The sequence below is a fragment of the Homo sapiens genome, chromosome 7 (genome assembly GCF_000001405.40).
Source record: "Homo sapiens chromosome 7, GRCh38.p14 Primary Assembly".
NCBI classification, from domain to species: Eukaryota; Metazoa; Chordata; class Mammalia; order Primates; family Hominidae; genus Homo; species Homo sapiens.
Genome location: NC_000007.14, coordinates 31,327,715 through 31,399,803, shown reverse-complemented (window position 1 = coordinate 31,399,803; position 72,089 = coordinate 31,327,715). Strand labels below are relative to the sequence as shown.

The following is a 72,089-nucleotide window of genomic DNA, read 5'->3' as shown; positions in this document are numbered from 1 at the left end:
AGATTAGGGAAGACCTTTCTAAAATGACCCAGAAGCTAAAAACTCTAAAGTGTAAGAAAAATGTTTGACTACAATGAAGAAAACATTTTTCTTTAGCAGCAAACACCACAGGCAGAATAGAAAGTTAAGCAACTAATTGGAAAATGCTTACAAAATAAATGTCAAAGGTTTAGTATTTTTATTCCCTAGAAAACTCTTAAGAATCAGCAGGGAAAAAGCAAATAACTCAATAGAAAAAAAAGGACAAGTCTGGGTGCGCTGGTTCGTGCATGTAATCCCAGAGCTTCAGGAGGCAGAGGCAGGCAGATTGCTTGAGTCCAGGAGACCAGCCTGGGAAACATAGCAAGACCCCATCTCTACAAAAAATACAAAAATTAGCAAGCCAGGGTAAAGCATGCCTGTAGTCCCAGCTACTCTGGAGGCTGAGGTAGGAAGATCGCTTGAGCCCAGGAGGTTGAGGCTGCAGTGAGCCGTGACTGTGCCACTGCATTCTAGCCAGGGCAACAGAGCAAGACCCTGTCTCAATAAAAAAAAGAAAAGAAAAAAGAGGGCAAATATCATAAACAGGCAATGCCTAAAGAAACAGATAAAAACATAAGTATATAAAAATATGTTCAGTGAAAAAATAAATATGCATTTAAATAATAATGAGTTACTATTTCTTTATAGTGGCAAATATTAGATTGTCCCTACGTTTTATTTGTGAGTGTGACAGAGAGAGTCACTTGCATTTTCTCTTTAGTGATGGGCCTTGGAGTCACCCTTGAAGCTAGGTGTGGTCATGTGACTAAGTTCTGTCCAATGAGCTGGAACGAGGAGTGCTGTGTGGGGCTACTGGGAAGTACACTTAAAGAAAATGCCTCAGTGAGGAGCAGCAGCACTCTGGGTACTTCATGTCTCCTCCTTTGTCCTGTGACTTGAAGACAAAAGCTAGAGATTCAGGAGCCCATCTTGAACAATGAGATACCTGAGAATGGAAACCAGATGTTGGAAGAGCAGAGCAGAGAGACAGTGGGAATCTGGTTGTCTGGTTGGTTTGGAGTCTGCAACAGCCTAGACTGCTTTCTTTCCTGTCGCTGTACCCAAGGTCCAACTCAATCCCTAAGAGCTATACCAAAGGTGGTGAAGAGTAAACTGGTGGAGGAGACTTTGGTGACATGTCAGAGAATTGTAAATGTGCTTGGATTTTGGCCCAAAGAATTTTACTTTTGGAAAGCTATTTAAAACAAATAATTAGGCAAATGTACCAATATATAGATATAATAAGACATTCATTGGAGCATTATTTTCATAACGAAAATTTTGTTAAGAAAAAAGGAATGTGGATGTTTTTACTCTTGTATCATAATATTTAGTGCAAACCCTGATATTTAAAAGTTTCTTATTTATTTATTTTTTATTATTATTTTTGTAGAGACAGAGTCTTGCTCTGTCATCTAGGCTAGAGTGCAGTGGCATTATCATAACTCACTGCAGCCTCTAATTTGTGGGCTCAAGCAATCCTCCCATCTCAGCCTCCAGAGTAGCCAGGACTATAGCTGCCTGCCATCATGCCCAGCTATTTTTTTTTTTTTAATTTTTGTAGAAATGGGATCTCACTATGTTTCCCAGGGTGGTCTTGAACTCCTGGCCTCAAGTAATCCTCCTGCCTCAGCTTCCCAAAGTGCTGGGATTATAGGCACAGGCCAACATGCTGGGCCTGAAACTTTCTTAAAGTTTGCTGAATAAGTGAATGATTAAAAGATTGCTTAAATAAACCATGACATATTCACCTAATAGAATGATATGTACTGGTTATAAACTTTAAATACTGACACTTAAAGATGTCCACAATGTTTTCCATTAAAAAAGATTGTAGTCTAGAATGTGTGCATCTTTATATAGTACACATTTCTATAGCACTTTAATTTCATAAAAACAAGCACATATTTCTATTACCAGAAAAAAGATATTCCCATTTTATAAAAAAGTAAATATATTTCAAATTTTGTGCCATCAGTGAATTTTCCTTAACATTCAAAAATTCTAATCACATAAAAGTCTATAAATAAAATCTCAACATCAAAAAGAAAATTTATGAAATATTCATTTTGGCTACTATGCAACAAAATATAAAACAAAAGAATTACTTGGAATTCTATTTTTTTTAGTCTCATAAATAATGTGGGTCCGAGAAACAATTAAAACAAGAAAGGCTGGGCATGGTTGCTCACGCCTATAATCCCAGCACTTTGGGAGGCCAAGGCAGGCAGATCACTTGAGGTCAGGAGTTGGAGACCAGCCTGGCCAACATGGTGAAATCCCATCTCTACTAAAAATAAAAATTAGCCAGGCATGGTGGCGGGCACCTGTAGTTCCAGCTGCTCAGGAGACTGAGGCAGGAGAATTGCTTGAACCCAGGAGGCAGAGGTTGCAGTGAGCCAAGTTCGCACCACTGCATTCCAGTTTGGGCAGCAGAGCAAGACTCCATCTAAAAAACAATTTTTTTTAATTAAAACAAGATATTTTAGAAATGGATGATATTGGGACCAAGTCTTAGGAGAATTAAGAAGATGGCGTAGCCAAAGAACTGTGCTCAGTGTCCTGAATGCTTTTATTGAACTATGAAAACAAGAACAAACAAATTAAGTATGGAAAGTAGGAGGTTGAGGATAGCAAAGACAAAAGTAGACGATTAAACAAAACAATGGTAGAGTTGAATACATTAATCCAACAATTGTTTCTTTGCAAAGACCAATAAAATAAGCAATTCTAACGTGTAAAAATGATAAAGAAAAAACAAATATTTTAAACATTTTAGACTTAGAATATAACATAGAGGCAAGAGAATATAACAACAGTTAAGTAAACTGAGGCACAATAAAATTTTAAAGAGTTTATTTGAGCAAATGTTCATGAATCCATAGCTCCAAACAAGAAGTGGTTTGGGAGCTCCATTAAAGGAACACAAGGGGGAAGGTTTTATAGAATAAGCACAGAAGTAAAGCACAGAAAATATTTGGTTACAGTTATGCAATTGCCTTCTTTGGTTTATCCCATTGGAAAGTCCCTAGCTATATTAGTTTGTTGTTTGTTTCTGATTAGTTGAGCTCCAGTTCTGTTTGTTTGTTGTTGTTGTTTTAATATTGTATAGGCATTTGCAAGAAACAGCTCCAGTTAAGTTTCACTTATGTTTGTAAAAGCAAGGTTGAGGTCATTTATGAGACTCAACTGGCTTTGTCTGCTCAGGGCTTCTTCAGGCCTGGTCTTCACTTTAACACAACTATAAGTGAATATAGCTATAATTCTTTAAGACCAAATTCAAAAATATAAATAAAGTGAATAAATTTTTTAGGAAAATATAGATTACCAAATCTAACTGAAGAAGAGGAAGAAAATGTGAATATACCAATAATCATGGACAAAATTGAAAATATATTCCAAGAATTACTCAGCCCAGATGGTTTTACAGGCGAGACTATAGACTGTCAGAAATAGATGAATTTTATACAATTTAAAATTCTAGGGCATAGCAAGAGATGGAATTCCTCAAGTGCTGTTAGTAAGTTAGCAAAACTTTGATACTAACACATGGTTTTACCATAAAGTTTCATAAAACCGAAGGTAAACATCACTTGCTAATATATTAATAGATATAAAAAGACCAAATAAAACATTAAAAAATATGAGTATATATATCATGGCCAAGAAATAGTTCAGCCAGAAACTTGAGTGATTCAACATTATGAAATTGATTTAGTCCATGATAATAATAGCCAAATGAAAAAAGCATATAATCATCTTGGAAAATGGCCTAAGCATGCATCCTTGTTTTAAAAAGAAAAAAATGATGAAAGAAATTTCTAAGTAAATAAGATCAAAAGAACACTTTTCACACATGGCAAAACTCTAGAGTGTTAATGGCCAATGATTTTCACTGTGCTCATTCCTATCAGTTAGTGGTAGCTGGGCGGGTAGAGCTGGTTGGAGACTGATGCATCAACAGCATCTAAGTTCTGCAGAAAGAGTTCTGAGAGTGAGTCCTGGTTTCTGTCATTAGTGGAAGGCTGTGGAGAGGCAGCATATACTTCAAGAATGCCATGAAATCAAGAACACGACAAGAATGTTCATTTTCGGCTGGGCGCAGTGCATCACGCCTGTAATCCCAGCACTTTGGGAGGCCGAGGTGGGCGGATCAAGAGGTCAGGAGATCGAGACCATCCTGGCTAACACAGTGAGACCCCATCTCTCCTAAAAACACAAAAAATTAGCCGGCGTGGTGGCACACGCCTGTAGTCCCACCTACTTGGGAGGCTGAGGCAGGAGAATCACTTGAACCTAGGAGGCGGAGGTTGTAGTGAGCCAAGATTGCACCACTGCACTCCAGCCTGGGCAACAGAGCAAGGCTCCATCTCAAAAAGAAAAAAAAAAAGAATGTTCATTTTCATGTTATTGTTCAACATTTTCTGAAAGTTCTAGCAAATATGGTATAACAACTGTTGGAAAGGAGGAAAAATATGTTACCGTTATTTCTACTGATGCTGCCTAGCTTGAGTGAAATCTGGGTCATGGTAAGTAAAGAACTCCACTGCGGCAATTCATAGAGCAGGGCAATGTGGTTAAAACAACAGCGTGAACCTGCAGCAATGAGTCCCACCCTACTCATCCTTTCCCTTTTGTGCTTGCCCATGCCCTTTGGGAATGAAGCACCACCAGCACCAGTGTGACCCCAAAACATCACTGTTGGAGTATATTTCCAAGGAACTATGGGAACTTATAAGGCATGAGGAATATCCAAAAAATTAGAAAGCAATGTATTGGTATAGGAAGAATAAGAAACTTGCTAACATCACTTTACTTTTGTGCCAATCACCTGTAATATATGGAGTCTTTTAAAAAGGAAAATAAAGAAAAAAAAACCAACCTTACATCCTTTTCTGCTATATAGTCACATCATTTACTGGCAAAACTTAATGTATGTACTTTCCAGTGAATGGAGCCCAGAAATTGCTCACACCAAAGACAATTAAATTCGTATTATTATAATCATATTATCCTTGAGAAAATAAAAGTAGGATAACAGTTTTGATCTCTGCTTTTGCTAAATAAAGACTTTTCACATAATCTGTGCTAAAATGTGTTGAACACTGAGTTATTATCTGAATAGAGCTCTATTTGGCAACTGGTTTAATCAGCTGTTTCACAATTTGTCATACATTTATGCCAGTTAATTTGGTTGTCTGACAATGGGAAATTTGCTTTTAAAGATTGTGATTACTGCATGGCATCACCCTTCTGACTTCTAAATTAAATACCACAAATTTTAATGATAATGCCCAGTCTGCCTATAAATGAACACACAAATAAGTAGTTAAATAAATATTCCTAGCTTTCCAGAGGGAAGGAAAGAAAAACAAGTATAGGCCGGGCATGGAGTTTTGCACCTGTAATACTAACACTTTGTGGGCTGAGGCAGAAGAATTGCTTGAGCCAAGGAGTTCAAGACCAGCCTGGGCAACAAAGTAAAACTCTGTCTCTACAAAAAATACAAAAATAATTAGCTGGCCATAGTGGTGCATGCCTGTAGTCCCAGCTACTGGGGAGACCGAGGTGGGAGGATCGGTTGAGCCCAGAATTTCGAGGATGCAGTGAGCTATAATCATGTCACTGCACTCCAGCCTGCATGACAGGGTGAGAGCCTGACTCTAGAAAAAGAGAAAAGAAAAAGAAAAACAAATCTCTTTCCCTCATCAGCAGCTTTCAGTTCATCATAATCACAAGGTAGTATTTTCACAGTTGCTTTTGGATGTGACCCTTGACAATTATTTGCATGACCTATTTTCAAATGCATTTCTAAATGCCCTGCATGCATAAATTGATTTTTAATATTCTGTTTCTGTAAGAATTTCAAAAACTACATTGAGAAGACAGAAAACCTTGGTGCAAAGGAAAGCTAAAGAATCATAGTATTCCTAGTTCACATTAAGTGGTTCAAGTTGATGCTCTTAATGTAAGGAGTGTAGAATATAACATTGTCAAAGGATACAAAGATTCATTTAGACAGGCGGAACTCATTTTTGAGATCTATTGCACAGCAGCGTGACTATAATTAATAACAATATATTGTATATTTCAAAATTGCTGAGAATAAATTTTAAATTTCTCACCACAAGAAATGATGGGTAAATGTCAACCTAAATAACAAGCAGAGAGGGAGACTCTCAAAAAGAAAATGCTATTTATTCAGGGATAGGTATTTACAATAGGAATATGCATGCCATAGTCAACTATGTGTATATTCAGGGAGGTAAAAGAACACAAAGGTTTTTAAAAGAGAAAAGGGGAGGAAAACATAGTTGTTTTAAGATAATTATCCTTGGCTACAAGGATCAATGACAAGGGTTGTGGCCGGTCCGAGGTTGGAAAGGCAGTTGCTGGGCAGACGTCCTTGAATAAGTGTATTTTTGTGTAAGGTTTCAATGGCCTTTGCACAAAGTTGTGGTTTTTGCTGAGCCTTTTGTGATAGTTCTTGTTATGAGGCATTTGTGTATGAGAACCCACTATTCTTGGTTTTCCTCAGCTCTATTTGTCAGGGTTTTTAACATAAGACATTTTATTTTGATTCCGACAACTTTCACAGTGAGGTGATGCATATGTTAATTAACTCAATTATTCCATGTTGTATACATATATGAAAACATCACATTTTACCCCAGAAATATATATATATAAATTATGATTTGCAAACTAAAATAATAAAACATTTTAATAAAAAAATAAAATAAACGGCAAGATTGGTTAAGAAGGCAGACTTGAGAAGCAGAATTCAGCTCAGCCACTTAATAGCTAAGTGAACAAACACTGTAAAGTTATTTAGCCTCTTTATATCTCAGTTTTCTCATCTAATGATTAAAACAGCACACTGCTCTTGAGGTTGTTAGAAAGAAGGCAGTATGTAAAGCGCTTAGAACAGTGCCTAGCCCACAAATGTGAGGTGCTAATTTTATGTGGATTATCTTATTTCATTCTTACAGCAGAACTAAGATGCAGCCATGAAGTTCTTTGTTTCACAGTTGAGGAAAAGTTAAAGGTTAAATGATCACCAGAAGCCACACAGCCTCAAGGGGGCTAGATTCAAACCCAGGCAGCTCTTTTCAGAGCCTGGGACTTATGAGTTACAGGCACAGACTGTAGAAAAGAGGTCTTGATATTAAGACCATTGAGGGGGAAGCTTGAGAGTATTTCCCAAACTCATCCACCTGGGAATGAAAATCACAAACTCTTTCCTTTATAATTAACTCACAATCTTCCCTGGCCATAGGCAATTCAACCAGAATTTATTAAGCAAAGTCTTTGTGCCAGACCTTGTGCTAGATGTTGAGGTTAATAAAAAGAGAGAAATAGAGAATCTGCCCTGAGGGAGCTCAGTCTATGGAAGAGACAGACATACAAAAAAAAAAAAAAATTAAGACTATAACGTCATGTAATAAACTAGATTATAGAACTATGTATGCCTAGCCATTGTTACATTGATGAGGAGTCAGGGAAGATTTTATAGAGGAAACAGCATTTGGATTGAGTTTGAACACGAGGAGGCTCTGAGGCATGAAAATCCCCATGTGCTTGCGCCCTTGTAGGGGCGTAGATGGCAGTGAGTGGATTGATTGAAAAACTTAGGCTAAACAAGATCAGGGTCAGGATATGAGGAGTTATAAATGCCATAACCGAGAGTCAGAACTTTATTTCAGACACAATGAAGAGGTATTCAAAGCTGTTGTTGTTTAAGACGGGGAAGTAAAATGGAAAAGTCCTGTAATTTAAAATAAGAACAAAAGAAACGGAAGCCTATATCAGCAGTGAGGACCAAAAAGAAGAGCCTGGAGGCAAGGCCAAGGGTTAGGAAACAACCTCTCTTAGCAGTGGAGGTGAGGAAAATCTCTCTTCTCGCCATCCTAGAATCTTTTTTTTTTTTTTTTGAGATGGAGTCTCGCTCTGTCGCCCAGGCTGGAGTGCAGTGGTGCAATCTCAGCTCACGGCAAGCTCCGTCTCCCGGGTTCACACCATTCTCCTGACTCAGGCTCCCTAGTAGCTGGGACTACAGGTGCCCGCCACCACACCTGGCTAATTTTTTTTTTTTTTTTTTTGTATTTTTAGTAGAGACAGGATTTCACCATGTTAGCCAGGATGGTCTCGATCTCCTGACCTCGTGATCTGCCCGCCTCGGCCTTCCAAAGTGCTGGGATTACAGGTGTGAGCCACCACGCCCGGCCTAACCATCCTAGAATCTTTTGTGAGAACCCCGCTGAAGAGAAGGACCTCCAATGACCAACTGCCTCCATGAGGCCTGGGGTACACCACTTGCCTTCCTCCTTGAGGCCTTTGGGGTGGACTCAGCCAGAAGAAGCCAGAAGAGGCAAGTTCATTCCATTTGAAGTACCCCTTTTATTTACAGCCATTGTGTGAGAGAACAGGCTTAGAGCAAAGAGGCTTGTGTCCTGTATAACCTCAAATATGAAAAGCCCATTACCAGATTTCATCCCAACCTTATATTCCTGAGTTTAAACTCTCCACATTTCTTTAACTTTTCCTCAAAATTTTGTTGTGTTAATTTTATCATTTTTCTCTGAACAGACAACAAGTATTAAAAATTCTTCTATATTTGGAAGCTTAAAAGCTTCCCTGAGTCCCTGCAGGGTCTCTGCAGGGTCAGTAGAAGAAAGAACCTCAGAGCTTGAAGACAAGGCTTTAAAATTAACCCAATACAACAAAGACAAAAAAGAAACATTTTAAAAACATGAGCAAAGCCTCCAAGAAGTTTGGGACTATGTGAAACAACCAAACCTAAGAATAATTGGTGCTCCTGAGGAAGAAGAGATATCTATGAGTTTGGAAAAATTATTTGAGGAAATAATCGAGGAAAACTTCCCTGGCCTTGCTAGAGATCTAGATATCCAAACACAAGAAGCTCAAAAAAACACCTGGAAAAGTTATTGCAAAAAGATCATCACCAAGGCACATAGTCATCAGGTTATCTAAAGTCAAGACAAAGGAAAGAATCTTAACAGCTGTGAGGCAAAAGAATCAGGTAACCTATAAAGGAAAACCTATAAGATTAACAGCACATTTTGCAGCAGGAACTCTACAAACTAAAGGGATTGGGGCTGTATCTTTAGCCTCCTTAAACAAAACAATTATCAGCCAAGAATTTTGTATCTACCAAAACTAAGCCTCATAAATGAAGGAAAGATAGTCTTTTTCAGACAAACAAATGCTGAGAGAATTCTCCACTACCAAGTCAGCACTACAAGAACTGCTAAAAGGAGTTTTAAATCTTGAAACAAAACCTCAAAATACACCAAAATAGAACCTCCTTGCAGTATAAATATCACAAAGCCTATAAAACATAACACAATGAGAAAAAAAACCCAAGATATTCAGGCAACAACTATCACGATGAATAGATTAGTACCTCACATCTCAATACTAATGTTGAACGTAAATGGCCTAAATGCTCCACTTAAAAGATACAAAATGGAAGAATGGATAAAAATTCACCCACCAACTATCTGCTGTCTTCAGGAGACTCACCTACCACCTAAAGATTCACATAAACTTAAGGTAAAGAGGTGGAAAAAGATATTCTATGCAAATGGACACCAAAAGCAAGCAGGAGTAGATATTCTTAGACAAAACAGACTTTAAAAAAACAACAGTTTAAAAAGACAAAGAAGGATACTGTATAATGATAAAAGGACTAGTCCAACAGGAAAATATTCCAATTCTGAATATATATGCACCTAACACTGGAGCTCCCTAATTTATAAAACAATTACTACTAGACCTGAGAAATGAGATAGACAGCAACACAATGATAGTGGAGGACTTCAATACTCCACTGACACCACTAGACGGGTCATCAAGACAGAAAGTCAACAAAGAAACAATGGACTTAAACTATACCCTACAACAAATACTTAACAAATATTTACAGAACATTCTACTCAACAACTGCAGAATATACATTCTATTCATCAGCACATGGAACATTCTTCAAGATAGACCATATGATAGGCCACAAAACAAGCCTCAATAAATTCAAGAATATTGAAATTATATTAAGTACTGCCTCAGATAACAGTGGAATAAAATTGGAAATCAACTCCAAAAGGAAGCCTGAAATCCATGCAAATACATTGAAGTTAAATAATCTGTTCCTGAATGATCATTGGTTCAACAATGAAGTCAAGATGGAATTTTAAAATTCTTTGAACTGAATGATAATAGTGACACAACCTATGAAAACCTCTGGAATACAGCAAAAACAGTGCTAAGAGGTAAATTCATAACATCAAATGCCTACATCAAAAAGTCTGAAAGAGCACAAATGGGCAATCTAAGGTCACACTTCAAGGAACTAGAGAAACAAAAACAAATCAAGCCCAAACCCAGCAGAAGAGAAGAAATAACAAAGATCAGAGCAGAACTAAATGAAATTGAAACAAAAAAAATACAAAAGATAAATGAAACAAAAAGTTTGTTATTTGAAAAGATAAACAAAACTGATAGACTATTAGTAAGAGTAACCAAGTAAAGAAGAGAGAAGATCCAAATAAGCTCAATGAGAAACAAAACGGGAGATATTACATCTGATACCATAGAAATACTGACGATCATCCAAGACTACTATCAACACCTTTATGCACACAAGCTAGAAAACCTAGAGGAGATGGAGAAATTCCTGGTAATAAACCACCCTCCTAGATTAAATCAAGAAGAAATAGAAACTCTGAGCAAATCAATAACAAGCAGTGAGATTAAAATGGTAATAAAAAATTGCCAACAAAAATGTTTAGGATCAGATAGATTCACAGCTGCATTCTATCAGACATTCGAAGAAAAATTCCTACCAATGTTATTGAAACTATTCCAAAAGATAGAGAAAGAGGGAATGCTCCCTAAATCATTCTGTGAAGCCAGTATCACCCTAATACCAAAACCAGAAAAAGACCTAACAAAAAAAGAAAACTACAGACCAATATCCCTGATGAACATAGATGCAACAATCCTCAGCAAAATATGAGCCAACTGAATCCAATAGCATATCAAAAAGATAATCCACCATGATCAAGTGGGTTTCATACCAGGGATGCAGGGATGGTTTAACAAGCACAAGTCAATAAATGTGATACACCACATAAACAGAATTAAAAACCAAAATCACATGATCATCTCTGTAGACACAGAGAAAGCATTTGACAAAATCCAGCATCTCTTTTTTATTAAAACACTCAGCAAAATTGGCATAGAAGTGACATAACTTAAGGTAATAAAAGCTATCTATGACAAAACCACAGCCAACATTATATTGAATGGGGAAAAGTTGAAAGCATCCCCCCAAGAACTGCAACAAGACAAGGATGCCCACTTCTATTTAACATACGACTGGAAGTCCTAGCCAGAGCAATCAGACAAGGGAAAGAGATAAAAGGCATCCAGATCAGTAAAGAGGAAGTCAAACAGTCGCTGTTTGCTGATAATATGATCACATACCTAGAAAATCCTAAGGACTCATCCAAAAGACTCCTAGATCTGATAAATGAATTCAATAAAGTTTCAGAGTACAAAATCAATGTGCACAAATCATTAGCATTGCTATACACCAACAGCAACCAAGCTGAGAATCAAATAAATAACTCAATCCCTTTATCTCAATCCCTTTTACAAAAGCTGCAAAAAATAAAATAAAATTCTTAAGAATATACCTAACCAAGAAGGTGAAAGACCTCTACAAGGTCACCTACAAAACATTGTTGAAGGACAACATAAACAAATGGAAACACATCTCATATTAACCGATGAGTAGAATCAATATTGTGAAAATGACCATACAGCCAAAAGCAATCTACAAATTCAATGCAATTCCCATCAAAATACTATCTAATTGGCTGAACGCAGTGGCTCACACCTGTAATCCCAACACTTTGGGAGGCTGAGGCAGCCAGATCACAACGTCAGGAGTTTGAGACCAGCCTCGCCAACATGGTGAAACCCCATCTCTACTAAAAATACAAAAATTAGCTGGGAGTGGTGGCAGGCACCTGTAATCCCAGCTACTTGGGAGGCTGAGGCAGGACAATTGTTTGAACCTGGGAGGCAGAGATTGCAGTGAGCCGAGATTGTGCCACTGCACTCCAGCCTGGGTGACAGAGCAAGATTCCGTCTCAGAAAAAAAAAAAATCCAATTAAGCCCTATTCATTTATCTTATTTTGTTGCACTATATATATATACAGTATTCCATGGTATATATGTATATGTGTATATATATATATATTTATACATGTATATATGTATGTGTGTAAATATATACACACATATACACACGTGTGTGTATGCACACATACACACGTGTGTGTATGCACACATATACACACATATACACACATACACACACGTGTGTATGTATATGTGTATATATACATATATGCGTGTATATGTGTATATATACGTGTATACATGTATATGTGTATATATACGTGTATACGTGTATATGTGTATATATACGTGTATACGTGTATATATATACGTGTATACGTGTATATGTATACGTGTATACGTGTATATGTATATGTGTATATATGTGTATATGTGTATATGTATATATACATAAACACATATACACATATACACGTATACATATATACGCATATACATATATACGCATATACATATACATATATACATACATATACATATACATATATACATATATACACATATACACATATATACGTATATACACATATATACATATGTGTGTATATGTATATACACGTGTATATGTATATACCCACGTGTATATGTATACACACGTGTATATGTATATACACGTGTATATGTATATACCCACGTGTATATGTATATACCCACGTGTATATGTATATACACGTGTATATATACACACATATATGCACATATATGTGTGTGTATACACACACATATGCACATATATGTGTGTATATACGCACATATATGTGTGTATATACACACATATGCACATATATGTGTGTGTATACACACATATGCACATATATGTGTGTGTATATACACACATATGCACATATATGTGTGTGTATATACACATATATATACACGTGTGTGTGTATATACACATATATATACACACATACACACACACACACCATGGAATACTACTCAGCCATAAAAAGGAAAAAAATAATGGCATTCACAGCAACCTGGATGGAGTTGTTAGGGATTATCATTCTAAGTGAAGTAACGTGGGAATGAGAAAAACAAACATTGTATGTTTTCACTTATAAGTAGCAGCTAAGCAATGAGGATGCAAATGCATAAGAATGAGGCAATGGGCTTTGAGGACTCATGTGGAAGGGTGGGAGCAGGGGTGAGGGATGAAAGACTACACACTGAGTACAGTGTACACTGCTCATGTGATGGGTGCACCAAAATCTCAGAAATCACCACTAAAGAACTTATCCATGTAACCAAAAACCACCTGTTCCCCAAAAACCTATTGAAAAATAAAAATAAAGAAAAGTAAAACAGAAAAAGTTAGGCAAAACCCAACAAATAAGTCTAAATACATGAGAGTTTATTAATCATATTCTTAAAAGGATGTAAATGAGAGACAGACAAATAGAGAGAGGGAAAAAAAATAGATGGCAAGCCCTCTCAAGAGGAACTAGACCTTGAAATTTAGACTGTAGAGGCTTGTTACGCGTCACTCAGGATGTAAAAGGTAACCTGGGTTCACACCACCAGACCAGCCTGGGTAAGAGTTCCTTTTTCTCTGGCTCCACCTTTACCCATTTCTCAAGTGGAAACTTGAGCACCATCTTGAAGACCTCCATACTGGGTCTGGGGATGGGTCCTTCTTGGTAGTCCATGCATCTATCATGCCATCTCCTTGTCCTCCAGCCACTGAGTGACACCTGCTGTGAGCAGGACCCAGAGCTCCTGAAGCATACTGTCCCCCAGATCTCTTATGGCACATCACCATGTCCAAGACTCTCACCATCACAAGGCCCGTGTATGGAAAGCGTCCTTTATCTCCCTATGCCACACCTACATACATGAGCTGCCACACAGCACTGGCTCCTGCTCACAGCATCTAAAGTTCTTGGTAAAACCAGTTTTCTGTTTTTTGTTTGTTTGTTTTTTGTTTTGACAGAGTCTCGTTCTGTCAGCCAGGCTGGAGTGCAGTGGCGTGATCTCGGCTCACTGCAACCTCCACCTCCAGGGTTCAAGCGATTCTCCTGCCTCAGCCTCCCAAGTAGCTGGGGCTACAGGCACATGCCACCACACCTGGCTAATTTTTTGTATTTTTAGTAGAGACGAGATTTCACCGTGTTAGTCAGGATGGTCTCATTCTCCTGACCTCGTCATCTGCCCGCCTCGGCCTCCCAAAGTGCTGGGATTACAGGCATGAGCCACTGCACCGGCCCAGTTTTCTGTTTTTGACTTGTTCTTTATTATACTGCTCATCTTGAAACTTAGGCAGAAGTTATGAGGCTTGGGCTGTAGGACAGTCTGCGTGGTGGACACCTTGCTGTAGAAAGAATCCCCTTGGTCCATGACCTCAAACTGACTTCATACACCTTTCCTCTCTTGGCATGAGTTTCTTCCTGAGAGGACCTCCAGGTCAGTCTCTGAAGAGTAATGATTACTGGTTTCGGCCTCACTGTTTGCCGGCACCAGATTTCACAGGAGTTATTTTACTTAATCAACAATCCTTTGGGATAGAAATTATCCCCACCTCACACATAAGGAAAACGGGCTCAGAGAAGTGCATGCCTCCCCCAGCATCTGTCAGCCAGTATATTGCAGAGTCAGAATTTATATTCAGGTCTTCTGTATACCAAGAACAAAATTCTTAATGGCTGGCCAGAATGCCTTCCAGGGGTAACACAGATGAGACAGGGCTCCCGTGCAGAGGGAGACAGGCTGCAGGGCTGTCGCTTGCCTGGGTTTAAAGCTACTGCATTCCTTTTAAACTGGTCCTCAAGAAAGGAGACACGATAAAATAGTTTATTCTGTCTCAGAGCTGTGGCATTCCTTAGTAACTTTGATTTCTACAGACCAATCTCACTCACACCAGATAAGAGGAGTGAAAAGGCTTCAGGCTAAAGAGATGTTGTATGAGGTTAAAAAAAAAGTGGCATTTTTCAAGTCTGAAAAATCTCCAAGATCTGTGTTAACTCAACGCATGTATACTTGCAATATGACTTTCAAAAGTGTACAGTCATGTCAGAAATGTCTTCTTTTTTAATATTGCAGTTTTACAAGACAACTACAAGAAACATGGCCATAGGAAATTAGGTGGCATGGTTTGACGCTGCCTATGTAGTGGAAACAATTGCAAATTTTAATTTCATGACCCAAATGACTCTTAAGACGGTAGACAACAGTCACTCTATTTGGTGTTCAGAAGCAACTAGACAAGTGTAGGAATATATCTGGGTTTGTAAGAAATCAAAAATGACAATCAAAGCATGTACAAATAGTCATCTTATATGTATAGGGAAAACCAGCTTGCTGTGCAGATTCTAGGAATAAATTGGCAGGCTGATCATGGGGAAATTATAAAACAAATCAATTCCACTTCCCTGAACTCCTTTCACTTCCCAGCTTCCATTCCATGATGTTCTCACTCACAATGAGGTTCTGCTCTCTGTTGTGCACAAACCCCTAAGACTAAAAATTCTTAAAGGGACATGTCTCAACATGTGGCATTCCAGGGACACTGTTGTAGCCACATGGCAGCCATTTTGTACCATTAGGTTCACACCTCAGACAGCTGCCTTCTCTAATTTCATCATGGTGGGTACTCTATATATAAATATGCTGAGTTTGGCCCTGGACGGTGGCTCACGCCTGTAATCCCAGCACTTTGGGAGGCCAAGGTGGGCAGATCATGAGGTCAGGAGTTTGAGACCAGCTTGGCCAACATGGTGAAACCCTGTCTCTACTAAAGATACCAAAAATTAGCCGGGTGTGGTGGTGGGTGCCTGTAATCCCAGCTACTCGGGAGGGTGAGGCAGGAGAATCGCCTGAACCCGGGAGGTGGAGGGTGCAGTGAGCTGAGATCCCACCACTGCACTCCAGCCTGGCGACAGAGCAAGACTCTGTCTCAAAAAAAATGCTGAATTTATGTAATAAATAGGTTAACATAGCTTTGCCCTGATTTATTTCTATTATTTTTGCTTTATACATTTTGATACATTTTATATTACAAAAATTTAAAATTATTGCATCAAAGGTAGAGCAGACCCATATAGGCAGGTGGGGAGCTTAGCTTTTTTTATTTTCTGGAAGAGTGTTATAAGATAGGTGCTTCTTTTCTTCATCACACTGATAGAACTGGGTGTGGTGCTTTTGGGAGGTAGATTTTCATTAATAGTCTAAATTCTTTCAGAATATTAGGATTTAAATCCTTTGAAAATATTAAAGCATTCTGATAATTTTCAAGCCATCCTTGGTAATTTGTTCAAATTTGTCTACACTTTATAAAAATTTAGCATAAAGGTTTTCAAAATGCTCTCTTATGACATATGTAATTTACACTGTCACCGTGACCCTTCTGTGCTTCTGATATTATTTGTTTCTTTTCTGTTTTCCATGAACAATACCAACATTTTTTTCAATTTCTTTGAAGAACTAGGTTTTTATTTTTTTGATCCTCTCACATATCTATTTCCTGTATCATTAATTTTTGTTCTTCCTTTATTAGCTCATTTATTCAATTTTCTTCTATTTACATTTTGAATTGAAATATTAGCTCATTTATTTACAACCTTTCTCAATTTCTAATGTAAGTATTCAAGTATGTACCAAAATGAGTCATGAGAGAAAGCAGTACATTCAAATGACTCAAGTGAAAGAGCTTAAAATGGGATTATTGGTAAGTTGTGAGCAGAGGTAGCAAGCCTACGGCCCATAATGAAGTCTGAAATCACCTATATACCTATTTATTCTACACTACTATGGCCTTCAGACGCCTTAAATCCATTTTCCCATTACCAGTCTTCCATGTTATTCTGACCTCATATGTTAATTTCAACTTTTTTTAAACCACTCTACCCCTACCCCATTTAGTCATTATTGTTATAGTTTTGCTTGTATAGCCATTTAAAATTTATATTCATCTTTTATTCTCTCATGACTTCATCCTTCTTTGGGGTCTTGGCCTGGATCCAATTTCCTTCTTTCTAAAGTTCAGCCTTCAAGAGATCTTCCAGTGAGCATTTGCATATAGTAAACTGAGTCACTCACTGACATTCTTATTATTTTGTCCTCACTCTGGAATAACTTTTTTGTTGATTACTCAGCATGGGGTCTCCTAATCATGTTTGTGGTTCACTTGGGATTCCTTAGTGCAGGGGTATAGGCCTAGAATTTCAAGTTTTTGTGAGTGCCTTCTTTCTTCTGAGAGCAAACCTTTTTGCTGCTTCACCAGGCCAGTGAAGGAAATTTTTTCTAGATAGTGAGGAAAGAAAAGACTTTGAAGCTAGAAGCTTTCTTTGTGGAGCTTTGGTCTTGCTTCCCTGTTCTGGATGGGCTGCAGTCCACTCCCTGCTCTGTATGGGCATTCAAACTCCAGACCTCAGTCCCAAGACCTTCATTTATTCTGAAAAATCTGTGGCTGCTCCAGGATCGGCTTCTCTTTAACATGCACATTTCCTTTCTCCTTCATTTTCATTATCTCCCCTTTTCATTAAATATCTAGCATGTTCATTAATGTTCACTGCTGTATAGTATTTCATTAATGAATACACTACCATTTATTTACTCACTTTCTTATTCATGGATATTTTACCTCTTTCATAGCCAAAGTATGTCCTTTTTAGACATGTCTTCCATGTACATATATAAGAGTTTCTCCAGGGTATATGTCAGTGAGTTTGCTGGGTCATAAAGTATGCACATCTTCACCTGTACTAGATTTTGCCATATTGTTTTTCAGTGTGGTTGTACTAATTTAATCCCACCAACAGAATGTGAGTGTTCCTGTGGTCCCACTTCCTCGCCAGTAGTGTGTATTGTTAGTCTTTTTGTCTTTTTGACAATCTGACACATGTGAAATTTGTGGGTTTTTTTGAGATGGGGGTCTCACTCTATCACCAGGCTAGGGTGCAGTGGCATGATCCTGGCTCACTGCAACCTCTGCTTCCCAGGTTCAAGCAATTCTCCTGCCTCAGCCTCCCGAATAGCTGGGATTACAGGCACGCACCACCACGCCTGGCTAATTTTTGTATTTTTAGTAGAGACAGGGTTTTACCACGTTGGCCAGGATGGTCTCGATCTCTTGACCTCGTGATCTGCCCACCTTGGCCTCCCAAAGTGCTGGGATTACAGGCATGCACCACCATGCCCGGCCCTGTGGTCTTATTTGAATTTTCCTGATAGTTGAAGAGATTGAGCATCTTCATGTTTTTCTTTACTTTTTAGTTTAGTTTTCTTTATTCTATTTCTCTATTTTAAAATTTCTTCTTATTGATTTGTTGATACCATATATTTACATATATCTGGGTGCTAATTCTGTATTGATTATACAAGCTGGAAATATCTTCTCGAGGCCGTGGGTTGTCTTCTCACAGTTTTGTTTTGTTTTTTAACTCTTAATATTGTGAAAATTGTCTATCTTTTTCTTCAGGTCTTGCACTTCTTTGAAAATTGATTAAAAATTTTTTCCCTACTCCAGCTTTATTAAACATTATCCTGTATTTTTTCCTAAATGTTTAAATTTTTGCCTTTTACATTTAATGTTTAAATCTACCTTTATGTTTGGCATGAGGAAGTAATCCAATTTCATATTTTACTCTATGGATAATTATCAGACTCTTCTTGGTCTTCTTGGTAAGAATAGAACTTAATTTTTGTGAATGGCCTATTAAGGAAAAATGGGCTAAACATTGAGCAACCCTCAGTAATTTGCAATAAACAGCAAGATTTAGGGCAAAATATTCAAGTCTCACTCTTCTAGTAAGCCGTTGTCTGAAATATTTCCCCTAAGATAAAGAGTTAAGTAGACCTTCTCTCTGCAACCGAACAGTGAATTTCTCTACTTGGCAATGCGTTTTTGTTTGTTCATTTAGTTTTGTTTTTTACTAGGGTTCTCTGTATGCCAATCTATTGTCCCCAATAATCCATTACATCTTGAGACTTCAGGATGTGCCTTCTGATCTTTGCACCCCTAGTGCCTGATACGTAACAGACACTAAACCTTTGGCAGATTAATGAATTAATGAGCCTATCTGAAGCACTCAGAGGGGAGCTTGGAAGAGCCCCATTCTGCTTGCTTAATGCTGGATGGAATCCTGTACAAATTCTTTACTCTTCTTATTCCTATGTCTAAAAATTTGGGAAGAGAAAGATATTCTAAGCCAGGCAACAATTAGTTCTATAAGTGTCTTGTCCTAGGCTTTTGTGAATTAATTTGGGAAGCAGCACAATGCCCCATTTACTTTCATTTTTCTTTTAAAGAGAGGCAGAGAAACATCATGCATACAAAAAGCTGCATTAGGCTGAACCCAGCTCCAAGTGGTTAAAGAGTTACAATCCAATCCTGTGCACATTATTGTAATCTTTTTTCATTTGTTTTATCCCAATGATTAGTTATTTCATACCTCACATTTTTTACCTGTCTTAACACATTTGAACTCTGTAAAATTCTCCTTTGCACATGAATTAGTGTGAAATTTATTACCATATTCTTTCCACTTATTAAAAGGGCTGTACTTTACAAATATGACTGCAGTGCAAATTTATTATTTACATCCCGAGCCCTAGCCTTCATAACTACTTAATATGGATAAGGTGTTTAGTTTTCCAATGGAGTCCAGCTGCATCACTGGAATCAAACTTGTAATTGCCTCTTTGGGATTTAAAACCATTATAGTTGTGCTTTTATGTTCTCTTTTGTTTTGCTTGAATCACTTTTTCAGGTCTATGAAGTACAGCTGGCACAATAAAAGTTTGATCAATGCATAACCAATGCAGTGTATATTTCTTCCAGAAATATAAAACCCAGGTGAAAAATGTTAATCTATGAAAATTATCTTTGTCAGCTACTTATTCTTGGAATTTAAATGGGTTTCAATCTTGAAGTAGGGCTGAGCTTGGATTTCTGTGTTAAAGTTTTCTGACTTTGGTGACATTGTACATTGATGTATATATTAAGGGCTGCAGGATAAACTTTCTATTACCAAAATGTCCACTTTATTGTCCTGAAAATACTGTATATTCAGACTGGTTAAACAATGTACACTTAGATATTCCCTTGATTAAAAAAAATGGGGGCGATGAGATGAAATTTTTTTAACTTTTTGTTGGGGAGAGGGCAATTATCACAAAATTTATTTTAAATATATAAACATTATATTTATAAATAAATATTTTCCAAAAACCTGAGAACTTAAACCTGAGTACTAGGATTTCTTTTGGTAACAAAGAACTCAGGCTAACCAATTTCACTGGAAGATAATATTGTGATTTCAAAATGGCATGATCACCTCTGATTTCTAAGTGCAATTGGGGTTAATCATGGACAGATGTTCACTATTAACTCTAAATTTCTTTGTTCTTGTCCATTAAAATTAGCTATATTATGAAGGAAATACAAAGATGTGCCTATGGCTCCTCCCTCAAGAAGAAAATCATGCATACTTACATGAAAAATATGGAAGTAATAGCCATTGCCTTAATGAGCTCTGAATCTACCACTTCTACCATCTGGGCATGACCTGGACTGTAACACAAATATGCCCATCTTATATGTGTCCCCAGCCTTTTCTTCCTGTGCCTTTTCTCCCCTCAGGGCACACGCATTTAGTTGGATTCTTTGCTCATCATCTTTATCTTAAATTTGATTTGTGGAAAGAATTGATATTAGTCATTTACTCATTAGTATGAACTAAAATCACTCGTGTATTTTTTCCCTGACATATTAAGTCTATAATTTATTATTGTGGAATGAATTGCTTTATCGCTAAATAAATAAATACATTTAAGCAGGATCCCATGAGAACAGGGAGAGAGATGCCATCCCAGAGTTTTCACAACATTTAGACAGCCATGAAATCTGCGTGATGGCAGGGTCAGGACTAAAAAGAGGAGAGTGAGGCATTTGCCTCAGGTGCACATTTATGTGGGCATGGTTATGCATTTTGTTGGCATATAATTGTTTATAGTTGTCTCTTATGGAGCTTTGTATTTATCAGTTTTCAGTGTCTGTCAACAGATGAATGGATAAAGAAAATGTGACATATCTATATATATATATATATATAGATATAAATCCGTTCTCACACTGCTATAAGGACATACCCAAGAATGGGCAATTTATAAAGGAAAGAGGCTTAGTAGACTCATAGTTGCACATGGCCAGGAGGCCTCACAATCACGGCAGAAGGTGAAGGAGGAGCAAACGCATGTCTTACATGGCAGCAGTCAAGAAACCATGTACAGAAGAACTCCCCTTTATAAAACCATCAACTCTCATGAGAGTTATTCTCTATCATGAGAACAGCATGGGAAAAACCTGTCCCTATGATTTAATTACCTCCCACCGGGTCCCTCCCGTGGCACGTGGGGATTATGGGAGCTACAATTCAAGATGAGATTTGGGTGGGGACATAGCCAAACCATATCATTATACATAATGGAATACTATTTGGCCTTAATATTAAGAAGGAAATTCTGCCATGTTCAACAGCATGGATGAAGCTGGAGGGCATTATTCTCCTTAACATACTCTATATTTAGACTGGTTAAACAATGTACACGTGGATCCTCTCCTGAACAAAAAATAAGGGCCATGAGATAAAATAATTTTTCACTTTTTGGGGGGGGGCATGCTAAGTGAAATAAGCCAGGTGTAGAGAAACAAACACTGCATGAAGAATCCAAAAAAAGTTGAACTCATAGAAGAGGATAATAGAATAGTAGCTAACAGAGGCTTTGGGGAAGGGATGTGTTGGGCAAAAGATGCAAAGTTTCAATTAGACAGAATTTCTTTTGAGATCTATTGCATAAATGAAATGTGTATTTCAAAATTTCTGAGACAGTAGATTTTTAAATATTTGTACCACAAAAAATAAGTCTGTGAGATGATGGATTTGTTAATTGACTTGATCTAATCATTTTATAACATATACATATATCAACACATCACATTATACACCAAAAATATATAAAGTTATTCTTTGTCAATAAAAATAAAGTGGGGCATAGTGGTGTGCACTGTAGTTCCAGCTACTCAGGAGGCTGAGGCAGGAGGATCTCTTGAGCCCAGGAGTTTTGAGGCTATAGTGTGCTGTAATTGGGCCTGTGGACAGCCACTGCACTCCAGCCCACACAACATCATGAGACGTTGTCTCTAAAAAATATAATTAGTTGATTTTTTAAACATTTTAATAAAATTGAATAATAAAAACTTAAGGGGGCACAAAAAATCAGTAATCAAGATAATATTTTAATGCAAGATTTGTTTTAATGTTGATATTTTGTTCATCATGGATTATGATGCCTCCCTTGAAACTGAACCTGAACTGAATGCTTCACTTGTCTCCTAGTTCTAGCCTTGCTGGGTGGTTCTCTTTCAAACATTATTGATAGAAACTCCCTCTGCCTGGGATCTGCCTAATACATCTGGCATCAGGGACAGTCTGCACCAGGCTCCCTACCGAGGGTAATCAGCTTGTCATATGGGCCCTGAAAAAATTGTTCCTTGTTACAGCATGCCTGGTAAAAATAAATGTTCAATAAATATTTTGAATAGGATTGAATGTGTGAATTCATGAATGGATGAGTCAAGATATGTTTGGTGTTATCAGTGCCTGATGAAGAAGAGACTGGTTTTTTTGTTTGTTTTTTTGAGACGGAGTCTCGTTCTGTCACCAGGCTGGAGTGCAATGGCATGGTCTCAGCTCACTGCAACCTCCACCTCCCAGGTTCAAGTGATTCTCCTGCCTCAGCCTCCTCAGTAGCTGGGATTACAGGCGCCCGTCACCACGTCCGGCTAATTTTTGTATTTTTAGTAGAGACGGGGTTTCACCATGTTGGCCAGGCTGGTCTCGAACTCCTGAGCTCAGGCAATCCACCTAACTCGGCCTCCCAAAGTGCTGGGATTACAGGCGTGAGCCACCGTGCCCGGCCAAGAAGAGACTGTTTTAATGAGTTCTCTAAATGAATGCTGCCTCCACATGGGCCTGCTACACATGGAGAAAGCAACGTAAGCAACAATAAACTTCTGTGCGTTATCTTCTGCTTCAAGCCACCAATAATATTAATTAGACCTGCAGCTGGTAGCACAAGCATAATAAAAAATAGTCTTCAATGTGTTATATAAGGCAAATAAGCCACTTATTTTTAATAACCATATTGCTATTTATTCTTGGGATGAACTTGGATAACTTTACTTCTTTGGAGTGAAAGGCACTTTTTTGACAGCAAATTCAGTTGTTAGCCTACATATTTTTATATCCATGGAATTATAGGAGTTTAACTTCCGGAAACCTTATTCAATCACAACCTGGTTCATTTTCACCCATGCCTTGAAAAACATGTCAAATCTTATTGTATTGAATGTCTCTATTAGTTAACTTGGCCACAAGTTACAGCTTAGAAATATTTATGTTCTAGATAGCTGCCAGTCAACTCTCATTCTTCATCATAAAGGGCATCAGACAATTTTAAATGGTGGAAAACCCAAGAATCAGTTACAGAGCATTCGTGTGAGCTTTTAAGATGTATTTATTTATGACACAAGGTCTTGCTCTGTTGCTAAGGTTCACGTATTTATTTTTTTACTGTTTTCTTCTGTCACACAATATGTCCAGGCAAAGGTGCATGTATTTAAATGTGCAGAGATGTGGCGCTCTTAGAATTCTCTTTAAATAAAATAGATAAAACACATAATGAAGACCTGATGCAGGAGGAGTTGAAAATTTATATCACATATTTTTCTTACCAGTACCTAGACTGTTCCCCCACCTCTCCTTTGCCATGCTGTAGTTTGGCCAAATCACCACTTAGAAAGAAGCAGGCTTCTTTTATGTTATTTGTGTTTCTGTTGAGCACATTCAATATTGACTGAGCCATGTACTTGGTCCTAAGGGGTCAGATATGAAAAAGACAAAATCTCTGCCTTTGCTGGGGAAGCCTACCAGGAAGTGCTGAGCAGGTACAGGTGGGGTGGCTGTTTCCAGCTAAGACACAGAGTGTGATGCATTGTGTGTAAATGGACGGTGTTTGGTTAGAACCGCAGAAGTGTGTGGAGACTGAGAGGGCCAAAAAAAGCAGACAGGGCACAGTCATGTGAGGTCCTAAGTCTTATCCTGAAAACATCTGGAACCATTGAAGGATTTGGGGCAGAGGGGTGATATATATGTTCAAATACGCAATTTGGAAGGATCCCTCTCGGAGCAGTGAGGAGTTTGGACTGGAGCAGGGAAAAGACTGGAAGCAGAGAGGCAGGATCACTAGGTACAGAGAAGGTCACAGAAACATAGATGAAAGCTGAGAGGAGGTTGAGCCAAGATAGTGTCTGTGGGTACAGAGGTAAATGGGGGGCACCTTTTGGCCTAGAGAGTGTAACTATTTTTACTCAAAATACCTTTTGCTGGTGGCAAGCACCAAAGGGAAGTAAGCAAGACAGGAGATGGTAAATGATGACCTAATTTTGGTAAATTCTCTGGAAAATCTCACTAGGAATTTGATGCAATTCATCTCAGATAATTTGAGGTATGAATGATCCTAAGTAGAAATGCAGATGTGTGCTTCTAGGTAAAGTCAGGTGCTAATAATTACATTGGTAATTCTTCATTATAATGAGGCTATGTCTGCACCCTGGCCACCACCTCAAAACTTTGCTCTCCTGTTAGGCTCACGACATTTTCCACTGGAGGGGATGTGAGGCCAGTTGTGCTTTGATCTATGTTCACAAGTTCCTCTCCATTTAATACAGATTTCTTCCTTCCTTCCTTCCTTCCTTCCTTCCTTCTTTTTTCTCTCTCTTTTTCTTCTTTCCCTTTCTTCCTTCTTTCCTTGATTCCCTCCTTCCTTTCTTTCTGTCTTTCTTCTAGTTGGGAAAAGTATGTCTTTTGGGAATGCAGTAATAATTATATTAAAAAGATTTTACACACACATAAATGTAATGCTAGCCACACATTCTGTGGCTGTTTGATGTGCTGCTGAAAGTTATCTCCCTGTTGGATTTAATTAATCATCTCAAAAATATCTAGGATCCTGCACCTACACAGGTAAGCACAGAGAAATTCTAAAACGACCTTCATTCTTAGCAGACAGAAGGTTTGCTGAATCACTCCCAAATGATTCCTTGGTAAGGGCCCCTTTCTTCCTCACATTGCTCCTTCTCCTCACACACAGTGGCCCCGGTGGAGGGAGGGGTTCTGTGGCAGTGGAAATGTCTGAGTAGCTACACTCTCCCTGCCCCAGCAAGATGCTGAGTTCTATTAGTCAAAATCTACCCTGTATCAGTCACCATCAGCACTTTCCTTCATATGCTCCTCTCAACTCTGGGAGGAAGACAGTAGCCTTGCCTCGTCTGTGTCCAATGCATTGGCAGGCTATGTATATCTATACATGTATCATTGAGCATGGTGGCCCCGGTGCTTGCATCACAGCCCTTCGACTCACATCTGTTTTCAGTGACAGCTTGTCTGGTTTCAGATTCACCCACCTTAAGTGTGTACCATGTGTCTCCACTTTCTGTTCTGGGGACTTCTCCACTCTGTGGTAAAATGCATCATCCTCAGAGGCAGCCCTTACTCCATATGGGACAGGAGCTGGCAGACAAATGGCCCAGCCTCCCGGAGGCACTCTACCCTGCTGAGGAGGTCTCCCTGGGCTCGAGCCTCTGCCGTGCTCAGCAGCCCCTCCGTGACATACCCGAAGGTCAGCTTCTCCTTATTCTGTGTCACCCTCAACTGGGATCCACAATTTCCAAAGAAACCACTGTATCACGTCCTTGTCTCGGGCTTTGTTTCTGGAGGAACCTCTATTAAAACAAAAGCTATGTCTGGCACCTAGTAGGTCCTCCATGAAAGTAAGTTCTCAGCCCCTTCTTCTTCCCATTGTAGAAATGAGGACACTGAGGCCCAGGGGTTCTGAGTAACTTGTCCAAGACCACACAGCCTGAGACCCACAAAGAAGTCAAATTGAAGGCCTCTTTCTGGTGGTTTCTATCTCAAAAGCTGCCTTTTGCTCTGTCCTGAACAAACCAATGAGGACCCCTAGTGGCATGAACAGAATGGACATGCAGGAACTGCAGATAGTGCCTTTGACCAGCCTGACCCCGATTCTGGGAGAAGTCTAGCCTTGCAAGTCAGCAACAGGCTCCTAATTAGGCTCCCTCCCGGGTGGTGCTGAAACCATGGGGGCTGTCCCATCAGATGATATTTCTCTTTCTTGTAGAGGAAAGAAGAGCATCTTATTCCTAGGTTTTCAGGGAGGCTCTCTCTCTGGATGTCAAAGCTCCCTTTGCTGGTTTGGACAATGTCTAGCCTCTCCGGCATCAGACAATTGCTTTGTCAATTCCTGAAGTGAGGGAGATCCCTGTCTACCTGATGGAGCATCAGCAAGGGGCAGGGAACAGGTCTACATCAAAACAGCGTTCAGACAATAGGGCATTAGCTGAGGACCAAACTGCCTTGTGTTGGGGCATCCTCCCACCAGGGTGGGCACAGAAACCCACAGGCCTCCCAGAGTGCAGTGCATTTGCAGAAACTCTGCTCCTTTCAGAAACCTTTGCAGCCCACAAGCATTCATTCAAGAGATGTTTGATGGGTGTCTTTGTCTTCGACATGCTCACACCTTTCAGCCCCCACGATGTCAACCATATGCTCCTAATGAGCAACCCGTGTTTATTATAACAGGGTCTCTTTATCGTGCATGCCCTGTAGCCAACTGTGTCACACTCTCTTCTAAGAAGCTTGGGTATGTGGAGTCATTGTTCTGGGCAGGCTGGATCAAGAGCTACCGGAGGTTGTGCAGTGTCGAGGAAACAGATGGAACAGATGGGGACGCTGTGGCAGAGCACAAACCCAAGAGAAGAGCCAACGGGTGCTGGACCAGCCGCACAGGGTGTAGGAGTGAGAAGGAGGCAGAATTTGGCTTTACTCATCTTTTTTCCCAGCTGGTGAATCCACCTTCTTCTCCTTTACCTGCTTCCTACCTAAGGTATAATTCATGTGTTAGAAGTCCAGGCTCCCCTAAATGCAGGGCAATCCCCCAATTCCTCCTCCTCTAGGACCGCCTGCTTAGAAGAAAGACAGCTTACAGACGTATAACTTGGGGGAAGCATAAAACAAAATAAGCTAAGTACAAAGGGCAGATATGAAACAGATTTTTTTCAAGGCTCCAACTGTGGTAGATATTATAAGCAGAACAGATTTCATATGGAAGACATTGACAAGGAATAAACATAGCACCCAAAGCTAGCGTTTTCAAGGATTTGCTTCTTTGAACATAAGGGCTTTTTAAAAAATCACATTTTTATCAAACAATGAGCAGCAAAATCTCTCCCCCAAAATGGCAAAGGCAGATCAAACCTAGGTATGGGTTACCTGTATTTGCAGGAACTGTTTCAAAAATCCCATTTCAATTTGCTATGAAAGCATGCGTTGCCCTGGCTTTCTAATCTATGTTGAAAGCTCAAAGGTTAAAGAGACTTGGCTGAATTTGTCTTAAGATATAGCCTTTGTTCTGATTCAATCATTTATTTGAATTTAATATTTTAAAGGACACTTCAAACAGACTTCACAATGCACTGTTACCATCCGGGCCATATTTATTGTTTAATATTTAACTGGGGAGATTTGTCAAAACCCTTAAGAATTAATGGTTGCAAACTTGTGGAGTTAAAAGGCTTGTGGAGGAAACCATTTGCTAACAACAGGGAGACAATGGCCCTGCAGGCTGGGCCACCAGAAGGCAAATACACATTTGGGGGTCTAGTGGCCTGGTGAGCCCAGCTACCCAGACAGCAGGAAGTGCAATTGCCTTTAAATAAATATTCTAATGTGTTTAACTTCTGAACTATAAAGCTCAGCTTGCGCCTTAAGAAGAGAGGTGAAGGTGAGAGCAAAACAAACTGTTATTCCATGCCTTCTACAAACACACACAAGAGAGTCCCAGGGCTCAGAAATGAACCAACTGCATTGAAATGCACCTCTGACTAAACGATCTTAAGACCTGGAGAAAAACATTTTTGATCATCAGGATCCATGGATGTTGTCTATATTTTTATGATATCAAACATCAAGAAGAAAATGAGAAACCTAAATATCTATATATAGGTGAATGGATCATGTTGCAGAGACAACATATCAGGGTGGCTTACTGAATTTGTTCATTCAGATATTTCTGTGTTCTGTAGAGCAACAAAGCTGGGATTTTTCATAGCTCTTTATGTCCTTCACAGTGTGGTCCAATCATTTCAGTTAAGTGTCCCAACTATGCCGATTCCTACGAAAATAAAAATGGGTGATAATCTGTTCACTAAAGCCGAGAAATGTTATAGAATATTTTACAGACATAGTGCCGACCACCAGACTGAGGAATTGAATGCCCAGGCTGAAATTTTCGGCAGGAAAAAATATATTTTCCTGTGAAGAAGGCAAACCACCAGCAGAACCCCATGAATACCCCAGACTGACAAGCATTGGGGCTGGGGCCAAGGGGGGGCGGCCATAGGAACAAATCTCAATTTTCTGAATGATGCCATGAAATAGTGTAGCTTGTAGTCTACACTCTTCGCTCTTAGCATGTACTTGGCCAGGTGGGGCACAAAGCCAACCTGGAGCAACTATAAATGACACTAATAGGGATCATGATGGCCTGGGGGTCTGTCTCCCACCTCTAATCTGGAGTAGCTAGGGCCTCTAGGCAGGAGTGAGCGACACAGCTGTCAGCAGGGTGAAAAAAACCACCCTGCCAGTGGCTTCAGGAAGTGTGAATGGAGCTGACAATGGCGTCATTGCTGCTGCCTGGGCTGCACATGGCAGGCCAGGTACTAAGTGAAACAGAGAGCCATGGGCAGGCAAATGCTGCTCCAGAATGCAAAATCGCTTCTGGCTATATTTCCCACTCTCTCTTCTCAAGCATCTGGAACCTTTATCTGCCAAAAATAAAACCACAGAAAAGATAAGCTGCTTTCATTTCTTTTTTGTCTGGAACTAAAATACATGTGAAGAGGGATTTATAAAATTGCCAACAATGCCATAACAACACTTTAAAATAAACAAGCATCCATCTCTGCTCCCACCCGCAAGGGTGAAAATTCACTAGACATGTGAAAAGATTCACTTGACCCAAAGAAGTAGCAGAGTCAATTTCCCAAAACAATATAGATTAATGGCAAGAAACTTAAAAACTGTATTTTTGGAGTTGCACTCTAAATTTGGTATATTTCAGCATTGCCTCTCTGCAAAAGAAAAATCTACTTCCAGGAGTGGATGCTTTCAGGTGAAAAATAGAATTTTCAAATATAAAAATGCAAGTGAAGTGGTAAACAGCAGAATAGAAAGTGCAGAAAACTGAATTCATGAATTGAAAATCCAGCTTTTGAGCTTCTCCCAGAGCTCATCGTAAAAGGACAAACATGGGACACAGGATATGCAGAAAGATCAATGACATGGATGATAGATCCACAAGACACAACGTAAGTATGGTGAGAAAAATATAAGAAAATAGAAACATGCAGGAAGCAATTCTCTAATATAAAAATAACAGCAGAAAGATTCCTGTGAGGAAAAAAAATACAAGGTGCATCTGGGTTTCATGGGTCCATTACACAGATAGTGAAGAATGGCACATAGCACGCAAATTCTACTTACGTAGTTGTATTTGAAAGACAAAGAAAAGCAACCTATACATAGTCAGACATCGGTGATTTTCTGTTGCTGTTGTTAAAGGTAATCTAGTTTTAAAAAAATCAGATTAAAACTCAAACCCAGAAAATAATTGGGAGAAATATGTAAAAATAATTTGAAGAAAAACTTAAATCGTGTTTGAAGACAAGAGAAAGCTTTTTTTTCTGACATGCAAGGGCTAAAAGTGTTTATCATTCACCTATGCTTTCTGAAAAATGTCCTCACAAAAGTATTAATATGAACAGGGGGCAGAGAAGTTCTAGGCAGAAAAGGGCAGGTCCTTGACAAAACCCCACCTTCAAACCGAAAGGCCTGAAACTGCTGCTTAAAGTGAAAACTTCTATCCCTGTTTTCCTGCTTGAATGTTGCCTTTTCCTAAATTACACATAGCCTGCCCCACCCGGCATCCTGTGCCTGTAAAGACCCCAGGCTCAGCCAGCAGAGAGGAGAAACAGCTGGATGACAGGGACTATGGCTGGACATTGGATAGAAGCGGCTTGACTTCAGAGGGACAGCTTGATGGCATAACTCGGGAAAAGAATCCAGCCAGAAACGGCCGGACTCCAGGGGAAGATTACCTACCTCCTGTCTCCTTTTCAGCTCCCCTTCCCACTGACAGCCACTTTCACTGGCAATAAAATTCCCTGCATTTAGCATCCTTCAGTTTATTCGTGCGACTTCTTTTCTCCTGGATGCTGGACAAGAGCTCAGGGGACACAAGTGTGGATACAAAAGGCTGCTACACTGGCCCTTTGCCCTCAATGGCAGAGGGCAGCTGCCTCATGTGAAAGGGCAGAGGGCTCACTGACTGTTCATACTTAAGCCGTCCACGGATGACAGAGCTAAAAGGGCACTGTAACATGCCCTCTGGGGCTTCCAGAGTCGCAGACACCCTGCCTTGACGCTGCGGCAGGGCCTGCATGTAATTTGCTCCTGCCAGCACCCAAAAGCACTTGCTCCAGCTCCTGCATCCACTCACCTGTGCACTCCCTCCCACGGTGGGTGGAACGCAGTAGGTCTGAGTGAGTGGAGTTTGATCCCACTGGCACTGAAGTGGCTGGCCAATTCCAGTGCTTGTGCACTCCAGTTCCCGCTTCATTCGCTCACCTGCTCCCTACCGTGAGGACTTGAGAGCAGCGGGCTGAGTAAATAAGACAACCCTGTCGCTAGTTCTGCAAGGGAGTCAGGGAAATACCCTGGTTCAGTATTTCAGTTCATTGACAAAGGTACCAAAATAAAGAATTTAAATGTATATAAAATGTTGTTTGAAAGAAATGACAATGAGCGATGAAAACCATAAAGTTCAGAGTTAATAGCTAAATAACCACTAACATAATTATAAACAATGCAAATGTCAAGCATTATTCTTGGAAGAAGAGATACAAATTTTATTTCAAGAAATGAATCTGAAAGCCCCAAATTATTTAAACATCAACTGACAATTGGAGATAAAAGGTGACAGTAAAAGCCAGGAAAAGTAGGGGTGGGGAAATTAGCAGAATTGAATTAAATCCTAATGTTAAAAAAAATCCTAATGCTGATAGACAATGACTGATTCAAATATTTTCAGTAAAATTGTAATGACCACTAGAGAACAATAAGAACTCTACAGCCCTTTCAAACCATTGGTGGAAAGAGATGTTAGCAACAAAAATAACAAAGTAAAAATGAAGATTAAAACCAAAATAGGATGATATATAAATACCAAATAATCGAATTGAAAACAATTCAAAATGCCCCATAACATGGGACTAGTTGGATAAATTATAGAATATCAGCACAACTGAATACTCCGTAGCCTTAAAAATGATGTGCATTTTGAAACAATGACACCAGTAAGTGACAAACACATGCACCCACACACATACGCACACACACAACAAACCAGTATGGAGAGGCTGACACCACTTTTGTTGAACAGATACCAGGTGATATTCAAAGTATGTATCACCTGTACAACACTGACTCTAGTCAATCAGAACAAGTCTTAAATAACTGGTAGAGCTGCAGCATCAATGCAAACACCAGGGTGTCAGAGACAGGTCTGTAGAGAGAAGTATGTATGTATGCAGATACTTAGAGCTCTAGATAGAGTTATGGATAAACGTTTAAAAGGGTACAGCCCAAATGTTTATAGTCGTCATCGTTGCATTGTAAGATTAAGGCTAATGTTTATTTTTCTTTTTATAAGGCTTTATTGTGATATAATTGATATATACAAATTGCACATATTTGATGAGTTTGGAGTTTTTATTTTTCTTCATGCTAAAACATGAATACGAAATAATATGTTTTAAAAGGGCATGAATTTTAAACTGCTTTTCCTGAAAACCTAATATATTTCTTCTCATATCCAGTAGCACATGTTTTTAGAAGAGGTGGCCACAGTGCGGATGTACAGAAGACAAGTTCTTAGGATATGTCATCTGGTCATTTTGGACATGGAATATTCAACCTCAACTCACTGGCATCGTCCTTTAACTACAGATGATTGCTGGGAAATGTGAGACCAAAACAAACATAAAACTCAGTATTCTCCTATTTAAAACATTGGTTAGGAAAAATAATCTATTGAAAAATATATTTTTGCTAGAAAAACATGACTCAGATACAAACATCTTACATGTGGCACAGGGTTTTTAATTAATTATCTAAAGAAACAAATTTATATTTTTTTCCACTTCACCTTCACAAAACAGTTAGTAATGACATTTATTTTGGGGTTTTAAATGGAATTGTAAAGATTCGGTTCACCAGGGTTTGAGCCATACTCATTTGTATTTTTAAAATTTGCATCACTGTTCACTTCTATCAGTCTAATTATGATCTAAGGTAATCAGCTCTCTCATACTCTCACATTAAAGAAGTAATCAGCGAAGCTCCCCCTTTTGGACTCTGCAGAGCACAGCCGTATGCCCCGCAGAGTGGAGGAAAAGGAAATCTCCCATGCACATAAACCCACAGAAGGTCCTCACAGGCTCTTCCCAGTGCTGTTCCTAGACCAGCAGCCTGGAGGATTCAAGTGAAGAAATGTTAGTCATCCAGCACAAACCATGGAACACTGGAAAGATGTTTACTTTGTTTTATCTTTGAGAAAATAATCTCCAAATTATGTTCATATCAAAATATAAAATAGAAGTAAGCTTCACTGAGAAAGATGGGGGCAGGGGCATGGAAAACACTCTTTGATCTTTGATCCACAGGCACTTATTGAGCACACGTGACCTGGCAGCACTGTCTTTGCAAACAAGGTATATACCAAGGAATATATCACTTACAGTTTATTAGCATACACTGAAATATAATGAGAAAGAAAAGGCATTTCAGAGAGATGAGTTTGGCTTTAGGTAAGTTGTGCTGGAAATGAACACAGATCATGTAAGAATGGCTTTCAAAAGTTCAGTAGGTGACCGCAAACATGGTGCTAAAACACCCAGTGGCCAGTTACCTTGAAGTAGTCAGTGGCTGTTGAAACTTTGGGGGAGACTGGACTCAGGAAGGAAAGTTTAAGGAGAGTAGAGAAAGAAGATGAAATAAGAGCCCTGGAATCAACTCCTGCATAGAGTGGAAAGAAGAAACAGAAGGGAGCCTCCTAGCTGGTCACACAATGGCAGTATTATCCAGAGAGGGAGTGAGGATTTGGGCACACTCTAGGCTAACCAAGTACTTAGCTCAGCCTGTCAGCCACCTTCTCAGCTGGAAGCTCTCCTGCTCTTGGACCTTGGTTCCACCTCTCACTTTTGTGCCCCACAATCCAGCTGGCCATTTGCTCTGGTTACTGCATGTTCCCTTTTCCCCAACCCTGGTTCTCTTGCCCTTATTGTCTCCTTCAGTTTAATTCCTTGGTTTGTCTTCTCACTTTCCATCATCCACGCCTCTTTCTTTTTCCTATTCTGCACTTTGGGCACTTGATTAATTTGGGGGAATGAAGTTAATCGTTGTTCCTATTGTTAAATGTGTTATATACGTGGACAGTTCTGAAACTTCAGAAAACTTCAAAGACACTTGAGGAATATTCCTATGCACAAAGAAGGAAAAGCATAATGGTTCTTATTGATGACTAATATTTGTAAAGCCCTATACACAGTGCTTTCACAATGGTGATTTCCTTTTACCCTCAAAATAATTATACACAGTGGTGAAAATGAGAACAATAATGAAAATGCTGAAGACAGTAACACATGACAATGCTAAGGATTCTTCATGAATGATCTCATTTATTCCTCACAACCTCCCTATGAGGACTGCAGCATTATTATCCCCACTTTGTAGATAAGAACACTAAGGAACCAAGATTTAGAGAACTTGCCCAAGCAAGGGTGTCGGGAGGAGGCACGGTCATGGTAAGTGAGTGAATTGGTATGTCCTCTATGGAGGGGAGGTTTGCAATGTTTCAGAATTTAATATATGTATCCTTTGATCCAGCAATTTTATTTCTAGGTATCTGTCCTATGGGTCTACCTCCACATGGACAAAATGTTGTATGTACAGAGACGTTATCTGCAGCATTATTTATAGCAGCAGAAAATTGAAAGCAATGTAAAATGTCCGCCAATTGGTGGCTGATACAAATACATTCCTATGTTCTCATACAATGGAAAACAGGCGGGCTTAACAGCATCAAAATAGCTCTGCATGTACTGATACATTAAGGTTAAAAAAGTTAGATTCAGAATAGAATTATGGTACACTATGATTTGTGTGTTGGGGAATATATATTATTTAGAAATACAGTGTCTACCTCTGGAAGGTTACAAAGAAGTTAGTTGTTGCCATTGGGGAAGAGAACAGAGAGGGCAGGGGTCAGGGAAGGAGACTCGCTTTTTTTTTTTTTTGAGACAGAGTCTCACTCTGTCGCCAGGCTGGAGTGCAGTGGTGCGATCTCAGCTTACCGCAACCTCCACCTCCCGGGTTCAAGTGATTCTCCTGTCTCAGCCTCCTGAGTAGCTGGGATTACAGGCACCCACCATCATGCCTGGTTAATTTTTTAAATATTTATTAGAGATGGGGTTTCACCATGTTGGTCAGGCTGGTCTAGAACTTCTGACCTCGTGATCCGCCCACCTTGGCCTCCCAAAGTGCTGAAATTACAGGCATGAGCCACCGCACCCGGCCGAGACTCGCTTTTTATTGGATACCTTATATGCTTTTTGAATTTTGTACCATGTACATGTGTCCTACATTCTAATCTTTTAAAAAGTTAGAAAGTAAATACTTTTTCATAAATAATAAAAAATGAAGACCTAAAGCCATGAAGAGAGCAGTTGCGGGGTGAGAAACCAGTGCTGAGCTGCCTGGCTGCAGAGCCCTGTCTCCACCACACCATTCTTGATACACTCATTCCTCTTGCTTTTACAGATAAGGAAACTGACTTGAGGAGGTTAAATAATTTGCTCAAAATCACAAAACCAGGAGAGGGGCAAGCCGGAGATTGAGGGCAAGTTGCCCAGCTGTAAGGATAGCAGTTTCCTCTTATTGCTCAAACATCACATGCCCCAATAGTAAGGCAAGACCACGAGGAAGTGAAGTAGACGTTTCTTTTAGAGAAAAGGAAAGTGAAGGAGGGAAATGAAGAGACATTTAACATGTGAGGATTTAAATCTGAACCACCACATTCTCACTCCTCTCATCTCCTAAACTTTTTTGTTTGTTTCTTTTGTTTTAGGGACAAGCTCTCCCTCTATCACCTAGGCTGGAGTGAAGTGGCACCATCATAGCTCACTGTAACTCCTAACTCCTGAGCTCCATCTATCATCCCACCTCAGCCTCCCAAATAGTGGGGACTACAGGCATGTTGCCACCACACCTGGCTATTTCTTAACTTTTATATAGCAATGGGGTCTCACTGTGTTGCCCAGGCTGGTCTCGAACCCCTGGGCTTGAGTGATCCTCCCACCATGGCCTCCCAAAGTGCTGGGATTACAGGTTTGAGTCATTGTGTCTGGCCATCACCTCGTAATCTTGACACCTACCCAACAATAAAGGCAATACTGGACACGAGTATCAGTTATTGTCACTATAACTAGACGAGATTTTTGAAGGCTGCAGCCATTCACTCTTTCATTCATATATTCATCCATTCATTGTGGAATATTCTATCTGGGCAAAGAGCTAGGAACACAGAAGTAAACGAGACTTAGCATCTTATCCTCAGAAAATCCACAGTCTAATTGGGAGAAATGTTTCTCACACATCACATGCATGTCACACCATCCCCCACGGTGGGCAGCTGGGAACATAGTAAGTCTCCAACAAGAATTTATGGAATAAATAAATCTGAGTATGCATCACTGCTAGCTATTGTGAAAGACTGTTTCCTCCCTCTTATACCAGCAACTCCTCACCTCTCTGTTTCCAACCCCCTCCTACCATTACACACCCCTTCAATGCATCCCAAACATGATAAAAACTTTTACTCCAAGGTCATGAAGAGCAAGATGATAACTGTAACTTAAAACAATAACAACAGCAACAAGGAACCCTGAAAACATTTGTTCCCAAGCTATCGTGTTCCAGCAAAGAAATTTGATTCCCTCTCTATATTCTCATTTTATTTATAAGTGTTTTGCTGCAAAGTGGGTGAACTGCCGAGCTCCACGTCACAGCCTGCAGCACAGCAGACTGGCTTTTTCTAAAGCTCATAATGTGATAATTAAATTGCTAACAGGCACCTTAGTGATGGCATTTGCAGAAGATGTGAAAGCCCTCGCAGAATTGCACCTTTCTGTAGAGGACTCGTCAGTGGAAGCACAGTGATCAGCTCATGCTTTCCTCTTTTTTAATATACTTTCTTCCATGAGTACATTAAATTTTTATGTGGAGTGAAATGGGACAGGACTTGTTTCCCTTCCACTGCACAATGATTTATTACCCAAAAAAGACCGCAGAACTAATTAGCAGAGTAATTAATTAATATAAATTTGCATATTTGCATTTGCAATTAGTGCAGCCGACTGATTAGTCTGAAAATGAGAAGTTTGACTCATTAGATGTTAGTGTCTGCTGGACCAGAAAGCGGCTGCCAGATGAGGCGGAAAAGGGTGGAATAAGCATGTGTGTTTCTTTTGTTAGAAGAATGGAGAATATGCTCAAATATCTGGGGCCAGACATCAGGGTTTGCAATTTAAAAAAAATAATAAATTATTTGCTTCCATTTCTGCTACTCAATGTTCCTTGCCCTTTTGCCTACAGCAAGTTATTCCAACCAACCCTGGAAGCCATTGCACCCCTGAGAGCAGGCTCCTCCTATTCCCTAAAGGCAGAGGGGTCTCTGTTGTTTGTGGACGAGCAGAAAATCTGTCCTGGTTTGATGTCCCAGGAATTTGACTCCTGCACCCAATTCAGTGGTTCTGTCAAAACAGTTCTCTAGTGCTGATGAGGACCCTCAGGGGACTCTCATGAGTAGACTACCTTCCCTTCAGGGGCTTCTCCTGATTGCAGTCTCTTTGTTCCTCCAGCTGATTACTGAGCTCAAATCTCTCATATCCAGTTGACTGAGTGAATCCCTTTCTGCAGAATGACACAGGGCAGATAAACTATAAATATACACACAGACATGCAGATACACAGACATCAAATAACAAACATCCAGCACCCATAGTAAAATGAGGGATTTGCTCAAAAATGTTCAAGGAGGTTGGGGGAAAATGAGAAATGGTTTCTTGATTTGACTTCACTGGATCTATTTTCAAGTTAAGAATTCACATCAAATTAGGAGAGAGTCTGACTTAGTATGAATGCTTTCTTTAGTAATAAGGAATATGTTTAGTCTAAAGTCAGTTCCAAAGAGAAATAAAATTATTATCATTTGTTCTCTTAACATTCTTTCTAAAAATGAAATTAATTGTATTACTTTCCTTGATGTTTATATACCCTTTATAGATGCCAAAAGAAAATTTCGAAAATATGTCATATTGACTCAATGCAATAGATTCTTTGCAGATGAAAAATTACCACTGAAGTTTGTTAATTTATAAAATAACTCTCTAAAGTATGAAATTAGATATGTTGTGGATCACTTCATTTCTTCAGGATCTGGAGAGATTTTAGAAAGAACATAAACACGCCCTTCTCTTAACAACTTCGGAGTTGTGGCATCTCTTCCTTTGCATTATATTGCCCAGGTCCAAATGACATGAAACGCCTCGCATCGCACTAAACCCTAAGCTAGGGACTCTGCACTGTATATTCCAAGAGGTACCATCCCATAGTTGTCCTACCTGTCCTTCAAACTTCACCCTGACCTCACCTCTCTTACTGACCACAGAGCAAGTTCCTTCCTCCATCCTTTGACCTCCCAGGCACCTTGTTCTTGACCCTGACACACTGCTTGCCAGGAAGTCTTACAGCCATTTCTGGAGATTTTTACTTCACTTCTTAGACTGAAAACTTTTTGGACATAGCTATCTTATATTTGCATCTTTGTATCCCATAGCCTAGCACACTACCTGGTACATAGTAGATGATAAATAATGCTTGTTGAATTACTGCATGAATGAATTAAAAAAGGGATTTATGGTTTGATTAGAGAATAAATTCATCTAGGGAGTTGCCTACAAGAAAAAAAAAGCAACTACAAAACACACACGAGGAAATGTGTAACTCAAAATGAGTTGAGTAAAATGAGAGAAAACTAAAATGACCAGTGGATCAGTGTAGTCCCCAGTTTGAACTCTTACTTGGGATTAGGTTTAGGGTTAGGATTAGGGAACCATAGAGTTCATTTGTTTTGGATTTTTTCCTCTCTCAGTGCTTTGCATAAGAAGAGTTCCTGGTGTTTAACAATTGCTCAATCAATGTTAAAATTTTAATTCCTTATCATTTTACGAGAAACACTTATTATTCACAAATTTTTTTTGAGATGGAAGTCTCGCTCTGTCTCCCGGGCTGGAGTGCAGTGGCGCAATCTCCGCTCACTGCAACCTCCGCCTACCAGGTTCACGCCATTCTCCTGCCTCAGCCTCCAGGGTAGCTGTGACTACAGGCGCTAATTTTTTTTTTTTTTTTTTTTTTTTTTTGTATTTTTAGTAGAGATGGGGTTTCACCGTGTTAGCCAGGATGGTCTCGATATCCTGACCTCGTGATCCGCCCGACTCAGTCTCCCAAAGTGCTGGGATTACAGGCGTGAGCCACCGCGCCCGGCCTGCCTGAATGTAATTTTTAACCATAACTTAAAGCTTTCATTTAACTAACAGCCCTGAAAGAATTGGAACTGGTGAGCAGGATTAAAAACCAAGGTAAAAAAAATTAGTGGGAAGGCACAATGCTTAATGTGATACTGGAACCCACATTCAAAGGACACAAGTCTTTATTTTGGTTCTTTATCAAATATTATTTTGTTTAATTTTTCTACTATCATTAATGCAGTCTTCCTAAGTGAACCCTAATCATGTTCTCCTGTGCCTAGGCACGCATCTAGCATAGCACCTACAATGCAGTAGCATTTGATTAAGGTAAAATCAATTTTGATAAGACTACCTGGAACTTCACTGAAATGTTACTTCAATCTAGTATCCTTGATATTAATGTCACCACGTTTCGTTAAAACACACCCCCCCCCAAAACACACACACACACACACACACACACACACACACACACACACACACTTGGGGAAGATTCTGGGTTATAAACCCTTTTTCCTTCCTGCAAGTTTTTGTCCACACATCATACTACACTGGTAATCGCTGAGTCATTTATGTATTTGTTGCTCTGTCTGTCTGTTTTAAATTTACCTCCAAGAAGATCTAAGGTAGCAATTGAACTGAACATTTTTATATCCTTTGTAAAGCAATTCACCATCTAAAAAGATAGATTTCTTATTTTCTAACTATGCCATAATACATATGATGAAATATATGTTTATATTTGTTTTCTATAAACTGCATGGTTTATTTTCTGGAAAATTATCAGATATACTGAGAAGATACCAGCAAGGATAGTAGATGGTAATACCTTCTGTCTTTATCACTGGAATAGAGGAAAAATAAAGTCAGAACTCAGAGGATGCACGGTAAGAATAGTTGTAATTGTCCATTCCATATTTGCTTGTTGAGGAAATGAAGAAGGATTTTTATATTCCTCTGAAAACAAATTAGGACTTGTTTATCCATTTAATCATCTCCAAATGAGACATGAAAATATAAAGACTTTCACACCTGCAAGCCCCAATATGAAGATTTGGTGCAAAGACTTCGTTGTTGTTTCTAATTTCTTATTCAGACAGTGGCCAGAAATAAAAGAGGTTTAGTTGTGTGGATTGCTCCTTATACTTGGGAAGTAATAAGTCAAAGGTGACACACAGCTCTGGAAACAGCAGAAATTTTTTTGCACCCTGGTAACTTAAACACTTTTTTTTTTTTTTTTTGAGACGGAGTTTTGCTCTTGTCACCTAGGCTGGAGTGCAATGGCGTGATCTTGGCTCACTGCAACCTCCACCTCCTGGGTTCAAGTGATTCTCCTGCCTCAGCCTCCCGAGTGGCTGAGATTACAGGCAATCGCCACCACACCTGGCTAATTTTTGTACTTTTAGTAGAGACGGGGTTTCACCATGTTGGCCAGACTGGTCTCGATCTCCTGACCTCGTGATCCACCCACATCACCCACCTCAGCCTCCCAAAGTGCTGGGATTACAGGTGTGAGCCATCACACCTGGCCTTTTTTTTTTTTTTTTTTTTTTTTTTTTAGAATCATTCCAGATCATTAGTCTATTTGGTGGGCTATTTTAGCAAAACACATTTCAGACTTTTTAACATTTTTTGAAAACGGAGGCACTTATGCCCCTTGCAGCACCCAAGTCTTCGACAACTGCACCATCTCTGTGGTTTATGCGTCCCTAGAATACTCACTGTCAGGCAGGATCCTTCTGACCACAGACCTTTAACATTTAAAATAGTATTTTGTGAATTCATCCTCTCTATCTTTCACAAACTCTAAGGTTTAATAGCGATTAACACTAGACCACAGCACTTTCAAATTAACGATAGCCCTGCCAGTTCTAATTGGTATTCTAATTAGCCCAACCGATTCAACTAATTAAGAACATTAAACTTTTTAACAAAGGCTATCTTGCTTTGTGTGTTGTAAAATGGAATTTAAGAAGGGTGGAAAGGGGTAGAGATGACTGGAGGAAGGGGGGTAAGAGCAAGCCTGGATTTCCATTGCAGACCTAGAGGAGCAGCTGTTTGGAGAGCAAGTGCAGCCTCCAGGAAGAGCCGAGGGAACGGGCTGATGCCCTGCTTTCATGGGGTGAAGGGTCACAGCAGCTTTTGCATTCCAGAAAGGCAAAAACAAGTTAATGCTGCAATGCCACCCTATGGTCCCTAGGCCTGCTGAGACTTCTGATAAGTGGCATTAAAGGACAAGCCATCCCTGTGTTCGTTCACAGTGAACTGGAACCATAAGCCATCCAGCTTTATGTACAGTGTGACCTTTGTTACAATGAAGCAGCTTGGAGCTGCATAACTAAATCTCTCTGCAATTTCAAAATGTGTTTAATTGAAGATCTCCTACTTTCAAAAGAACTCTGTGCGCTGGTAACTTGGCAATGGATCAGAAAGAGCAAAGCGGGCTACACTAGGGGCCAGCTGGGTTTACAGAAAACCAGAAATGTGGTATCATCCCGGCTTCTCTCTTCTGCTCTCACATCCCATATCCAATCCGTCAGTACAACCTGTGGGTTCTTCCTTCAAAATATATCCCAATTCTGGCTACTTCTCTCACTTTTTATTTGGAAGCCTTCTTGTCCAAGCCGCCAGGGCCAAAATTTAATGAGGTGCTCACTGGCAGGATTGTACAGCAGCACTTGCATGATCCTAGGGGTGAGTGCCTCCCTAAATCTAGGACCCCAGGTGCCTCACTTGCTTCATCTCCATCGTGGCCCTGCAGGCACCATCATGGTCCACCTGCAATAACTTCACGACTGCCCTCAACTTTGTTTCATCTCTGGTAAGCCTATTCCCCATAGAGCAGCAGCCACGGTGAGCCGGCTGAAAGTCCTCCAGTGACTGGCCACCCACTTGGGAGAAAGTTTGAGATCCTCACTGTTGCTGACCACGCCCTATAGGATCTTCAACTTGATACCTCTTTGGCAATGTGTCATATTCCTCTGTAACTTGGTTACTGCACTCCAGGCAAGAGGGTTTCCAGGGCTGAACCAAGGTGGGGATCTGCATTGTCTAGAGAGGATTTCAAAGCATTTTAAGTGGATTTCAAAAGAACTCTGTGCTCTGGCAACTTGGTGGATATAGTCTACCTGCTTTTTATAATCACTGTTTTCTAGCAATTCTAAATGAAGACAGTGATCAAATATTCCTCCTGGCAAACAAAAAACAAAAAAAAACAACAACAACGAAAACTTTTTGTTGATCTAAGTCTGTGCTGTCCAATATAGTTGCTATTGAACACTTAAAATATGGTTAGAGTTATTGAGAAACTGAATTTTAAATTTTATTTCATTTTAATTAACTTACATTTAAAAACCGATACTTGATTGAACAACTGGAAAACTTTCAGAATGTTTTCTAACACCTTGTGTATGTTAATCTATTTTTCAACCATAAATTTTGTGAAATCTGAAAACAAATCAAGTATTTCAGATGAAAATTTGTCATACAAATGGAAATGTGCTATAATGTAAAATATATACCATATTCGGAAGACTTGGAACAAAAAATAAAGAATGTAAAATACTGTAATAAATTTTTATATTGAATATATGTTGAAATGATGATAGTTTGGTTGCATTGGAGTAGTCAGCCAAACACATTATTAAAATCAGTTTTACCTTTTTGTGTTTCTTTTAACTATAGATAACAGAAAATTTTAAATTACATTTCCATTTGAAGGTGCTGGTCTAAATTCTAAACCAGGGTATGCAAATTACTGCCCATAGACAAAATTCAGTTCACCACCTGTTTTTCTATAGGCCGACAACTAAGAATGGTTTTATCTTTTTTAATGGTTGAAAAAAATAAAAAGAAGAACAGTATTTTGTGATGTAAAAACTGTATGAAATTCAAATTTTACAGTCTATAAAGTTTTATTGGAATACAGCCAGTCTCATTTGTGTCTATATTGTCTATGGCTCCTTTCACATTGCAACGGCAGAAGAGACCTTACCACCTACGAAACCTTTAAATATTTACTATGTGGCCTTCAACAGAAAAAGTTAATCCACCTCTGTTCCAAAGAATTGATTCCAGCTGGGTGTGGTGGCTCACACCTATAATCCAGGACTTTGGGAGGCTGAGGTGGGAGGTTTGCTTAAGCCCAGGAGTTCAAGGCTGCAGTGAGCTATGATCATGCCTGCCATTGTACTCCAGCCTGGGTGACCGAGTGAGACCTTGTCTCAAAAAAAAAAAAAAAGAATTGATTTTGCTGTTGCTGTTGAGTTTTAATATATTGTTCTAAAGGGAAGTAAATTCAGAGAACTCCTAGTTGCATAGTTGGCCCCTGACACACACAGATGGAGGTACATGCCAGGCAAAAGGATACAAATTTCTAAAAGGCACAGATACTTCTAGTAAGCACTAAAATGAATACCTTCCCTCATCGTGTCCCTGCCCCCTAAAAAAGCCTCCTAAAGGGCTTGTCACAGTCCAGGAGAGATACCGATAAGCAAGTAGCTACAACTCCTCATCACAAGTGTAGCAATCACGTGTTTCTAGGGGACATTTAACAGAGTCTGGGGCAAGGTCTTGGTGAACGCACCTTCAGACTGACTCGGGTATTAATGAGAGAGGCCACTTTTGCAATGCAATCATTGCTCATCTCCAGTTCTGAAATTGCTAACATATTGTGTCAGTACTTCTTAGTAGTAAATGACGAAACTCAAACCAGAATTTTTTTAAGTGATTTTATTTCTCCTACAACTAAAAGTCTGACATAGACCTTGCTTCAACCATGGCTTGATCCTGATGCTCAGGAATGCCATCAGGACCCTCCGTACATTCTTCTCAGTAAGCCCACCTTCAGGAGTGGCCGAGATGCCACCTGCAGCTCCAGGCTGATGTCCTTCCTGCTCAGCAACCTCAGAGAAAAGGAGGCCCCTTTCCCAGTAGTGCCATCAAAAGCCTGGGGCCAACTTTCGTGGGGCTCACTAGGGATCCAGGCTGATTCCCAACCAATGGCTTCATCCAGAGGATGGAATTTGTTGACTGGCCAAGGCTGGGCCCTGTGTCTAACCTATTAGCAAGGGACTTAGCCCCACAGAAGGCATGTGGGCTAAAAGTACAAGAGGGCTCACCTGCTAAAGAAAAGAGCATTTTCCTCCAAATAGGAAGAAATGGACCCTTGGCGTGCAGAAACAGCCACCACAAGTAAGCAAAATTCAAAGCAATAAACCAACAGTAGTCTAAAAACAAGAAAAAAATTGAAGCTGTGATTTGTTCAATAAGACCAGCCTCTTTTACATCACTCAGAAGTTATAATTAATCAGATAACTGTTTATTAATATTAAGAAAGGAGAAGACACCCAGAAGATAAATTAGCAGATAAAATATGTTAGGCCGCCACTTTTTTTTTTTTTTTTTGGAATTTTTCTTTGAAACAAACACTCATGAAAAACAAGTGTCATTCTAATGAGAGAATAATCGATTAGTCTTACTTTTTTCACTTCTATGTGAAGTCTTCAAGAATGGTTCCAGATTTTGCACTAGCTTTTCTCTGGGTGAGTTGTAAAACATAAATGAAGGAAATGTTTCCCTTTTAAACATATTTTTTAGAGTAAATAATGATAGAACATAACTTTTTTATTATCTTCCACTGGGCTAAGACAAAGATGAAGTGAGTGTGTCACCCACCCTGGCACATAGGGGCATCTGTTATAAACAGACTGTTTGTGTCCTGCCCCCAGTTCATATATTGAAGCTTGACCCCACAATGTGATGGTATTTGGAGATTTTTGGGAGTTTTGGGGAGGTAATAAGGGTCAGATTTGGTCGTAAGGGTAAGGCACTTGTGGAATGGGGCCTTCTTAGTGGCCTTATAAGAAGAAGTAGAATATCTTCCTCTCTTTCCCCCTCTCCCTACACATGCTCAGAGTCAAGGCCATGTGAGATTGGGCAGCAAGAAGGAGGGAGCCAACCATCTGAAAGCCAGGAAGAGAGCTCTCCTCAGAAACCTAACTGAATGGCACCTTGAACTTGGACTTCCCAGCCTCCAGAACTTTGAGAAGTAAATTTTTGTTGTTTGAGTCATCCAGTCTGTGATGTTTAGTTATGGCATCCCAAGCAGAAAAAAGCACCAAAATCAAAATAAATATTTAATACAATGTTTTTAATACAAAAATTCACAATGAACAAAATATCAAAAGTGTCTTTGTTCCCTGGGGCCCAGTCTCATGCCCTTGCTTCCTCTTACAAACTCTTGGTATATGAAGATAGTGCTGGTGATTAGCCTCTGAAAACTCTTCTTGGGGTATTCTGGGCAAGGGCTCTCTCAGCTTCTTGGCACCGAAGATGGCAATGCAGTGGGCTGGCTTCGCAGGCTGTGACCTGTGCCTTTGAACAGGGCGTGACTGTGACCTGTGCCTTTGAACAGGGCCTGGCTGTGACCTGTGCCTTTGAACCAGGGCCCACATTTTGTTTAATGCTCTGCTGTTTCCATCTTGAAATTCTTAATCATTTTTGAACAAGGGGCCCCATATTTTTGTTTTGGGCCCCCAAAATTACATACTGGCCCTATACACCAGTTCTGGATGCCCTTCATTCAACGAGAAGGTAAAATAAAGACCCCACACTGTAAACTCCAGTTCTAACTAAACCTACTCTAGTTACAAAGGGAGACTGTAAAATACTCTCAGATAAAAAAGAAATCTGGATTCAACCTGCTGTGTATGAACCACCTTAGAAGCCACTCAGCACAAAAGAGGAGAGGAAAGTAAAGTAAATCAGTAAGGCAGTTCAAAATACTCATTGAACTCATCACAAATAAAGACAGATGGACCACTGGCAGAATAGGAAGTGTGTTCTGTCAAAAATTTCAGTCCTGTGAGAAACTTCGGAAAGAAAGGAAACCACTCAGTGGTCAAATAAATTGGGGACCCACTTCTATCATATCCTGCTCTTGGATCTCCTGATGTGCATTGGCAAATGGGAGAATCCAAGAGAACCTGCATTAAAGAAAATACATGGCCGGGCATGTTGGCTTGCCCCAGTAATCCCAGCACTTTGGGAGGCTGAGGCGGGCAGATCACGAGGTCAGGAGATGGAGACTATCCTGGCCAACATGGTGAAACCTCGTCTCTACTAAAAATACAAAAATTGGCCAGGTGTGGTGGCGCAGGCCTGTAGTCCTAGCTACTCAGGAGGCTGAGGCAGTACAATCACTTGAAACCAGGAGGCAGAGGCTACAGTGAGCCAAGATCATGCCACTGTACTCCAGCCTGGGTGACAGTGCGAGACTCTGTCTCAAAAAAGAAGAAAAAACATCCACATTTTTAATCACACGACTCTTTTTCTAAAATGTGATTCCTAATAGTCTACAGAGCATTCTTTAAGAAACACTTGATTAGTGCCTAGCATATTCATCATAAAGTGTATTTTATGAGGAAGAAAGACTTTGGGTTCCAAGAATAAAGGAAGCATGTAGAGTTGCCAGGTGAAATACAGGATGCCCCGTTAAGTTTGAATTTCAGATAAACAGCAAGTACTTTCTAGTATAAGTTTGCCCCACCTATAAGTATGCCTGAAATTCAAATTCCACTGGGTAGCCTGCATTTTTATTTGCTGAATCTGGCAACCTTAATAGTATACCCATTCTGCCATGTCCCTGAATCATCTGTATATTTCATATGGAGAGTGAGAAGCTTATGAAAACTAGAGTTGGAAAAAGCAGAAGAGGCAGACACTTCCACAAATAATTCTGAAGGCCCTTGCAGGTAGCAGGTAACCCTTACACCACAGAGATTCTCAACCAGGTGGAGCTTTTAAAATGCTGTTGGTCAGACCCAATCTCTAAGGACAGGGTGGACTTATCCATTAGGCATAGCACACACAGTGCCAAGGGCCCATAATATTTTAACTGGCCCACGAGAAAAAAATCAGAATAAAAAATGAATATAACTCAGCCTGGATTATGTCTTCATACTAACATAATCATAAAATATATTTATTTTTAATTTTTATGGAGGAAGGGGCCTGTATTAATTTGTTTTCACACTGCTGTAAAGATACTACCCAAGAGTGGGTAATTTATAAACAAAGGAGGTTTAATTGACTCACAGTTCCACATGGCCAGGAGGCCTCAGGAAACTTACAATCACGGTGGAAGGGGAAGTAGGCATGTCTTACATGGCAGCAGGCAAGAGAGAGTGAAGGGGGAAGAGCCCTTTAAAACAACCTCAGATCTCGTGAGAACTCACTCACTATCATGAGAACAGCATGGGGGAAACCACCTCCATGATTCAATCACCTCTTACCAGGTCTCTCCCTCAACACCTGGGGATTACAATTTGAGATGAGATTTGAGTGGGGACATAAAGCCAAACCATACCAGAACCCAAAAAATCAAAGTGCCTAGAGCCCACAGAAGTTATAATTCCACACTGCCCAGAGATTTGGATTTAAAGGACACATCACCTCATGTGCACAATTTTCACTTTTTGTTTAGTTATGACTGGAATTTCCACGGAAAAAATAAAAATAAGTCTGGTCTCCTGAGGAAATATTAAAAACCAAGCACTCAAAAAGGCCGTAACTTGATTTGTTCTTTCTAATTGTAGAAAAATTATTCTCCTAGATTGGAATGTTCATTTTATAAAAATTCCCAAGGGGCTAGTATATGTTTTTACTGCCATCACCACTGAAAATGTCTAGGGTCATTTCAGACATAAAAGAGGCAGGCTCCTATGGCTCATACCCCACTGCTTCAGCAGTAGGTCTGCATGTGTCTAAATGCTCTTCAAGCACAGGATCACGTTCTGTTCATTGACCATGCCAGGCATTTGATAATTGTGGTTAGTTAGTTACATGCTGGTTTTAGGTGTCCTGTCTGGCCTTTAATCCCAAATGCATAACATATTTACTTATTTCGATTTCACTTTCTTCACTAATTCTCTTTCAGACTCCTCCCAACATGGATCATTTGGAAGTGAGGTGCTAATCTGGAAGGATTTTTGCTTTGGAGAACAGAAAAATGTTGTCAATATCATGTGTTTCCCATTCCTTATCAGTCCACCAAATATATGTGCTGCCTCAGCAGCTGAGGAACGAGCAGGGTCAAATAGGGCAGGATGAAGAACTGCCCCTCTGTTCTCTTCGATGTCCAACACCTTTCAACAGAAAGCAGCGGTGCAACTAATTGAGCCGGTGTAATGTAAGTTAGCTTCACCACCAACAAGCCAAACCCACATCTTGCCAGTGGTAGAAAGCCCAGCCTGGGAATGCTTGAACTCTGAATCAAAAGAACAATGATATAATGATATATTTCCTCCAGAAAAGGACACTGGCTAATAACAGAATCGAAAGCCATGTGCCACTATATTAGACTGGATCTTGTACCAGTATTGGCGGCCAAAATGCAAACTGCTCAGTGAAAAAGTTATTCTAGACTTTGAAAGAAATAATTAGCACTGGACAGCCTTGCTCCTTTGAAAAAGCCAGGAGAGAGTATGCTGGGGTCAACCTTCACATGCAGACTGTATAAAATTATGGATCATTATTGCTACTATATAGCCTCTTGCTTTCCGAAGGATTTTTTACTGCTGAAGGAATTACATAATCTACAATCTAGCTTATGGTATGTGGGACACAAAGCCTTTTGTCACTGACTTTTATTTCATTGCTTAGCCATGGTGTTAATGAGGCAAAGATCACAGCTTTTATTGACAGATGGGCCTCATTGCTCTGAGGTATTCTTCAGCCAAATCTGCTGCAACTGTAATTGATCAATTGATTCTACCATCAATATTTATTGAGTCCCTACTATGTGCAAATCAGTGTGTTATGTGATGCAGGTACTGCAAAGCCAAATGAAACAAACAGAAATCCGAGATCATTTTTGTCCTCACAGTCTAGTAGGGGAGACAGATGCAGTCACAAATAGCTATACTACAAAGCAAATTACACTAAGCACAATAATAGAAGCACAAAGTGTAGTGGGAAATCAGAGGAGAAAGATTAATTCCAACCCATGAGGATGTGAATGGATCACCACAAATTTATCACCACCCTGGGAATAACAACTTACCACATATGTTATAATAACAGTGGGTTAGGATTGCTATTTTAAAACACAAATGAAAAATATATTGTAATTAGATGAAATTTGACAACAAAACAGAGCCAACCAACCAGACGTCTAAAATACTAAAAGACAAATAATGATTTGAGCTTTTTCATTTTCCTTAGGATTCACTAGCTGTTTATTCCTGTAAGGTGTGAACCATGAAATTTTTTTTAATGTGTTCTAGGGGTTATAAGACCTAACTGCATATGTTACATCCCAGGACAAATAAGTGCATTCCCTTGGTGGTGATTAGCTCCTGCCTTTTTCCATTTGAATCTGTGGCTTTAGCAAGGTCAGCTGTTCAACCTAAAGCTTTAGTTTCCAAACTCACCTTGCCAGCTTCTGTCTGCAAGCGTGTAAACATCAGGACTGAAAATGCTTTCTGTGTGTCTTCTTGGTGTGCAATGTACTCCTTCCATCAAAGCCACCAAGAGATTTGAAAGTAGGTAGAGACAAAGAGCAAAGGCTGCAAGGCTTATGTAGGAAAGAATTGGAGTATGCACAGCCAAGAAGTTCAAGTCACTGAAAGATTTGTAGTCTGGCTCAAGCTTCACTAAGAAGTTATTTGTCCTTAAAACATTGCCATATTTCCTAGTCCAAGGTGCTGAAATTGCAAGCAGAGGTCTAGATAATACCTTCAGAATAATTGATTTCATTGACAATATAATACATGTTCTCCACCTACACCCTGAACGCTTGAATGACCAACCACAGGACATTGCCACAGACATTGCCTTTTCTTCACAAAGAGTTGAGAAATCATTTCACATAAATGCCTTATACTCAACTCTCCCACCCTTCCTCAATTTTTATTTTAAATTAATCTGTCAAATAATACGATGCTTCCTATGTAGTAGGTATCATTCTAAGCCCTTTATATCCAACAACCTATGAGATAAGAATAGAATCAGTCCCAACTGGGAGACGGAGAAGCTGAAGCATAGAGACCTTGCCCAGGGTCATCCAGCTAGAAAGTAGCAGAATCAGGGAGTCTGGTGCCATTTGCCATCCTTAACCACTATACCAGTCTGCCTATGCATATAATCCTCATATAGCTGTTGTAAAAACTACATAATATATGCAGAAAAGCTAGAACAATGTATTCAAAAAATTAGTCTTCATAATAACATTGATCAAATATTAGTTTTAATAATTTAGCCATAATGTTAGAAAACTTAAATTTCCACCGAAGTACTCTTTAAAGGCAAATATTCTGAAATATGTTCTTGGTAAACTACTGCATAATCTTAGGTTTGCACTGTCTTCCAAAAGGCTGTTAGGAAAACAAAGCAGATATTCATTTGTTTGATACTCTGTACCAGAGTGGTGCATCACAATGCTTCAAATATGTCAGTTCTATTTCCTCAACAGATCTCCAGACTCCTTGAATGAAGGGATTGTGTCTTCTACTCTCTCCAACATCAAACACAGTTGTTTGATATGAAGGAATCATTCAAGAAAAATCTGTAGATTGGTGATCAATACCCTTCTTGATAGTGTGTTTTTAGCTTTGGGAGAATGTTATCAAACTTGTATAATGATTTTAGGATGTGTGTGATTGTGCAGGTAATTAATAAAGATTACCTCTTCCCAAATGTCCCATTCTATATGAAACAAAGTCCTACACACAGAATACACGTACACATTTCTGTAGGATATATACATAGGAATGGGATGTGGCTAACATACATATGTTTACCAAATTAAATATACTAGAATAGCACTTATGATAACCCCAAACTAGAAACTACCCAAATATTCATCAACAACAGAATGGAAAAACAAAATGTGGTATAGTCATGCAATGGAATACTATATAGCAGTGAGGGTGAACAATCTACAATTGCATACAATGTGGATAAACTTCACACAAAAAAAGTTGAGATAAAGGAACCAGGCCCATGATTTCACTTATATAACGTACAAAATGGACAAAATTAATTGATGCAGTTAGAAGTCAAGTTTTTGGTTTATTTTGGGGAGGGCTGGCTGGTAGCTGTAAGACGGAAGAAGGAGGCTTCTGGGTAGCCGGTGTTGTTGTTTCTTGATCCTGTCATATAGCTGTGTTAAGCTTGGAAAAATTTAATTGAACTGTGAACTTATTGTCATGTGTACTTTTCAGTCTCTGTTATATCTCAAATAAAGGTAAAAAAAAATTCTTCACATACTTGCAAGCTCTAGTCAAATGTTTTCTTTATCCCTAACAACAACCTCTCTTATAGTGAGCTCATACTATTTTTAATTAGATGATTGTGGATGCGTTTCATGTGCCTAATTCAACTCTGACTTCCATAAGAGCTGGGCCTCTGTTATGTATCCATATTTCCTCTCATATCTATAGTAGTAACAAAAAAGTAAGGGTTTTGTTGAATGAATGAAAAACAATGAAGGAATAAAATTGAACAACTCAACCCTCAACTCTTCGGAGTCAAATAAGAGCTTGTTGTCAGCCGGGCACGGTGGCTCACTCCTGTAATCCCAGCACTTTGGAAGGCCAAGGCAGGCAGATCATGAGGTCAGGAGTTCGAGACCAACCTGACCAACATGGTGAAACCCTGTCTTTACTAAAAATTACAAAAATTAGCTGGGCGTGGTGGCGCATGCCTGTAATCCCAGCTATTCAGGAGGCTGAAGCAGGAGAATCACTTGAACCTGGGAAATGGAGGTTGCAATGAGCCGAGATCATGCCACTGCACTCCAGCCTGGGTGACACAGAAAGACTCCATCTCAAAAAAAAAAAAAAAAAAAAAGAGCTGTTGTCATGACAATTGTAATTATTGTTATATGATTTCACCATATATAACAGTCTACAACTACCTATACACATTGATCCAAAAAAGAAAAGCATCGAAAAGTGTAATATATCTGGTGACTCTTCTTAAGTCACCAGATACATTGGTAAGATAATTATTCACTTTGTAAATAGATTCACGGTCAAGTTTTGCTACTTCATCTAATGTTATTAATTCAGTATTTATTTTATACCAGAGGCAGTCCTAGGCAGTCCATTGACATTGATCATTTAATTCTTAAGGTAGCAAGGTATAGTAGTTTAAAAGGTAGGATTTGGATTCAGGCTGACCTAGGTCCAAATGATGATTCTCTCACTTGAAAACTGAGCAGTCCAGGAACATTAGTTAATATCTCTGAGCCATAAGTTCATTATCTCTGCAATGAGGACACTCACATCTACCTTACTGCAAGGAACAAATGTGCTAATGTTTATACAGCCCTTAGCCTGATCCTCGGTGCCCTGCGTATGAATGAATACTTTGTTCATCGTCATCATCATCATCCTCATGACCAGAGGTTTTATAACTTTCCTACAGGTAATCTACATCCATTCAATCAGTAAATTCTATCGATTCCATCTCCAAAATATATTTCCATGCCTCCTTTTTTCTCCCTTTCCATTGCCCCCACTCAACCTGGGGCCACAGTCATCCCCTCCAGCTCTGTCTACTCTCACAGGCTTTGTAATTTCTGTGGAGGAGGAGAAATATCTCTTTTCTTACCCATCCTAGGTTCATGGATGAGGTCCCTATAATAAAAGACGGATTAACCAGAGGAAAGCATACACATTTATTTAATAAGTTTTCTATGACATGGGAGCCTTCATAAAGAAATGACAACCCAAACAAAGAGTTAAACTTGAGTGTTTTTATACTGGATTTGATAAAAAAGAAGAGTCAAGAAGAAATATGATGTGACAAATAATGTAATCTAATGGTAATAAACTGAGGAAACTTAGCATGATCTGTTTGTTCAGATTCTAATCTGTGTTCCCATGTCTTCAAAGACAAGGGATTCCTTTCATCTGGGTGTAGGGAGGGCACCTCTCACATGCAGGTCTTCTGACCTGCTTCAGGGGAAGGTCAGAAAATCCTTCTTGGTCCAGGTGTAGTGGTTCACACCTGCAATCCCAGCACTTTGGGAGGCCAAGGCACGAGGATCACCTGAGGCAAGGAGCTTGAGACCAGCCTGGGCAACACAGTAAGACACTGTCTCTAAAGGAAGGAATAAATAGAAAAGAAAATCCTTCCTATATTTTATCATCTGCTTCAAGGGAGAAGTGGGGAAAGTCTGAGAGATCTTCCTGCTTCTAAGGCTTTCTCAAATTCCTTCAGCTTCAATATGCCAAATTTTGGGGTAGTGTGTCCTGAGCCCTGTCTGTTCTCTCCCTGTTTCTTCTTTTGCCCTCTCCAAATCTTCTCCTTGGAGCCAGCTAAAGAAAATGTTTCCAACCTTAAATTGCCTCAGGCTCTCCAAAGGCTTCCTTTGGAATATATTCGAAATGCTTTACCACGACCCAGGCACCCATGGACGATCCAGGGCTTACTGTCACGGCGCTGCTCCTAGTCTTCCCAGACCAGAAGAAACAGCACGAGCTCCTGCCTCTGCTGCTCCACCTGCTCGTCTCAGCTTAAAGGACGACTCAGAAAGGGCTCCTCAGTGCTTTAATCAAATAGGTCCTCCCATTTTTCTCTGTAGCCTCTGATGTGTACGTTCCACATGCATGTGTTTACCTGTTCATTGTCTGTCTCCCCTACTAGACTGCAAACTCCCCCACAGCCTTGTACAGCTGCTGTACACACTGCTGAATGGCCATCACTAACCCAGTGCCTGGTACACATTTCTTCGTTCAACAAGTATGTACTTCCTGGCTTTCATGGGCAGGCATTAGAAATGTAGATTAATACACACTGGAAATCAGCAATGTATTGTGTTAGAAAGTGATAAGTACTACAGAGAAAAGTAAAACAGGAAGAAAATGGATAGGGAGGAATTAGTGGGTGCAGGGCCACAGTATAAATTAGGAGGGCCAGGGGAGGCCTCACTGAGAGGGGCCATGTGGACAGAGACTTGAAAGGTATGAGAATAAGCCACGGGGATTTGCAAAAAGAAAATGCCAGGTGGAAATTCAGTGCCACGACCCTAAGGTGGGACGGTGCCTGAGTGTTCAAGGAATCGCCAGCAGCCAGTGTCACTGGAGATGAGTGAGTTCAGGGGAAAGCAGAAGATGGAATCGCAGAAGCCAGGAGAAACCTCTGGGCCTCTGCCAGGACTTGGCCTCTGCTCTGAGGGAGAGGAGAAGTACTGGAGAGTTCTGAGTACAGGAGAACACAGTCTGATTTATGTTCTAATCAGATGTCTCTGGCTACTGAATTGAGAGTCCTATATGGGATGTAAGGGGCCAAGAGTGAAAGCCCAGATGCCATCTAGGCCAGGTGAAAGGTGATGGTGTTCTCGGCCGCCAGAGTAGGAGTAGGGCAATTGCTAAAAAGTGCTCAGAGTCTGGGTGTAATTTTAACATAGAACTGAGAGGATTTGCTGACATATTGATTGTGGGATGTGAGAGAAAAAAAGGAGTCAAAAATTACTCCAAAATAGATCTTCAATAAGATTTTGATGAACTAATGAATGAATGAACGAATGAATGACATACAGCTATTAAACAGCAGGATCAAGATTTGAAACAAGGTTAGTAAAATGTCAAAATACTCTTTGTCATTCTTACCCTTTTAGAATCTGACAAAGAAAGCCTTTCCTTAGAAAAGTGCATGTATGTACATACGTGCCAATTTGCACAGCATCTTGGGAGGCTCAAGGACCTCTTCAAATCCATCCAGGAATCGTCTGTGTTAAGAGAGCCTGCACTTCATCATACCATCACCTAACATAAAACTTGATTTTCAAAAATGCACTTTGCATAAAACTTTTGCAAAAACATCTCTTGCATAAAGGTCTTATAAAATGGTCTTACTTCAATCTTACAAAATGAATGAATGTAATAGGAAAAAGAAACAAATTGTATTTCTGTCTTCTATGTTTAAAAATAATCACTACATTACATGTATTGGAATAGAACAATAATTTCTAATTCAGTATTATAAAAAGTAGTAATTAGGGTTAACACATTATTCTTAATATTTTTAAAGCCTAAAGAAAACTGTACATTTCCTTACAGTGAGATCACAAAAGTTAAAACATCATCTCGCTACTTGTGGCTGGAATTATAAGAACTCAGTCCAGTAATACTAGTTTTCTCATACTGGTAGAAGTTTTAACTGGTAGTGTTAGATGCCCTTATTTAATAACAAATGAGAAATAAAAATTAAATCTGGTTTGGTCAGTAAAATGTTCCATGGGGGAAAAATAATAAAGAATATTTCCGGAAAGAGTGCTGTTTGAGCAAAGCATAATAGAAGACTGAATATTGCAGTCTATGAGCCACATAAACAACAAATATAATTATTACATAATAATAAGATAATTCAGTGTAGTCTTCACCTTGAAGTAAATCTAATAAGTAATCCAAAAGTTGCCCTCAAATTATTACAGATTATCTGTTTAGTCTACATAATCCTCATGTGTATATATAAGCAACATCTTTGTACCATCTATGTTTAAATTATATTTTTAAGCCCTCTAAGGACTTGAGGGAATGAGGTTGTTTTATATTTTGCCTGATAATTAAAACACTTTTACGTAAATTCCAAGGACTGTTTTCCAAAGTGGGACACTGCCACAGCCATAAAACTATTTCAAGCCAATGGGGATCACAAAGTTAAAACTCTAGGAACTAACACTGAGGAGCTTGCTCACAAGCTTCATGAGCACCCTGAAGATCTGTCTAAGGCAAGAAGAAGAAGAAAGACAGAAAGACAGAAAGACAGGAAGGAAGGAAGGAAGGAAGGAAGGAAGGAAGGAAGGAAGGAAGGAAGGAAGGAAGGAAGGAAGGAAGGAAAAGAGAGAAAAATTCAAAATTGATCTCAGTGTGTGTTAGTACCCCACATCTGGGGAAAAAACTCTGGTCCTGGGCTTGTGCTGCTTGATCCTGTCCCAGTCCACATTCTGTTGCCTTATACCCTTGGAGAATTGAGAAAAATGCCTGTCATGTTTCAAACTGATCTCAAATGATGAGAGGACTGTGAAAAAGGGAGTCAATAGAATTCCCACTTGCTAAGACACAGGCACCAACAGGATGACATAAAAAACAACAACACTCGAGCCTTAATTGGGACTTTTGGTTTTTATTGTCTTACAACAGAGTCAAAATTATATCTAAATTTTCCGTGGCTCATTTTTATGAGTGAAATATGAGCATTTACCCAGTGAAAGCAAGAGATAGGCAGACAGACAGACATTGGACACGTTTTAAAAAATATAAAATTGCATGGCCCCAGAAGCAAAAATCATATCAATTAAATTAATACCAAAATGAGTTAGAGATATGAACTTTGGTATGCAGTAGTTGTTGTAAAATGAGAAACTACATTATAGAAATGGTGATAATACACTTCTCATACTCTGCATATTCATCTATAAGTCAGAATGTATTTCTGTTTGGAGTATTGGTGTTAACATGCTTTCTTAGCAGAGAGTAGAACAGCCCTTATGGTGTATGTTATGAATGCATATTAACAGCACAGGCATTTGCATATCTGGAACTATAGTAGAAAATGCATAACAAAATTTCTTTTGAAAGATTATTGTACAAACACACTTAATTCTTGCTAAATCTTGACATAACAACTTTTTATTACCCCCACCTTTTTTTTGAAAAAAAACAAAAGACTAAAGCATCCAAACAATAGATTAATAGTCAGAAAACCTGAACACTAATTCTGTTCCTCCACCCCGTCAGCACCAAAGGTTTTTCTTTCGTGTTCAAAGGCAGGAATAGCACAGCCTCAAATGTTTTTATCGATAAATTGCTTCTCATTTTTCTGCAAATGCCAAGATAAAATATAAAATCTACCCTTTCAATGAAGTACATCCATGGTAATTTTCTACTGGCATATCATGTCATCTATTCCTTGGATTTTGATTTTCATGTTTGTGATGCCTTTAATACAATGCAGCTTTTGGAGACTTTGCAAGTTTAGAATATGGTGCAATATACAAAATTCAAGACAGCACTGGCTGCTTTGTGGCTCATGACTCTGATACTTACGCTCCTTTACATTTAAAAATTAAATCATATGGGAGACCAACAAAATTCTGCAACTGGCCTTCCTATAGAAATTCTCTATGCTAATATAAAAACTGTGTGTACTTCTTGAATTAAAAGCCATCTGAAATATACTCAATGCACCCATTACCAAGTAATATATTCTTAAACAACAAATTTTACAATGGCTATGGTATATCTGGCTTTTTAAAAAACAGAAGCTAGGCCAACCTACCTATTTTAACTTAGGAGTTTATAGCCTGACTCTTATTTTAAATTTGCATTTTTTACTGGGCCATTAAGAGAGAAAAATTATCTGCTTTTACATATTTGATTCTCCTTTTTGCCAGCTTCCCCAACATTTCTAGAACTGTCCAGGAAAAGTCAAGCAACTTTTTGAAGAAGGTGGAAATGAGTGGGGTATGACAGAAGCAAAATTGAATTTAGTGTGAGGCCCTTGGTGCCAATTTGGATCCAAAGTGCATTAAAGCAGCAGAATTCTAAACCTTGCAAAACTGGGATTTATAAGGGGAATGCTAACACAGATTCAACAGTTACAGCTCTGCAGGGATTACTTTAATACCAAAAGCATACTCTCTCACTTTATAGAAAGAGATTACTCAGTTGCCAAACAACAAAGGTTGCGTTTATTTGTTTATTTTAAAACTTTTACTTATTTTTTTTAAGTGCACTTTTTACTTTACTGGCAGGCAATCCTGAAATCAAATGTCCTTTATAGGGGTGGGGGCACGGGAGAAGAGAAAACAGGAGGAAGGTGGAGTTTGTCTCTGCCTCCACAGTTCGTATTATCTATAAGGCTTTGCCAGCTTTGCTTAACTGTTTCCACCCTGCTTTTGTTAAGAAGAAACCAAAAGTGTGGAGCGGGGAAAAAAGATAAATCTGAAATACACCTGACAGGGAAAAACAACTGGACACTGATACAAGAACAAGAAGATATTTAAATTGATGTTGGTCTAGAGAAAAATGTGAGGACAAGATTTTTAAGAGAAAGAAAAAAATCTGAAAGTCAAAAAAAAAGAAAAAAAAACAAAAACAGGAAAGCTAATCTTTGATTAAAATACTCAGCAGAATGTCAGGGAGAGGAAGACAAACACCTAAGTGATAATTTTTATGTTTATTGTGTCTGAAATGAAATGAGAGGGAACAAGCAAGTTAACGCTGGGAAGAGATAAGGGACAATAAAAGAGTGAAGTTAGTGACTTTCTGCAGAGGACAAAGTATGTAGTTTGAAATCCTTAACAACGGACTTGCAGTGTCTCTGCAAAAGTTGGTGAAAGATACCAGCAAGTGTAGGAAGGGGAGTATTTGAGGATGTCTTTCACAGACCCCAGATGGAGAAGCTGTTCTTTTATTCCAAATGCCTAAGAAGCACAGAAGTCTTACATGTTAATAAGAGAACACAGAGACACACACTCATAAGTTACACGCTGTGAAACAAAACAAGCAAAGGAGACCTTTTTTGACCCCTGTTCACTTACACAAATCTTAGTTTGGTTAAACGTCTTAAGACCAGTTTCCAGCTCCTTTTCACGGCTTTCTTTCCCTGGGTACCCAGGTGCACAAATGGGATGGTGATCTTTACAAAACAACATCATCAACAACAAAAAAAACCTCTTGCTCACACAAAAGCCCACCTTGTAAATGAATGGAATATTAACGATCACCTAATACTTGCACCTTTGGCAGGGCGAAACTGAACACTAACACAGCTATTTCTACAGATTGCCAGTGAAACCGAAGCAGTTCGAGGAGAAATGCACCTACTGTACGTGAAATGCTGGTGCAGATTTTTTTCCTATCAGTCTAACCTTCTGTGTTGATGCATGAAGGCTGGTACCCACTTACAGGGATGCCAGATGATCAGTGCAGAATGAAGGTCCCAAGAGAGAGGATCACATGGCTCTCTCTGCCCTGTGACGTCACTAGCAGATGGCATGGGTACCAGCTCTGGCAGTTGGCATCAATGTCACTTTTTAGAGATCAATGAGATAGTGCAGATATACACAGATCTAGAGACTCCAGGAGACGATGCGACACTCAGCCTGAAAAGATTTGGAAGACCCAAAATGAAAACTGATTATTGAATGAAATTAAAACCTAAGGTAATATAAATAAAGATATACTTCAATTGATGCTGGCTTTGCATGCAAGTATTTAAAGATACAGTGTCACTGTCTTATAGTATTTATATGCTCTTTGCCATCTATAACTTATCATATTTCATTCTTATGATGTAATTATCACATACTTTCACTGCTATTATGTAACACTGCAAGTATGTGGACATTACTAAGAGTTTGTGTATGTGTTCGTGTGTATATGTGTGTGTTGAGGGGGCTGGAGATTGTTAAATTGAAAAGTCTCTGCTTTAATGTGCCTATTTGTTTGAAGACTTTAGATGAAAATACTTGCTGCTTCACCAGACAAAAACCAAAATGCATTTGAAACACAAATTATTTTCCCCTTTCATTTGGGATTCTGAACACACGTGCACAATTGCAGTCAGAATCCTTGGACCGTTCCTGTCAGATATTAGCTAGAGGGAGACTTCTATGGCTCGTAGAACAAAAACACTACGAGAGTGGTTTTTGTCCAGGATGATTTGAACAGCAGTAAACAGACAATTCTATTTGGAAAAAATTTAAATGTAAATAAAATCAGTCTCTATTTTTTTTAATTAAAAGAAATTGCTAGTGATTTTTATGTTTTAAATTTATTTATAGAGTTTATTCCAAATTAGCCTAATCCCCTTTTCTTTTTGAAGCCTGGGAAAATAGTGCCCTTTTACATAATTCTTTACTGATCAGAAAAAATCAGTTGAAAAATTGACTCTGATTATAATCTTTTCTTTAAATTTGTATATTCCCACACCCACTTATCTAAATTCACAGTTGTGTGATACAGCAAATAAAGTTAAGGTTTTGTTTGTTTGTTTGTTTGTTTTAAAAAAAGAACACAAATTTGTCAGCTAATGGAGAGATAGTCCATTTTAAAAACTGGTTTATCTTCTCATTTTGTGCTCAGGGGAATTGGAATTAATGAAATTCTGCATTGCAATTTCATGTTTTGCATTTGCTTGAATTCCACAATCTTTTTTGGGGGTATTAAAATCCAGTTTAAAGGCAAAGAGAAATGTAGATGGTAATGATATCACAATAATTATATGTTTCATTTTTATTTTCTTTTGATAATTTGCTCATATAAATAATCCTATTGAATGCATCAATGTCTTCATAATTACTTATCTTCACAAACTCAAAATTATATTTAATGTTAAAAAATCAGGCCCAGAATCAGTCTTTTTCACGTGTTTTTGTAATCTTATGATTAAATAATTAAATATGTTTTAAGTGTATAAACTTTAAAAATGAAAACTCTTTAAATATTGTGCTGGCATTTTTTCAGGTAATTTAAGATTAGAGAACCATGTTAACACTACCGTTTGATGAGTCTGTTGTAATGCCAGAATCCCAGATGTGCAGAAAGTTTTCTAGAGAATGCGAGGACCAGAAGCAAATTAAGAAGCCAGAAAGCTTTTCCAAACAGATTGTCCTTCGAGGAAAGAGCATCAAAAGGGCCCCTGGAGAAGAAACCGAGAAAGAAGAAGAGGAGGAAGACAGGGAAGAGGAAGATGAAAATGGGTTGCCTAGAAGGAGGGGTCTTAGGAAAAAAAAGACAACAAAGCTGCGATTGGAAAGGGTCAAGTTCAGGAGACAGGAAGCGAACGCGCGCGAGAGGAACAGGATGCACGGCCTCAACGACGCTCTGGACAACTTAAGAAAAGTGGTCCCCTGTTATTCTAAAACCCAGAAACTGTCCAAAATAGAGACTTTACGACTGGCCAAAAACTACATCTGGGCACTTTCTGAAATTCTGAGAATCGGCAAGAGACCAGATCTGCTCACATTCGTCCAAAACTTATGCAAAGGTCTTTCCCAGCCAACTACAAACTTGGTGGCAGGCTGCTTGCAGCTCAACGCCAGGAGTTTCCTGATGGGTCAGGGTGGGGAGGCTGCACACCACACAAGGTCACCCTACTCTACCTTCTACCCACCCTACCACAGCCCTGAGCTCACCACTCCCCCAGGGCATGGGACTCTTGATAATTCCAAGTCCATGAAACCCTACAATTATTGCAGTGCGTATGAATCCTTCTATGAAAGTACTTCCCCTGAGTGTGCCAGCCCTCAGTTTGAAGGTCCCTTAAGTCCTCCCCCAATTAACTATAATGGGATATTTTCCCTGAAGCAAGAAGAAACCTTGGACTATGGTAAAAATTACAATTACGGCATGCATTACTGTGCAGTGCCACCCAGGGGTCCCCTTGGGCAGGGTGCCATGTTCAGGTTGCCCACCGACAGCCACTTCCCTTACGACTTACATCTGCGCAGCCAATCTCTCACAATGCAAGATGAATTAAATGCAGTTTTTCATAATTAATGAGGAAAATGAAAATAAACAGTGGTCATTCACCTCCCCTGTCTAATTAAGACAAAGCAGATGCTTGTGGGCTGAGTAATTGGCACAACTCTATCTAAGGTGTTTACTAGTTTCTGAAGTGTGTTTCAACTATTGTGAGAATTTTCTATGTAATAATAAATCTCTTTTCGTATGAGAACTTCTTTTCCTTTCCTTTTGTCTGTGAAGCACTGTGATTCTGTTTCTACTGGAAAGATTTTTTTCTTTTTAATTTTCTTTTAAACTTATTTAATTTGTTTGAACAAGGTGTCTAAGAATATACTGTTGAATAAAGACATGCACACAGCATAATTCAATGTCTATTTTGGTTGTACAGTAATTATAAAATGCATGTTATTAAAACCAGATGAGTAAAATGATGTGTTTATAATTATTAGGAATTATATATTATGTATCTTTTAAAAATTGAAATTTTAAAATATGGAGAATATCACTAAGCTGACAATGATATTGGGAGATGAATTTGCAACAATATAAAAAGCTATGCAATTTTCTTTTTATTAAGGATGAATCTAAATGCATTCAATTGGTAACTATTCCTCTTCAAGTATTTGCAGATGGGGCAACATGATATTTGGGTAGCTGATGTCATAATTCGGGGACAATTATCTCAATCATCAAGAAAAAAATTTCAGCACTTGTTTTGTATTATTCAGAAATTAACTGTACAGGTTTGTTATCACAATGTATAATTGTGTTTTTCCACCCCACATTTTTAAGGCAATTAAATATAGATATTTCCACTCGTAAAGGACATCTACTAGCTGTGATATTTTTGCATGCTACTTATTATTTCCTGGCACACAGCTGCTTTCTGTCTCCAATACTCCCCACTCCTCATTTCAGAAATATTTCTGGATTACAAAACCGTAGGAGCTAAAACAAATTTCTTAAACAGAATGGCCAAAGCGCTTACAAGAATTTTTTTTTCAAGTGTCTTAAATGAAAGAAGAGGAGCCCATGAGGGTTAAACATCCTGGGGAAACAATGATAAATCCTGGTAACCTTCAGCTCGAGCCTAAAATCGGTGGCAAATTTCCAACAAACACCAGAGTGGATGTTAAAAATGGAAGGTTTTACTCTGCGCCGGTTAAATGTCTGGCCGATCAGAGGCTAAATTCTGTGTGATTAAAAGTTTCCTTACAAAGGCCACCAAAAACTTATTTTTAATAGCGCTTGGGGAGCTAAACCTCTTAAACAGGATTGAGTCTCTTCTACAATCATGGGCGGGGTGGCAATGACCTCGCCAAGATGCCTTCTGGTGCAGTTTTGCCTCAGGGGGAGGAGCGGGGACAGCTGCGCAGACCGATGAGGGCAGCAGAAAGTGGGTGCAGTGGTGGCGGGACGGGGCAGGTCTTGGGTAGGCCTGGCCAACGCTGCCCCTCGGGGACTTTGTGGGCACCGCCAGAGCCGGCGCAGGCCCGACGGGGCCTGGCGGGCGGCGCGGGGAGAGGTTGCTGGCGGCGTTGCGTCGCCTCGGTGGCCGCCCGGGCACAGGCTGCACTGCCCGTGTCCCGCCCGCAGTGGGCGCCCTGGGGGCCGGGGGACTGCGCCCTGCGAACCCGGGCCGCGGCGCCCACACTGACCTGGCCTGCCCAAGAAAGGGGCTGGGTGGCATGGAGAGCGGCGAGCGCACCGCCGCGCGCGGGCCTGGAGGCTCTGCCCCGCACTCGCTCGGAGAGGGAGAAAGGGGGTTGCCCCTTCACCCGCCCCTTGTGCCACAAGCAGGGACGCGGCGCAGGCGGCGATAGCTCCAGCTATCTCTTGCCCAAGTGCAGCCGAGAGCTGACCCTGCCCTGCTCCTCCCACGGCTGGCGGGACTTCCTGAGCCGAGGCTGCGAGGCCCGCGCCCCATTCTGCAAAGGACAGCGTCTCCCTCTCCCTCTACGCCTCCAGTTTTACGCCCCTGGGCCTTTGGTGCGCAAGGCAGCCGCCACCGAGGGGCAAAGGTGCCGAGCAGCTGCTGGCGCGGGTGCTGAACGCGCCCTTCTAAGCTGGTGTGTTAGCACCTGTTCATTCAAACCCCAGAGGGCGGGGGAAAAGGCCCGAAAGAGAGGAGGAACTGCGCCCCCACGCCCCAGGTAGAGGGAAATTTGCCCAAACTAGACAGCCGTCTGTCCCCTCTACCTGTCTCTCTGCACCGGAGTGACTCGCGCTTGCTTCCTCCCATATGCGCACAAAACCTGCTTTCCCTGGCACTGTGTCCGGGACTGCCAGGCCTCTTTAAGGCCCCTCAGACACTAAGAGCCCGGCCATTGCTCACCCTGTCCGAGCAAACAGAAAGAAAGTGAAGAAGCATCTGGAAATGGAAGAATCTGGCCTTTTTGGCTTATTTTTTTAAGCGATCCTGTTAAATCACTAGCAGAATAGGTGTGGCTTCCCCCACCCCCCGCCCCCATCTTTCTCCCTTGATCCTTGCTCCAAGGTGACCCGCTGCCCGACTGAGAACAGCCTCGCACCTGCTCAGAATCTTGGTTCAGACAGCTTTTGAAACCCGCACAGTCTTTCCGGGGTCACAAATTCATATTGGAACGAGAGATTGCAACAGGAGATGTATCCTCCCGCCCCCCTCTGGCAATGTGGGAGAGCTAGGAAGAAAAGCAGCTGGCTGAGTGAGGAAGAAGCAAACCTCCAGGAGCTTCTGACCTCAGAGCTTTGTCCATAAGGAACTCAAGCAAAAGAGCCGGGTTTTCGGGCACAGATCCCTGAGAATATGAAATTTCTTCAAAAACTTGGATGCAAAAATGCAATGGATGCTCCCTTCTTCGGTAACGCTTGCCATGGGGGATAGTGTGGTTGTGTGTGATGGGGTGTTGGGTGATCCTCGCGCTTAGTCCTCCTTCAGATGCCCCTGATAACCCCTGGCATGGGACCCGCCCTTTACACACCACCCTGGCTGGCTGTCAGTTTGCTTTCCCAGTAGAGCTCTTCCTGTTCTCTCTTGATTGCAATCCTAAGAAATCATACGACTTGTTCATTCAAACACCAACATCACAGAGGCCATGCACTGCAAAATCTTTTTAAGATAGCACTCCAGTAGAAGGGAAAATAGTATAGTATAAAGAACATGGAAGGCTTGGGGTTGGATAGGTTTGGGTTGAAATCCTTGCTCTCATTCTGACTTCATGATTCCCTCACCTCCCAGCATGAAAAATCTTTCTCTCTTCTGAACGCTTTAAACCATTATTGTCTTCCATATTGATTAGACATCTCTTCTTTTGAGCTGAATTATGTGAATCTTATATTTGCCTTCACACAATTTTGTTTTTTCCTTTATTAGGATTAGGTTTTACATATATGTGTGTATGTGTGTATATATATATGATCTATATCTTTTATCTGTCAGGATATATGTCTATATCTATGTCAGTGAGTGCCCTCAACAAAATAAAGATATATTTCTTTCTCATATACAGAAGTCATGGGAGGTAGTCCAGGACTGATATGGTTGTGCCGGGGCACCAGGGGCCTAGGCTCCTTCTGCCTTTCTACTCCACTATCTTTAGTGTGAGGTTTCCATTCTTATTCACCTCCTGGCCCAAGATGGCTGCTGGAGTTCTAGACATTGCATCTTCATTCCAATTAAGAAGAAAAAAGGTGGTCTGGCATGATGGCTCACGCCTGTAATCCCAGCACTTTGGGAGGCTGAGGTGGGTGGATCACAAGGTCAAGAGATCGAGACCATCCTGGCCAACATGGTGAAACCCCATCTCTCCTAAAAACACAAAAATTAGCTGGGCATGGTGGCCTGCGCCTGTAGTCCCAGCTACTCAGGAGGCTGAGGCAGGAGAATTGCTTGAACCCAGGAGGCAAAGGGTGCAGTGAGCTGAGATCATGCCACTGCACTCCAGCCTGGCTACAGAGTGAGACTCTGTGAAAAAAAAAAAGAGAGAGAGAGAGAGAGAGAGAGAGAGAAAGAAAGAAAGAAAGAAAGAAAGAAAGAAAGAAAGAAAGAAAGAAAGAAAGCCCCACCAAATGACTTCTACTTACTAATTATAGATTTAAGAGAAGCAGGGAAATATATCCTTTTTAACAAAGTATATTGCCACCTGGAATAAAATCAGGTCCTATCAGTAAGAATAAAAGAGAAAATGGATGTTAGTTAGGCACCTAGCCATGCCTTGAACTCTACTGTCCACCCAATTCCTTCCTCGCCTGTCTGGTACCTTGTACTTTTCCCAAGCATTCTCTTTTTGTTTCTATTACCTCTTTGACCATATACATTTGTGTTATGAATGTCTCTTAGGCGTCCCTTGCTTGCAGATGCTAGGTAAGGTTTGTCCTTAAGTTCAGTCTCTCTCTCACCTGCAAAATGCATGACCTCAGGCCTCTCGCTGTCTGTGTTTTAAAGGTATGAAGGGACCTGCTTTCATCTCCCATTCCTATTTCTACCTGTGCCTTTTCTTGGTCATATTCCCCATGCCCAGATTGCCCCTGTTGATGCCACCTCCAATGAAACATTCTGTGGCTGGTGATCTAGTCCAGCAGCCCATCTGATGGCACTGACCCACCTTTAACCTCAATCATCTTTTTGGGCATTTGTACCCCACTTTGAAACTGCTCTCTCTGGCTCTCATCACCTATCTCTGGTTCTCTGACCAATAAGGAAAAGCATGTTCTTATTTTACAGAGCAGGCAGAGTGCCCAAGCTCCTGCTGGTAAAATTCTCTTGCTTTAACCACCCAGCCCTCTTGGTTCCAGGGCACTCAGCCACTCCCAGGTGCTGGGTCAGGGTAGGTTCAAGTGTAGCGTCATTCGATACTCAGAGCAATTGCAACATGGCTCCCCTCAGGCCTGTTTCTGAATGTCCTCATGTATTCTGATACCTTCCCTATTTATGGGATATCCTCCCTCTTCCACAGGGGTCCTATTTCTTCATCAGGTACTCAATGAAAATCCAAATTAGGAGAAAGTTCAAGTTCTTCTCCTGAGCAGCTCTATACCAGGGACATAGGAAGAGAGGGTCTACAATCTGTCCTCTCATGCTAGAGTATATCACATGATGCTCTAACCAAGGCAAAGATGGAGCTAATTGGAGAACCAAAATAAAACAACAAACGCCTTTATTCATCCTAAAGCCCCAACTAACCTCTCATTCTTTTTCTTTCCCAAAGTTCTCAATAAATACCTGACACAGAATACCTCAACTTCTTCAGTGCCTTCTCTCTTTGATCTCCTCTTTGATCTTCTTCTGTGGTATCACCCAGTTGAGACTGAATGTTGTAACTTACTCTAACTTCTATGATATCATTCGGACAAAGAATACTGGTGGGTGCTTTTTTTTTTTAAAGGTGTTGAAAAACATTAATAAAAAGAACTAGGATATCAGATTGGAAAAGTGGGCTGGAAATCTCATGACAGAAGGCCCTGAGTGCCAACTAAGCAGCTATGGAAGATCACTGCAGGCCGTAAGTTCGAGGACCCAGCTTTGTCCACCAATACACATTAGCCTGTGCCCTTGGACAAGTGACGCAACTACCCATTCTCAATTTCCAGTCAAATAAAGATCATAAGAAGTAAAACAAGTTACTTAAGTCCAATGACTCTCCTTCAATTCTTACTCTCTTTGCTTTCCAGGTGCCCCAGCCCTCTCAAGCTATTGCAGCTCTCCTTACCCTTGTTCACTCTTCTTCAACTCTTCACCAGCGCTTAGGCCTCTGCACCTCTCTCCACTGCATCAATGATCCCACTTCCCACCTCCTGTCCCGTCTACATGAGGACTTCCCAAGCTGTGCTGCAGCCCACCAAATATCTTCACTTGGATATCCCACTCACTCTTAAAATTCACTGTGTCTAGAATGAAGCCCTCTCCAAAACACGGCCCCTCCTGCCAGCCCCTTCCAGAACATTCCTGTAGCTTCTTGTGAGTAAACTCACTGAGCCTTCTTTGATTAAATGAGATTGGGAATATGAAAAACACTTTGCAAAAAAAGTGATATTAAATATTTCTCCTATTTCCTTCTCTTTCTGGCTGTCCCCTTTCAAGTTAGTCTCCAGGTTCTGTTGATTTCTTCTTCTCACTTCACACCTGGACAAATATCCTGGTCTCCAACTAATGTCCCCTGCACCACCTTCCCTACAACCAGCCCACTTCCCAATGCCAAATTAATCTTCCTAAAATACTGCAACACACCAGTCCCTTACAGAAACACCTTTCATGGTTCTCATTGTCTATCCAATAAGTGATAAAATGCATTTTAATTTTTATTTATCTAAATCCTCTCTATTAAAACTATAGACAATTATTGACATTATATGTAACACTTTAGAATTTATAAAGTCCTTTTCACACATTCACCATATTTGGTCCTAAGAACATAATCACGAAGTAACACTTCCCATGATCTTTATTTTACCAGAAACTGAGAATTACCAAAGTCATTCCACTGTCTATAGGTACAGAGATAATGGACGTAACTGGCCAAAGCTGGCTTCTCATACTTTCACTCTCAACATTTCATAGACCCTTAGTTGGCACTGAAGGCCTGTGTAGGGATCCCCAGCCCACTTCTCTAACCCAAAATTTCATTTCATTATATCAATGATAAATGGTTTCCAGCAACTTTTTTTTTTTTTTTTTTTTTTTGACGAAGTCTTGCTCTGTCACCAGGCTGAAGTGCAGTGGCACGATCTCAGTTCACTGCAACCTCCGCCTCCTGGGTTCAAGTGACTCTCCTGCCTCAGCTTCCTGAGTAGCGGGGACTACAGGCACGCATCACCACTCCCAGCTAATTTTTGTATTTTTACTAGAGACAGGGTTTCACCATGTTGGCCAGGATGGTCTCGATCTCTCGACCTCATGATCCACCCACCTCAGCTTCCCAAAGTGCTGGGATTACAGATGTGAGCCACCTTGCCTGGCCAACTTATTTTTTTTTTAAGCAGCAGTATGTATGCTTTATTCAAAGGATATCTTAGGAGTCAGTATACACATGGAAACGTTTCTGCTCCTGGTGAACACAGGTGTGGAGGGCCAGGAACCAAGACCCCCTACCCTACCTGCCCTAGCTCTGGAGGTGTCTCTGAGGAGAAATCTTATGATCATTTTTTCTTTTTCTTTTCCTTTGTTGAGAGAGGGTCTGACACTGTCACCCAGGCAGAAGTGCACTGGTGCAATTATGGCTCATTGCAGCGATCCTCCCATCTCATTTTTTTATTTTTTCCCTAAAGATGAGGTCTCACTATGTTGTCCAGGTTGGTCTCGAATTCCTGGGCTCAAGCAATCCATTCTACCTCGGCCTCCCAAAGTGCTGGGATTACAGGCATGAGCCACCACACCCAGCTTTTTTTTTTTTTTAAATAGAACAAGAATTTTATTACTCCCACTCAGTAGTTCCTGGGGGCTTTGATGTTAAGTCATCCATAATTTGAGAAATACCAGGAATCTTAGCAATCTCAGTGACCATCTTTAACACCATCTTTACAGGGATCTCATTGACAGGTGTTCCAGGCATACCAGTCATGAAGTCACTAGTAAAAAAGGCTCAAATAACCACAGTTCTCTGGTAGGGTTTGAAGAGCGATGTTTGATGGCCTCTATTCTACAGATCCACACCCGTAAGGCTGGACCTGTTTACTGCACGTCTGTCTGCCTTCACGTCTTGCAGTGCACCATCTGTTAGAGATGGTCGCTTTTCTCTCCTTCAACTTCTGAAATTCCCATGTGCTTCAAGGTCACCTCCTACATGAAGCCGCCCTGATCCCTCCAGCCTACAATGGCATCATGTTGCTCTGAAACCACAGCCCTGTTGTTTCAACCACACAATTGTCAACTAAATTTTTGGTGCCTAAATTATGTGACATTTAAAAATCTTATTTAGAACATGTATTGCTATTTAGCTTATTGAGATAACTAGCTTGTATGCTCCTTGAGAGCAACATCAATGTTCAATCATTTTTGTGTCCCTACAGTGCCTGCACTCATTAAATTCTTGATTCATAGATTCTACTTAGGGATACAGCTCTGTTTTACTTAGAAAATAAACCCAATTGAAAGACAAAGCAGCATGAACCTTCACATCCAACAACAATTGACACTGAGCAACCATCAGAAGTTTCAGATTTTTCACCTTTCAAGTAAGAATAATGACAATTATGTCATATGAATTTGGTGAAGGTTGAATGCAATCATATAGAAAAAATACTTAGCTTGCATCATGATTCAAAGTAAGCACATCATCGACAAGACTGACTACTATTTCTGTTACTAATGTGCTATGCACATTAACCCCTGCTAAATCTGAACAATGTAAGCAACAATGTTTTTCAAAGTGAAGGTTCAATCCCAGTAGCATGTTGTGATACAAATTTGGTCTAGTGGATGTTATCAATATATTTTTTAATACAATAGAAAAGAGTCTCTTACATGTAGTAAAAGCAAAGTTCGTCTAAAACTTTGCTTTAGACACACACACACTCACACACACACTCACACACACACGGTATGATGTCAAAAAAGTTGGAAAGCCACTAATCTGGAAGATATCTGTGGTAGCACAAATGTGTGAGAAGATCAGAGAATTCAGGCTCTGCAATGCCTGAACCCCAACTTCTGAACTGTATTATGTCATGGCAAATCCTATCACACCAAAAAGGTGAGAATTCCTGGGAGAATCCCCTACAGAATCACCTGCTAGTTTCCAGAGATGACTTTTGCAATGTAGCAAGAACCACTAAGATGCCAACTCAGGAACCTTAGTTCTTATTTCTTGCCAGAGTTTGGAAAAGGCAGTACTACTGTATGTAAGAACTCTAAGTGGTGGTCTCAGCCCAAAATCTCCTTAAGCTGATAAGCAACTTCAGCAAAGTCTCAGGATACAAAATGAACGTGCGAAAATCATAAGCATTCCTATACATGAATAATAGACAGAGAGCCAAATCATGAGCGAACTCCCATTCACAATTGCTGCAAAGAGAATAAAATACCTAGGAATACAACTTACAAGGGATCTGAAGGACCTCTTCAAGGAGAACTACAAACACTGTCAAGGAAATAAGAGAGGACACAAACAAATGGAAAAACATTCCATGCTCATGGATAGGAAGAATCAATATCATGAAAATGGCCATACTGCCCAAAGTAATGTATAGATTCAGTGTTATCCCCATCAAGCTACCATTGACTTTCTGCACAGATTTAGAAAAGACAACTTTAAATTTCAAATGGAACCAAAAAAAGAGCCCGTACAGCCAAGACAATCCTAAACGAAAAGAACAAAGCTAGAGGCATCATGCTACCTGACTTTAAACTATACTACCAGGGTACAGTAACCAAAGCAGCATGGTAGTGGTACTAAAACAGATATATAGACCAATGGAACAGAACAGAGATCTCAGAAATAACACCACACATCTACAACCATCTGATCTTTGACAAACCTGACAAAAACAAGAAATGGGGAAAGGATTCCCTATTTAATAAATGGTGTTGGGTAAACTGGCTAGCCATATGCAGGGAACTGATACTGGGCCCCTTCCTTACACCTTATACAAAAATTAACTCAAGATGGATTAAAGACTTCAACGTAAGACCTAAAACCATAAAAACCTTAGAAGAAAACCTAGGCAATACCATTCAGGAAATATGCATGGACAAAGACTTCATGAGTAAAACACAAAAAGCAATGGCAACAAAAGCCAAAATTGACAAATAGGATCTAATTAAACTAAAGAGCTTCTGCACAGCAAAAGAAACTATCATCAGAGTGAACAGGCAACCTACAGATTGGGAGAAAATTTTTGCAATGTATCCATCTAACAAAGGGCTAATATCCAGAATCTACAAAGAACTTCAACAAATTTACAAGAAAAAAACAACCCCATCAAAAAGTGGGTAAAGGATATGAACAGACACTTCTCAAAAGAAGACATTTATGGGGCCAACAAACATGTGAAAAAAAGCTCATCATCACTGGTCATTATAGAAATGCAAATAAAAATCACAATGAGATACCATCTCACACCAGTTAGAATGGCGATCATTAAAAAGCCAGGAAACAACAGATGCTGGAGAGGGTGTGGAGAAATAGGAAGGCTTTTACACTGTTGGTGGGGGTGTAAATTAGTTCAACCATTGTGAAAGACAGTGTGGCAATTCCTCAAGGATCTAGAACCAGAAATACCATTTGACCCAGCCATCCCATTACTGGGTATATACCCAAAGGATTATAAATCATTCTACTATAAAGACACATGCAGGCACATGTATGTTTATTACAGCACTGTTCACAATAGCAAATACTTGGAACCAACCCAAATGCCCATCAATGATAGAGTGGATAAAGAAAATGGGGCATATACACACCATGGAATACTATGCAGCCTTAAAAAAGGATGAGTTCATGTCCTTTGCAGGGACATGGATGAAGCTGGAAATCATCATTCTCAGCAAACTAACATAGGAACATAAAACCAAACACCACATGTTCTCACTCATAAATGGGAGTTGAACAATGAGAACACATGGACACATGGAGGGGAACATATCACACTGGGGCCTGTC

General features: G+C 39.9%; 1 protein-coding gene across 1 annotated transcript, besides 2 other annotated features; it reads left to right on the top strand.

The window, feature by feature from the left end:
- Window positions 27,614-28,233: an enhancer, noted in NCBI's record as "NANOG hESC enhancer chr7:31411185-31411804 (GRCh37/hg19 assembly coordinates)". NCBI's record gives its function as "activates a minimal SCP1, AML or CMV promoter by ChIP-STARR-seq in naive H9 embryonic stem cells {active_cell/tissue: H9 hESC(naive)}" and the evidence as "EXISTENCE:reporter gene assay evidence [ECO:0000049][PMID:30033119]".
- Window positions 36,402-37,504: an enhancer, noted in NCBI's record as "VISTA enhancer hs297". NCBI's record gives its function as "enhancer in: melanocytes[4/5]" and the evidence as "EXISTENCE:transgenic organism evidence [ECO:0001131][PMID:17130149]".
- Window positions 59,078-62,339, top strand: NEUROD6 (neuronal differentiation 6). The gene is made up of 2 exons (NM_022728.4): window positions 59,078-59,211; window positions 60,515-62,339. The coding sequence occupies exon 2, from the start codon at window positions 60,536-60,538 to the stop codon at window positions 61,547-61,549; it is 1,014 nt and encodes a 337-aa protein (NP_073565.2). The 5' UTR covers window positions 59,078-59,211; window positions 60,515-60,535; the 3' UTR covers window positions 61,550-62,339.
- Window positions 62,340-72,089: the final 9,750 nt, after the last annotated feature.

Bases quoted from the DNA above. Each gene is read 5' to 3' on its own strand.
- NEUROD6 (NM_022728.4), top strand. From the start codon at position 60,536: ATGTTAACACTACCGTTTGATGAGTCTGTTGTAATGCCAGAATCCCAG.